Source organism: Carassius gibelio, chromosome B18, assembly GCF_023724105.1.
Source record: "Carassius gibelio isolate Cgi1373 ecotype wild population from Czech Republic chromosome B18, carGib1.2-hapl.c, whole genome shotgun sequence".
NCBI classification, from domain to species: domain Eukaryota; kingdom Metazoa; phylum Chordata; class Actinopteri; order Cypriniformes; family Cyprinidae; genus Carassius; species Carassius gibelio.
Genome location: NC_068413.1, coordinates 29,067,106 through 29,139,194, shown reverse-complemented (window position 1 = coordinate 29,139,194; position 72,089 = coordinate 29,067,106). Strand labels below are relative to the sequence as shown.

Sequence of the window (72,089 nt, the reverse complement as noted above, 5' to 3'; positions counted from 1 at the left end):
TGTTCCTCAGGGGGTCTATAGTGCACTGTCTGATGCGAAACTGTAGCTGACGGCTGAATGGTTGCAATTTTATCTCTAATAGTATCGATTTTAGAAGTAAAGTAGTTCATAAAGTCATTACTGCTGTGGTGTTGGGAAATGTCAACACTTGTTGAGACTTTATTTTTCGTTAATTTAGCCACTGTATTGAATAAATACCTGGGGTTATGTTTGTTTTCCTCTAAAAGAGAAGAAAAGTAATCAGATCTAGCAGTTTTTAATGCTTTTCTGTAGGATATGCTACTTTCCCGCCAAGCAATACGAAATACCTCTAGTTTTGTTTTCCTCCAGCTGCGCTCCATTTTTCGGGCTGCTCTCTTTAGGGTGCGAGTATGCTCATTATACCATGGTGTCAAACTGTTTTCCTTAACCTTTCTTAAGCGTAAAGGAGCAACTGTATTTAAAGTGCTAGAAAAGAGAGAGTCCATAGTTTATGTTACATCATCAAGTTGTTCTGAGGTTTTGGATATGCTAAGGAATTCGGATACATCAGGAAGATAACTTAAAAAGCAGTCTTTTGTGGTAGAAGTGATGGTTCTTCGATACTTGTAACAAGAAGTAGAATTTACAATTTTGGCTATATGAAGTTTACACAGAACTAAATAATGATCTGAGATATCATCACTTGGCTGAATAATTTCAACACTATCAACATCAATTCCATGTGACAGTATTAAATCTAGAGTATGATTTCGACAATGAGTAGGTCCTGAAACGTGTTGTCTAACACCAATAGAGTTCAGAATGTCTATAAATGCTGATCCCAATACATCTTTTTCATTATCGACATGGATATTAAAATCACCAACTATTAAGACTTTATCTGCAGCCAGAACTAACTCGGATGTAAAATCACCAAACTCTTTAATAAAGTCTGTATGGTGCCCTGGTGGCCTGTATACAGTAGCCAGTACAAACATAACAGGGGATTTATCATTAACATTGGTTTCTCTGGATAATGTTATATGAAGCACCATTACTTCAAACGAGTTATACTTGAAGCCTGTCCTCTGAGAAATCCTGAAAACGTTGTTATAAATTGAAGCAACTCCTCCCCCTTTGCCTTTTAGACGCGGCTCGTGTATATAACAATAATCTTGGGGGGTGGACTCAATTAAAATAATGTAATCATCAGGTTTTAGCCAGGTTTCTGTCAAGCAGAGCACATCTATATTATGATCAGTTATCATATTATTTACAAAAAGTGTTTTCGTAGAAATGGATCTGATATTCAATAAGCCAATTTTTATCATTTGTTTATCCATATTGCATTTGTTTTTTATTTGTTGAACCTCAATTAAATTGTTAACCTTAACTTGGTTTGGACGTTTTTTGTATTTTCTAGTTCGTGGAACAGACACAGTCTCTATAGTGTGATATCTAGGTGAAAGAGTCTCTATGTGCTGAGAATTAACTGACCTCTGTGACGGGAGGCAGCTAGCAGACGGTCGGTTTAGCCAGTCTGTCTGCTTCCTGACCTGGGCCCCAGTTAGTCAAGTATAAACACTAAGACTATTTGCCATATTTCTAGACAGAAGAGTGGCGCCACCCCAGGAGGGATGAAGACCATCTCTTTTAAACAGGTCAGGTCTGCCCCAAAAGCTCGTCCAATTGTCTATATAACCTATGTTATTCTGTGGGCACCACTTAGACATCCAGCCATTGAGTGATGACAATCTGCTATGCATCTCATCACCACGGTAAGCAGGGAGGGGACCAGAGCATATTACAGTGTCTGACATCGTGCTTGCAAGTTCAAACACCTCTTTAAAGTTATTTTTAGTGATCTCCGACTGGCGAAGTCGAACATCATTAGCGCCGGCATGAATAACAATCTTACTGTATTTACGTTTAGCATTAGCCAGCACTTTTAAATTTGCCAAGATGTCAGGCGCTCTGGCTCCCGGTAAACATTTGACTATGGTGGCTGGTGTCTCTATATTCACGTTCCGTACAATAGAATCACCAATAACTAGAGCACATTCATCAGGTTTCTCAGTGGGTGCATCACTGAGTGGGGAGAACCTGTTTAATGTTTTGATCGGAACAGAAGAGCGGTGTTTTGACCCACGACTACGCTGCCTCACCGTCACCCAGTTGCCCTGCTGCAGGGGCTCTGCTGGAACCGGACAATGTACAGGAATCCCTGAGCTAGACGCATCCAAAGCCGTATCTAGAGCCCTAACATTCTTACTGTCCTCAATTAAAGTTTGGATGCGTGTCTCTAATTCTGAAATCTTCTCTGTCAGCCTAACTATTTCCCTGCATTTATCACATGTGAATCCCTCATCAGCGACAGAGATAGATAAACTGTACATGTGGCAAGAGGTGCAAATAACAATTGTAGGAGAAGCCATTACTCACCGTGCTTGATGAAATATTCTTACTGCGGTTGTTTGATGAACTTGTGGAAAACTGCAGTGTAGGAAAAGAAAACGCTAATGACAAGCTAACGAGTGCTAACGCTTTGCAGGTGTGCTGCAGTCACGGAAGAGTGAACGATCAAATTAATCTGATAAGATTGGTCGGTAATATCAGAAATATGGTGTGAATTAAGTTATATTTTACAATTAAAAAAACAAACAAACAGACAGTGATAGTAAGAAAGATTATAGAGAAAAAATATAAAATAAAAACAGCTACATGGAGCTATGATTAGCTAAAGAAGGCCAACAGGAAGTAGAGAAAACACTGTCCATATTTGTGTATATGTGCACAAATCTTTAGGTTGTATATTTCTGGACTGCATGTGCACATCTGTATTTTAAATACGTGTTATATTGTGAACCTGTGTAGGTTCCGAATTGGTAAACCATATGTGCACCTTTTTTTGGTATACCGTATGTGCACATATTTGTACATATGAATATTTGTACTGTTTGTGCATAGCTATTTTTGTTTGAATTTAATGTGTATTTTTATTTATGTATATTGCATGCATACATTTGTTTTGAATTAAATATGTATTTTGAATATTTGAACTTTATTTATTTGCCATGGGTTCTACATGTTCATTGGTGTATTTTGAATTCATGCAAATAATTTTGCATATTTATATTAAATACTAGGCTCACCAATATAGAGTATTTTTGTCATTTAAAAGTTAAAACAGGTTTTTAAAATTGATGTACTACTTAAATAAACAATTCTTTATTTGAAACCAGTGTATATCATTTATGAAAATAATATCATGAATAGTTCCCACCTTTAGGAAGGTGCTATGTTAACCTATAGTTGGGTTACTTTCGGTGTTATTTTTAACCCAACATTTTTTAATGAGTAGTAACATTTACAAGCAATATGAATGAACCTGAGCTAGATTTCAGCTGTCTCAGATAAGGGTATGAATACTTACACAATGTAATATATATATATATATATATATATATATATATATATATATATATATATATATATATATATATATATATATATATATATTATAAATTTGCGAAGATGTTAAAAACATGTTTTCACTCTACCATTATGGTATATAGAGTATAGACTGATGGGGGGAAAAAAGGTAATTTATAGCAGTTTTATAGCAGTCCTATAACATTTATAGCATAAGTCAGTAAAAAAAAAAGAAAATAATATATATATATATATATATATATATATATATATATATATATATATATATATATATATATATATATATATATATATATATAGAGAGAGAGAGAGAGAGAGAGAGAGAGAGAGAGAGAGATAGATAGATAGATAGATAGATAGGAATAGACACATATATTTTCATATTTAGATATTTTTCTTTCTTTATAACAAAGCATTCTGTATTTAGAAGATTGTTAAAGAGTGATTATCAGTTCCACACAGAGTTATATAAATTGTACATTGATTTAATAATAATAATAATAATAATAATAATAATAAGGGCGATGATAACGGACCAGTATCTGTATGGGCCAATACTGATCCCTAGGTATTGGAATCAGTATCTGAGGTGAAAAGGATCAAAGCATCATTATTTAAAAAAAAATATATAATTAAAAAAAAAATATATATATACTAATTTGTCAAGATTATCATTATGGGCAAAACATATTAATCATAAAAAGTTTTGTTGGTCACAGAGATTATTTTCTGCAGTAATTCAAAACCCAATTGAAAAATCCAACTTTTTTTTCTTTTTTGTCAAAGTAATCACGGTGAAGCTGACTTCTGGGTTGGTCTACAAAATTGCACCATCATTGCAGAACTCTGTTCTGATCTTGCTTCTTCAGGTGGCACTTTTAACTGTGTATAAGTACTGAACATGAGATTTACAACAGATCTTTTATCTTTTTCAAACTATGTTTTTTTTCCAACAATATATATTACAGTACATACAGAGTATACAGTACATATTTGCACTTATAGCATCAATATGTAAAATAGTTAGCCTAAATCAATGGTTTAAAAACCGGTACATTAATATTAAAGGACGACTGATATCTAATATTAAGCAGTTGCCAATTGCGTGAATTTCAGAGGGCTTTTGGCGGTACTTTGCCCATTAAATGTTTTTTTGTATTCTGCTCTGGTCGAAAAACAATAATGAAACACTTGGGAGCAAAAATGCATAGAATCAAACCAAAGCTTGAAGCTAAGATAGCAAATATCTCCACAGCTACGGTGAATTTACCTGGTGAGCTGACATAAGAAGGAATAAATGTGATCCATACAGCACAGAAGATGACCATACTGAATGTGATGAACTTAGCCTCATTGAAGTTATCAGGCAGCTTTCGGGCAAGAAAAGCTAAAACAAAGCAAAGGAAAGCTAACAAGCCAATATAACCCAGTACAGCCCATAAACCTATTGCTGATCCTAGACTGCATTCTAGAATTATCTTTTCTTTGTACTGATGCATATTGTTATAAGGAAAAGGTGGAGATATTTTTAACCAAAGCACACATATAAGTACCTGTACAAGAGTGAAGCCTAAAACACTGAGTCTCTGTTGAAGAGGCCCAAACCATTTCATAACATTACTTCCTGGAAGTGTAGCTTTAAAGGCAATTAACACCACTATTGTCTTCCCCAGAACACAGGAGATACAGAGGACAAAAGTGATTCCAAATGCTGTGTGTCGTAACATACAGGACCATTCAGTGGGACGACCAATAAAAGTAAGTGCACAGAGGAAACTCAGAGTCAATGAGAAGAGAAGCAGGAAGCTTAGTTCTGAGTTGTTGGCTTTTACTATCGGAGAGGTCCTGTTTTTGTAGAACACTAAAGTTATGCTCAAAGCCACTAAAGAGCCAGCAACAGAGAAAGCAGCCAGTATAATCCCAAGGATATCATCCCAGGAGAGAAACTCCACTGGTTTAGGAAGACACTTGTCCTTCTTATTATTAGGCCAATACTCAGGTAGGCATTCGTGACAATCTAAAGAATCTGAAAGATCAAAAAGTCAGTGTATAACAGTCATTCCTGAACCACAGGAAAAAAAATGAAACTTACAGATTATCAGACTAAACTTTTTTAGAATGACCAACTCAGTAGATAAAGAAGGGTAAATGATATCATGCAAAAACGTGTGTGTGTGTGTGTGTGTGTGTGTATGTATGTATGTGTGTATATATATATATATATATATATATATATATATATATATATATATAGTACAGACCAAAAGTTTGGAAACATTACTATTTTTAAGGTTTTTGAAAGAAGTTTCTTCTGCTCATTAAGCCTGCATTTATTTTATAAAAAATACAGAAAAAAAAGTAATATTGTGATATATTATTACAATTTAAAATAACTGTTTTTCAATTTATTATACTTTAAATTATAATTTATTTCTGTGATGCAAAGCTGAATCTTTAGGATCATTATCACATGATCCTTTAGAAATCATTCTAATATGATGATTCATTATCAAAGTTGGAAACAGTTCTGCTGCTTAATATTTTTTTAGAACATGTGATACTTTTTTAGGATACTTTGATGAATAAAAGTAAAAAAAGAAAAAAAAAAGAAGAAGCTATATATGTTTTAAAATATTAATATTTTTTAATAACAATATACACTACTGGTCAGTAATTTGAGGTCAGTATTTTTTTCTTTCTTCTTTTTAAATAAAATCAATACTTTTATTCAGCAAGGATGTGTTAAATTGATAAAAAGTGATAGTAAAGAAAATATATTATTAGAATATATATTATTAGATTTTTTTTTTTTTTATATAAATGCAGTTCTTTTTAACCTTTTATTCATCAAATATATTAGACAGCAGAACTGTTTCCAACACTCATAATAAATCTGAATATTAGAATGATTTCTAAATGATCATGTGATAGACTGGATGCTACATGTGACACTGAAGGCTGGAGTAATGATGCTGAAAATTCAGCTTTGCATCACAGGAATAATTTTTTTTTTTTAAAGTATATTCAAATAGTAAAACTATTATTTTAAGTTGTAATAATATTTCACAATATTACAGTTTTTTCTGTATTTTTGATCAAATAAATGCAGGCTTGATGAGCAGAAGAAACTTATTTAAAAAACATTAAAAATAGTAATGTTTCCAAACTTTTGGTCTATATATATATATATATATATATATATATATATATATATATATATATATATATATATATATATATATATATATATATATATTTGGTTTATATATATAAAAGGCGGCATATCCAACCCGATCTCGTTGGCATATCATATATGTTAGCCAATTACATCAATGTCTTTTTATTTTTTTTAATTTATGGTGTAAATTTAACTTGCCCTATGCACATTATTTCAGGAGATTTTTTAATGATTCCTTTCTTTATTTTAGACACATACTTATCAGTTAAATGTTTTTAATTTCTTAAGAATAATGTAAAAAAAAAAAAAAATACCTGTCTCATTGCTGATCTCTCCGTCTGCACAGTTAATGCAGTCATAACAGCAGACAGGTCTTCCATTTTTCACCGCCTTCCTCGTACCTGGAAGACAGCTATCACTGCACACAGACACAGGCACCTGCGGGTGACAGATAGACACAGCATCAGAGTCAGAAAAAAAAAAATATTTGGGTACAAATGTTCTAAAACTGACAGATTCGGTTAGATGTTTAAAATAAAGGGGCAAAATGTTTCGTAATGAATTAATCTGCTTTTATTTCTCATATTTTGGTATGTCTGGTTTCTTTTTTTTTTCATTAATTTATTAAATCTAAGTATATGACGGGACTAGACTTAAACAATATATTTAAAGTAAATAAATAAATAAAAAGTACCTTTTCACTGCTATCATACCAAATGATAGCTCTGGTCAGACTGAATTCTTGGCCTTTAGGCTTGGATGCATCATATTGACCCACTGTCACAAAATCGACAGAACCATCTCCTTTAAGTTGCCAGTTCACAAGTTCATATCTGGCCACAGGGTCTCCATTGGTGTCGAATGAAACGGGATAATTATTTTTAGTAAAATTCACTCGCTTGAGTTGATCAAAAACCTACATGATGGACAATAAATAAATACATAAACATTACAATTTTATGGTAAGATTCAAAGCTAAATGTATAGCTACTATTATATTAACACTAATTCCTTTTTTAAGTTATTCCACGATGAGCAAACTTACACGTCGGTGCTCAACTTTGATGTTTTTGTCACATTGTTTTTCGTTGCAGATGATGCTATGGAGGGCATGCGCTATAGCATATGTGGCTTTGTACACCATGTTACTGATCCTCAACTGGGACGTGTCTGTGTACGGGTTCTGTATAGCGCGCAGGTCCTCCGTGCCATAACACGCTGGCATTCCAGTGGAAGAACCTGTCTGCCGTTTTAGACTACAGCTGAATGAACTTTCCCATAATTCTGTCAGCAGGGGGAATTTAAGCGCTTGTTCTGGAGACAGGTCAAGTAGAAAATTACGAAAACCAGGGATAACAGACCGCGGAATTGCGAAACCTACAGCACCAATACAAAAATTAAACCGCATCATTTGGGGGTCTGTAACCCACGCCTCGCTGCCGATCCACTGCATCGGGGGAGGAGGCTGCTGGCTCAGCTCTTCTAAGAGAAATTTTATATCACCTACCGCCATGAAGGCAACTATTACGCGAGCCGATGATTTGCGAATAACATCAGCCACTCTTTTCAATTTACTGCGTGGCTGGGTCCTGTAGTAGGCCTCAGAATACTCCACGCAGATTCCCTCCCGCTCCGCAGCTTTCAGGAATGATGCCATGCCATTGTTCCCGTAGTCTGAATCACTGCGCACAGCTCCGATCCACGTCCATCCGAAGTGCTTGACCATCCGTGCCAGTGCTGCCGCTTGATGGTGATCACTGGGGATGGTCCTGAAGAAAGTAGGATGCTGCCGCTTGTCACTGAGACACGCACATGTTGCGTAATGACTCACCTATATGTGTGTGTGTGTGTGTGTTGAGAGAGAGAAAGCGAGAGAAAGAGAAATTGTGATACAGCACCAGCATGTTTTTCATTATAATAATACTATCGTTTTGCGCAAGCACCTGTGGAACTCCAAGAGGACCCAAAAGTCTTGAAATGCTTACAGCCGGCGTGGAAGCGGAATCTCCGACCAGTGCGGGAACTGCAGCAGATTTCGCACAGGAATCAGTGTCGTTAAATACAGGATCTAGTCCGTTGGCAAGCTGCAAAGCTACTTTAATCGCCATTGGCACAGAAGTACACGAGTCATATATGTGGTACCCTATAGTGACGCCCGGTAAAAGATCGGAGCTGTTGTTGATCTCTTGAACAGTGAATTCCAAGACACGAGCCAGTCGCAACCCTCTTAAATCCATGCTGTTGAAATACACACACAATTGCATCCTATTAAAAATAAACGGTTTGCTCGCTTCTTATTTTAACTCATTTTACTTAACCACAAATAAAATAATGCAAATGAAATGTTAGCACAATCAGTAAAAAAAAAAAAAAAAAAAAAAAAATGCCCTGGTCTGTTAAGGATTGTGTTAAATGTTGAATCAAACACAAACCTTCCACTGCACACTAGTGGTTGTGGCCTTCTAGTATAGGTGTACTTCTCTGCTCTCACGTAGTAATGAATTGTGAAAGCCCCTCCAATAATGAAGTCTCCATCCTCGAACAGATCAGGGAGCTGAGGGTCACCTTGGAGGATGCAGGTGCCTAAATTAATCCCACACACAGCAGGACAAAGACTGGTAATGCACAATAGTGTCATTGTCAGTAAAAGATGAACATTCATTTCTCCTGCTATGCAAGCAACCACTCAAAATGTGAGTTGAGCATTATTACACTTTGTTTTATATACCCACCAGCCACTGCTGTTGTAAGTTATAACTCTTCACTGGGAAACCTAAGAGGGTGTGGTTAAGATTTAACTTCAGTCAATAAGAGAATGTGCCTCAAGTGTATAAAAGTTTCAGGTTTTTTAGATCGCTTGTCAACCCCAAGATAAATGAGTCACAATCAAAGCATGTTTGGTTTATATTTGCTTTTACTTTATTTTTATTTTGCAAAGGATTTGTCATGTCTCACTTTTGTTTAATTACACAGACGTGATTATCTAAATGCAATTATAAAACATTATAAATAAAAAGTTACAATCATTGTACTTTTTTTGTCCAACTTTAATTCTATAAAGATCTAAATGCTCTACTTGTCCTATATATAAATTAATTTAAAGAATATGTCAAAATACAAATAAATAATAACCTTAAAATAAAATACATCCATCAAGTTAATAATCAAACCTAAAATCTGTGTGGACGATGGCGCTGTTGTATTATTTATTGGAGCTTTGCCATAAATTCCATATATTATCATTAGAGATTGAAACGTCACATTTTAATTTATAATCAAATGTATTTATTCTGTATTTGACTTTTGAATGAACTGTACATGTAGGCCTATCTATCAGGTAATTGCTGCAAAGCCTGATGTCCGCCCTCACCTCCATTCTCCAAAAGTAAAAATGTCAGCTACTAAAAAAAAAAAAAACAGTGCGAGAGTAACCAGCTAGCCTACTCAGTTGAACTTTTCCGCGTCTTGTGTTTGAATGCTTTAAACTCCTTTGAATGTTTAAATTGGCAAGTGGCTAGTCTTAAAAACACGTGAAAATGATCAGCTTGTGTGATGACACGCAGCAGTGGGCTGTCAACTGTCTTTTTAGGCTGGCCTCAGCCAGAAGGTTGAGATCACCAGGGGGCCCCCCTCAGCCATGGGCACCTATAATCGCCACCACCTTTCACCCCACTAGCGACGGCATCTTTGTAGAATTCATGTTGGTAAATACAATTCAATTCAAGTTTATTTGTATAGTGCTTTTAATGATACAAATAATTGCAAAGCAACTTTACAGAAAATTAAGTTTCTACAATATTTAGTAGTAGCTTATCAGAGGTGACTGTCAGTTTATGGTCATATAACAGACATTTTCAGAAAAACAAATCTACAAGATGTAGTCAACCAGACGATGAACTCTATTAACAATCATTAGCAATCACACTTGTAGTAATAATTGGTAGTTCTGTATGTTGTTTCAGGGTAAGCATCATCTGAGGTCCTCTGAGGGGTTGGCATCATCTCTTAGGTGTTCTGGATCCAGACTGGAGCTGATGTAAATCCTGTGACAAAACAGAGAAACAAATAGAGACATAATTAGCATAGCTGCTGTTCCAACCAAGTAAAATTAATTAGCTTAACCCAAGCTAAATAATAATACTGCACATTTGATCAGATACAACTGCAGTCACAAATTAGGAGATGCATTATTTGAATGCTTGGCAAAAGCGATGTGTTTTTAATCTAGATTTAAACAGAGTGTGTCTGAACCCTGAACGTTATTAGGAAGGCTAATCAGTTCAAGTTCAAGTTCAAATTCTTTATTTGTCCCCAATGGGGCAATTCATTGTGCAACAGATAGTATAACAGATCACACACAATCACATACACAGTACCAATACAAAAGTTGCCTATGGTTAAAATAATAAAAACAATAAACAATCAATAAATAGAAAATCACTAAGTTATCTGTGATTCTTTATAGAATTAAGAAGCAGAATGGATGCAGGCACAAAAGAGTGTTTATATCTGTTGGTTCTGAATTTTAGGAGTTTAAAGCGTAATCCCGATGGCAACATCTGAAATTCAGTGATGGCAATTATCTAACAGGATAGATTCAACCCTTCTTAACATCTTATCTAACAGGATAGATTCAACCCTTCTTAACATCTGCTTCTGATAAAGTTCCTCCAGACCTTTCTGCATAGAACCAGTGATGCTGCTGCTCACCTTAATTCAATCAATACACATGTCCTTGGTCTTAGAGACATTCAGTTCAAGAAAAGCATCCTGACACCATGTAACAAAGTGATCAATGACCAAACTGTGTGAAGTTTCCTCATTGTTCAATAAGCTGACAATAACCGTATCATCAGCAAACTTCACAAAGTATCGGTCCTTAATCACAGACCGACAGTCATTAGTAATCATTAGGTACATGAGCTGATATGGTTGTCACAACTGATTCCACAGGTATGTGCTCCATCCATTTCCCAGCTACACGCACAATGTATTTTCTGTTCATAGTACATTTCTGTACTTTCTGGCAAACATATGTCCAATCGGAATCAAATTTTTCGCTAAGGTGGTGTCAAATTCTGCCTGGACCAGCCGTCTGCATTGGCTGATTATATTAATTCTTATTATGCAGGGTACTGCATTTTCAGGGCCAGAAATGTCTTTGACCACTAGAAAGACACAATTCAAGATCTTGATTCCCATTGCTCACTCCAACCTCTAAGTAACCCAGGTAACACACATTGTCTCTGAAACAAATATTGGTTACTGTGCTTACCTTCCTATGTCCATTAGGCCTTTAGTGGTGACACCACAAATGGAAAGCTCTACCACAGGGCATGTACCAACTGCACATTGCAACAACTGGTCAGATATTTTGCTATTGAGGGCAATTCTTAGCAAAATATCCAGCGACTTGACATTTGAAACATATTGGCTGTCCATCCTCAGTGAACCTTGGCTTTACTTATAAAGCCATGAATGGTTTAGCACCTCAATATTTGAACAAGCTCTTGTTACATTATAATCTTCCATGTCCGCTGCGTTCTTAAAACTCAGGCAATTTGATAATACCTAAAATATCAAAATCAACCGCGGGCAGCAGATCCTTTTCCTATTTAGCACCTAAACTCTGGAATAACCTGTCTAAAATTGTTTGGGAGGCAGACACTCTCTTGCAGTTTAAATCTAGATTAGAGACCCATCTCTTTAACCTGGCTTACACATAACATACTAATATGCTTCTAATATCCAAATCCGTTAAAGGATTTTTAGTCTGCATTAATTAGGTAAACCGGAACCGGTAACACTTCCCATAACACCTGATGTACTTGCTACATCATTAGAAGATTGGAATCCATGCTAATATTAGTCTGTTTCTCTCTTAAGGTCACCCTACCACAGTACGTATCCAGACCAGATGGTGGACCAGCACCTAGAAAGGACCTCTACAGCTCTGAAAGACAGCTGAGACCAGGACAACTAGAGCCACAGATACCGATCCCCTGTAAAGACCTTGTCTCAGATGACCACCGGGACAAGACTACAGGAAACAGATGATTCTTCTGCACAATCTGACTTGGCTGCAGCTTGGAATTTAACTGCTGATTTCATCTGGTCAGAGAAGAACTGGTCCCCTGACTGTGCCTGGTTTCTTCCAATGTTTTTTCTCCATTCTGTCACTGATGGAGTTTTGGTTCCTTGCTGATGTCGCCTATGGCTTGCTTAGTTTGGGACAATTCATTTACAGCAATATTGTTGACTTGATTGAAAATGATTTCACAGATACTATTTAAACTGAACTGAGATGATGACATCACTGGATTCAATGATGAACTGCCTTTAACTCTCATTTTGCATTATTAATACACTTTTTTCCTAATTAATGTTGTTCAGTTGCTTTGACGCAATCTTTTTTGTTTAAAGTGCTATATAAATAAAGGTGACTTGACTTGACTGTGACTTAGGCCTAGAGGTCTCCTCCCTCATACTGCCACACCTGGCAGCCAAATTTTACACAGCTCTAGTCAGTTCACTTATTGCTTTGCCTTGCTCAGCTACCACTTCAAGAACATCCACTAAGGTGACAGTTTTTCTTTCTTGCACCTTGAGGACCATGTCATGTTACTAAAACAGCGAGACTTACTCATTTTTGAACTTGCTGATGGTTCTTCAACAAACCAAAGCTGGGCTTTATCTCGCACATCTATCATTGTACACCTAGGGTGAATTTGCACACATTTGTGAAGTTCCCTTTAAAGTGATGGATCGTGGACCCCTTCAACAAATTGATCTCTTAATACCACCATTTCATTCAAAATAGCATAAGGGGAACATTTCAGAAATTAACTGAGAGCTTGTGACAGAGCATGAGATAAATCTCTTATATTTCCCCCTGAAGTTGTTTTTGACTATAAAAACTGTACAGGAGTTGAGGTCTCTAAACGCCTGAGGTACCCTGAGGTACTCAAACATAACCCCATCATCAGTAACACTACGAAGGCAGACCTCTTTAAAGGCTGTGCCCCTTAACAAAACCATAACAAAATCATTTTGATCTTGGTCATACTGATGTCTAGCATGCAGCACCTGATCTGTCATCTTTCTCCATGTCGCCACAATATGGTAATATGTGCTTTTCTCTTGGAACATACATGTAAGATCTGTGGTTCATTGCGGAAATCGCAGCCATTGCATGTTCATGTTCACTGTGCAACTCTCTTATTTTTTCTTTTACATTAGCTCCACTATGATCATCTTCTGGGGCCGACATTGTGAAACCTCAAGTCCTTAAATGTCTCTATGCAAATATGCATAGAGTGTATAGTGTTCCTTACCCCAAGTACCTGGTGCACATAGACACCAACCATAAACTCATCAGGTATGTCTGCAAGCTTGGTATTAATTAACATTTCTATGCTTGAAATCTTCTTGGTCTGTTGTAACAGTGGTCAGACAGTCTCTTTTAGCTGCCTAGCTGGTGAGATCTCCTGGGTACTTGTGATGCTCCACAATACTCTGCCTCCCTCCTAGCAGGACCCGTTCCTCTTCTCCTGTTCCATCTTGCCTCCAGTAATCTCTTCACCACTACCATATTATTTACTACACTTTATATTGCACACACAGACATACAGACACACACACACACACACACACACACACACAACCTTGATTCTTCTAACTCTGTTGAAATACCTTACTTTTGGTACAAGAAATGTTGCCACTGGAAATTAACATGCAGGACCAACAAATATACTGTAGGTGGGGTTTGTTATTTATTCAATTAGGAGTTTCTGTTCCTTTTTCTTTTAAGGCATATGGGCCAACAAAAAAACTGAAAAAATTAAAATAAATAATACAGTGCTGGAATATCTTCTGATTCTGCAGCAAATTATTCACCATCAAAATAAAGATAATATGAAGTAAAATGTGTTGTCTTTCCTTGTGTGCAATATGACAGAACAATTCAGATATTGAAACACTAGCAATAATAATGTAACAGTGGCACTCTAGAAAGAAAACATATTGTCTTAGAACTGCACAAACAGTTTACAACAATAGTCAAAATGTACCTGAAATGACAATGTGCATATTACACACTTTTTTCCAGGTTTCTTACAGTACACACTAATATATCACTTATTCTATGTTAACAGGCCTCATCTGTACACACAGTGTGTTAGCTCAGCCCAGAGGTGTCAAGTAACGAAGTACAAATACTTCGTTACTGTACTTAAGTAGAAATTTTGGGTATCTATACTTTACTTGATTAATTATTTTTCAGCCGACTTTTTACTTCTACTCCTTACATTTTCACGCAAGTATCTGTACTTTCTACTCCTTACATTTTAAAAATAGCTTCGTTACTGTTATTTCATTCCGGCTTGTTTTCATTCCAGCTTGTAATCATTTAAAAAAAAAAAAAAAAAAAAAAAAAAAACTTATCCAGATAAATCGCGCCACCCTGATGGAGTGGATTTGATTGTGGTTGGATGAGAAGTATAAACCGATACCATTCCGACACCCTATTGGTTTGTACGCGATCCATCGCACCTGCACATGACACATCACACTCCAGCAAGGACATAGCCAGTTTTGGGTTCGTTTATCAAAAAATATGTTTTTTAAAAGTAGGGCTGGGTATGGAACCGGTATCCGATCGCCTCAGAGTCAGTCCGCTTACATTTCATATGAAACCGGCGTCAGACCGGTCTCCTCCCGTCTTTCAGCGCGCTCTTCAAACCGCAGACCGCGAGAGGAGCAGCGTGAGCTCAAACAGAGACAGAGGACACAAGGTGTGTGTTTATCTATAGATTGTTAGAATATCTGTATCTGTGCAGTTCTTTGTCATAAATAGCTACAGTTTACAAAAGGTCACGAGGGAGCAGTCGCTTTCTCATCCACTGTAAAGTTTTCGTTGTTCACCGCTCATCACTAAACAGCCGTTTCATCCAGCGAAAATCTAGCCCTTAACACATATGAACGCATACTTTAATTACACTTATTTAAATATACTTAAATTTAAATCATACGTACTTTATACATACACTAGCTACTGTGCAAAAGTCTTAGGCACGTTAGTATTTTCGGTGTTCGGCTATTTATATATTTTGCTATAGTGTGTCAGTAGAAAATATCAGTTTACATTTCCAAACATCCATTTTGCAATTGTCAAACTGCTTTTTCATTCAAAATTGCACTAGATTATTATTTAAATTAATGGCAAACTGATATTTCCTACGGACACACTACAGCAAAAGATATACATAACTGAAACCCTTTTTTTGGAGTGAAAATGCTATTTTTTCTTTTCCATAAGACTTTTGCACCAACAACATTGTTGCTACTTTATAAAGAATGAGCATACAGTAGCTAATTCACAGAACTGATTAAAGACAGTGAGAGACGGCACTCATTTTAACTAAATATCAGAGTGAGTGACAGAAATACAGTAGAAACATTATGTGTGGTTTTGTATTAAATAATGACCCAGATTGTGAAATACATTTATTAGCCTTAAATTAAGGGAAGCACAACTTGGGAAATGAGAGCATCCAATGTGAAAGCTATGGATTTATTTCAAATATTTTAAATGTTCTTTAAAGTTATCCATAGTTTTTTGGGGGGTTCTTTTTTTTAAGTATTGGTTCAGGCACCGTTTAGGCGCCGGTACCTTTTAAAAGTATTGAAAAGGCACTGGACCCTACTTAAAAGTTATTATTTCTCACTGGCTCATTTACCAAATGGGTGCTTTCTCTTCGTCCTCCACAAATTAAGCTGCTGTAGGTAGTTCGGTAGCGAGATGTTTTTTATAAATTATCGTTTGCGATTGATGACGCGATTAACAATGTTGTTAAAACTAGGCTTTACCAACTTTGTAACTCGTTACCCCCCGAACACTGGACATAGCAGACGTATGTACCGAATACAAGAAGCTATCAATCAAGAAGGTATCAGGATTATGAGTTATTTTTCATTTTTAGTTTTTGATTAAACACTTGGATTAATCATTAATTTTGACAGCACTATAATGTTTATTGTAAATAGACATCCATACAAGTGTAATTGTTACTAAGCCTGCACCAATGTTCTTATCCATTGCCCTCACAGATACCTGCAGCTAAGCTTCGATGTACATTTTCATTCCATTAAAGGTTATTGATGACTTGCCTCTGAAGTTTGACTTTTTGCACCATAACAATACTTATTGGCAACTAGTCATCGTATCTCTAGCTCTTTAATGTATTTGCATTGTACTAAAATGCGTTCATTTTCAATGGGCATATATGCGGCTGAAACAGGTAGCCTGGTGCATCCCAAAATTTTCAACATGAACATTTTAATATAACATTATATTCATTATGGCCTTTAGAAAAATGTTTTTTTGAGGGGGTGGGGTAGTGCACAATAGGCCCCTGTGGCTCGGCCCAAGCTTTTGTTTTTATTGGCATTTTTCCCTTACATTACTTTTACTTTTATACTTTTACTTTTATACTTTAAGTCGATTTTTAAACCTGTACTTTTACACTTTTACTTGAGTAAAAAGCTTGAGTTGATACTTCAACTTCTACAAAAGTCTTTTTAAACCCTAATATCTATACTTCTACTTGAGTAATGAATGCCAATACTTTTGACACCACTGGCTCAGCCACACTCGCACATCAACACAGTCCTGCTCAACATCCAACTGCTGGATGATAACAGATTACACTCGAACAGCAATTTCACACACATGCAGCATAACTGTGACTTCTTCCATGCGTGCTCGATCTCGCATGTTCAAACATGTACGCAATGATGTCACCTGCTTATTCTTAAAGTGCCTTTAATTTTGTCATCCACAGCTAGGTGCACCATTAACCTTATCCATATTTTAACCTCTCTTAACCATCAACTGTTTAAGAATCTTAAAGGGATACTTCACCAAAAAATTCTAATTCTGTCATTAATTACTCACCCTCATGTCGTACCAAATCAGTAAGTTGATTTTCAAGACATTGTCAGAACAGAAATTAAGATATTTTTGATTAATTCTGAGGCCTCTCTGACCCTCCCATAGACATTAATATACAGTAATTACCACAATCAAGTCCAGAAATGTAGCAAGGATATTGGTAAAACAATCCATGTGACATGGGGTTCAACCGTAATTTTATAAAATTACAAGAATATTTTTTGTAAACAAAGAAAACAAAAATAACGACTGTATTCAACAATTTGTCTTTTTGTTGTCACCCTGGTGCCATTTTGGAGAGTATCTACTGAATGTAAACGGTGTATGCTATTCTGTGAATACATTTATTCTTTGAAAAAAGTCGTTATTTGTGTTTTCCTTGCATACAAAAAGTATTCTACTAGCTTCGTAAAATTACGGTGTATGTTCCAAGATGTCACATGGATTATTTTACCAATCCCCTTGCTACATTTTGCATCTTGATCGTGGTAATTACATTGCTGTCTGTGGGGAGGTCAGAAAGCTCTCAGAATTCATCAAAAAATATCTTAATTTGTGTTCCCAAAATGAACGGAAGACTTATAGGTTTGGAAAGAGCGTGAGTAATTAATGCCACTTTTTGGTAAACTTTAATCTGTTTTTACTCATATGTCACAATGTTCAGATTAGATAGGGAACAGCAAAAGTGTTACTTTGTGATTTCTGGGATTTTTATTTTTATTTATTTTTTCTTGACTCTGAACGGCCAGTTATTTTTGGCGCAGGAACATCACAGGTGTGACTTTGTGCCATTTAATACAAAGTAAGAGCCATTTAAATCAAACTCCTTGCTTAAACATTAAAGCATACTGGTGTGACAAACAAACAAAAAAAAAAATCATCAGTTTGTGAAGATTATTCCTAAATAATGCACTCAAAAAAATTAGGTGCCTACTCTGAGATAAAAGAGGCCTCCGATTAATCAGATGCAAATATAAATATAAAATGTGTCCTAAATGTATGGAAGAAGTTTAGTCTCAAATATAATTCACGCAAAAAACATGATTCACACATGCGTAGATAATTTCACATTCATCAATCAATCACCTTTATTTATATAGTGCTTTAAACAAAATACATTGCGTCAAAGCACTGAACAACATTCATTTGGAAATCAATAATGCAAAATGATAGTTAAAGGCAGTTCATCATTGAATTCAGTTATGTCATCTCTGTTCAGTTTAAATAGTGTCTGTGCATTTATTTGCAATCAAGTCAATGATATCGCTGTAGATGAGGTGACCCCAACTAAGCAAGCCAGAGGCGACAGCGGCAAGGAACCGAAACTCCTTCGGTGACAGAATGGAGAAAAAAAAAAACCTTGGGAGAAACCAGGCTCAGTTGGGGGGCCAGTTCTCCTCTGACCAGACAAAACCAGTAGTTCAATTCCAGGCTGCAGCAAAGTCAGATTGTGCAGAAGAATCATCTGTTTCCTGTGGTCTTGTCCTGGTGGTCCTCTGAGACAAGGTCTTTACAGGGGATCTGTATCTGGGGCTCTAGTTGTCCTGGTCTCCGCTGTCTTTCAGGGCAGTAGAGGTCCTTTCTAGGTGCTGATCCACCATCTGGTCTGGATGCGTACTGGATCCGGGTGACTGCAGTGACCCTCTGATCTGGATACAGACTGGATCTGGTGGCCACGGTGACCTCGGAACAAGAGAGAAACAGACAAATTAGCGTAGATGCCATTCTTCTATTGATGTAGAAAGTACGGTGTTATGTGAAGTGTTTCCGGTTCCGGTTTACCTAATTAATGCAGCCTAAAAATCCTTTAACGGATTTGGATATTAAAAGCATATTAGTATGTTATGTGTATGCCAGGTTAAAGAGATGGGTCTTTAATCTAGATTTAAACTGCAAGAGTGTGTCTGCCTCCCGAACAATGTTAGGTAGGTTATTCCAGAGTTTAGGCGCCAAATAGGAAAATGATCTGCCGCCCGCAGTTGATTTTGATATTCTAGGTATTATCAAATTGCCTGAGTTTTGAGAACGTAGCGGACGTAGAGGAGTATAATGTAAAAGGAGCTCATTCAAATACTGAGGTGCTAAACCATTCAGGGCTTTATAAGTAATAAGCAATATTTTAAAATCTATATGATGTTTGATAGGGAGCCAGTGCAGTGTGGACAGGACCGGGCTAATATGGTCATACTTCCTGGTTCTAGTAAGAACTCTTGCTGCTGCATTTTGGACTAGCTGTAGTTTGTTTACCAAGCGTGCAGAACAACCACCCAATAAAGCATTACAAATAGTCTAACCTTGAAGTCATAAATGCATGGATTAACATTTCTGCATTTGACATTGAGAGCATTGGCCGTAATTTAGATATATTTTTTGAGATGGAAAAATGCAGTTTTACAAATGCTAGAAACGTGGCTTTCTAAGGAAAGATTGCGATCAAGTAGCACACCTAGGTTCCTAACTGATGACGAAGAATTGACAGAGCAACCATCAAGTCTTAGACAGGGTTCTAGGTTATTACAAGCAGAGTTTTTAGGCCCTATGATTAACACCTCTGTTTTTTCTGAATTTAGCAGTAAGAAATTACTCGTCATCCAATTTTTTATATCGACGATGCATTCCATTAGTTTTTCAAATTGGTGTGTTTCACCGGGCTGCGAGGAAATAGAGAGCTGAGTATCATCAGCATAAGAGTGAAAGCTTTGTATTTTCTAGTTTGGGGAACATACACAGTCTCTATAGTGATATCTAGGTGAAAGAGTCTCTATGTGCTGAGAATTAACTGACCTCTGTGACGGGAGGCAGCTAGCAGACGGTCGTTTTAGCCAGTCTGTCTGCTTCCTGACCTGGGCCCCAGTTAGTCAAGTATAAACTCTAAGACTATTTGCCATATTTCTAGAGAGAAGAGTGGCGCCACCCCAGGAGGGATGAAGACCATCTCTTTTAAACAGGTCAGGTCTGCCCCAAAAGCTCGTCCAATTGTCTATGAAACCTATTTTATTCTGTGGGCACCACTTAGACATCCAGCCATTGAGTGATGACAATCTGCTGTGCATCTCGTCACCACTGTAAGCAGGGAGGGGACTAGAGCATATTACAGTGTCTGACATCGTGCTTGTAAGTTCACACACCTCTTTAAAGTTATTTTAAGTGATCTCCGACTGGCGAAGTCGAACATCATTAGCGCCGGCGTGAATAACAATCTTACTGTATTTACGTTTAGCATTAGCCAGCACTTTTAAATTTGCCAAGATGTCAGGCGCTCTGGCTCCCGGTAAACATTTGACTATGGTGGCTGGTGTCTCTCACGTTCCGTTCAATAGAATCACCAATAACTAGAGCACTTTCATCAGGTTTCTCAGTGGGTGCATCACTGAGTGGGGAGAACCTGTTTAATGTTTTGATCAGAACAGAAGAGCGGTGTTTTGACCCACGACTACGCTGCCTCACCGTCACCCAGTTGCCTTGCTGCAGGAGCTCTGTTGCCGGAACCGGACAATGTACAGGAGTCCCTGAGCTAGACGCATCCAACGCCGTATCTAGAGCCCTAACATTCTTACTGTCCTCAATTAAAGTTTGGATGCGTGTCTCTAATTCTGAAATCTTCTCTGTCAGCCTAACTATTTCCCTGCATTTATCACATGTGAATCCCTCATCAGCGACAAAGATAGATAAAGTGTACATGTGGCAAGAGGTGCAAATAACAATAGTAGGCGAAGCCATTACTCACCGTGCTTGATGAAATATTCTTACTGCGGTTGTTTGATGATCTTGTGAAAAACTGCAGCGTGAGAGAGGAGAGGAGAGGAGAAAAGAAAACGCTAATGACAAGCTAACGAATGCTAGCGCTTTGCAGGTGTACTGCAGTCACGGAAGAGTGAACGATCAAAGTTAATCTGATAAGATTGATCGATAATATCAGAAATATGGTGTGAATTAAGTTATATTTTACAACTTAAAAAACAAACAAACAAACAGACAGTGATAGTAAGAAAGATTATAGAGAAAAAATATAAAATAAAAACAGCTACACGGAGCTATGATTAGCTACAGAAGGCCAACAGGAAGTAGAGAAAACACTGTCCAACAGCCACACCAACAGGCAGGAGGAATCACACGCTACAATAACCTAACCTTCATAAAACCTAATTCACGTACACACAAAAAAAATTCACGTGCGTGAAAAAAAGAATATATTCACAAAAAAGCAATTCACATGCGCAAAATAAAATTATATATTCATAAAATACATTTCACAAATGCAAAACACAATTCATAGATATACAGCTGTGCACAAAAACCTTTGAATGTTTAAAATGTACGAGTGTCTGAATGTACCAATCATGATTTACTACGAATCCACTCGGATTTGTGTGTGTGTTTTTGAGACCTTCCTGGCAGAGCTCTCTTCCCACGTGGATCTGTCGTACTCTTTAACCAATCAGATGCGAGCTTACCATTCAACCAATCATATCATAAGCCACTGAGTGCATTCAAGGAGCACGATTCTGCGCACCTTTTGCGCAATATGGATTAATTAGAACGGAAATCAAGCTTTTACATCAGTAATCCAGCATGGCGAATGAAGAATGGGAAGCACAGGTAAGAGTTTAGTTTATTTAATAAAAGTCTGAGTTTACACATTTTATCGTTTACACATTCAATCAAGACAGTTTTTCTAGTTAGAAAAAAATACAGTTGTAACAGGACAGTTACAGTAATTATAAATTAAACTGCAATCAGGATAGTAAAAAGAAAGACATGTAAAGACAAAAGTAACATTTTGAGAGTTGTGAAATTATAATTCTAAATAATCTTGTTTTATAAATTGATGTCTATTAGGTCAGTGTGTACTTTCTTACAGTAATACATTTTAAAATATGTAGCCTAGTCATTGTTAACCACTACGTTGAAGCAATGTAGTTCGATCAAGATAAACAACATCAGATATTTAGAAACGTTGTTTAATTTGTAAATATATTGTCTGTACATTGAAATGCATATTTCTCTTCTTATAATTTAGGAAAATCTAAAGCAGTATATTCTTCAGCGACTTCATGGTCGTTTAGTTCATGTCTTGGAGAGACAGCCACTGAACATTGACTACCTAGAGTTTATTTGCAGACAGGAACTAGTTTTTTTTTTAGTGCCCTGGCTGAAATGGTACATGTGTCAGAGGATGTAATGGTAGCTCTTACAAAGCAACCTTATACAGCGTCTGAGGGATATGGAGGCTTTAGAGCAAGTTTCTGTAACAATGGAGCTGGAACCAGGACAGGGACGTGGACGTCCAAGAATTTCAATTTCTATGATCAACCTTACCCATCTAATAGAACTCGGGCTTCCAACCCAGTCTATTGCAAATTTACTTGGTGTGTCTCGTGCAACACTGTTCAGGAGGATGAATGAAAACAACTTATCTGTGAGAGCTTTGTACAAGCACATGTACAGATGAAGAGCTTGATGCCCTTGTCACAGAGATTAAGACCTCCATGCCAGACGCAGGATATCGAATGGCTCGAGGGGCTCTACTGGCACAGGGGCACCGCATACAGTGGGATAGGGTGCGTGCATCCATGCATCGTGTGGACAGTGTTGGTGTTCTCTCCAGGATGACCAACTTCAGATGTATTGCTTGAAGAAAATATAGTGTTCCTTACCCCAAGTACCTGGTGCACATAGACACCAACCATAAACTCATAAGGTATGTCTGCAAGCTTGGTATTAATTAACATTTCTAAAATAACACAACTAAAAAGTCTTCATTAATGTTCAGATTTTTTATGTACTGTTTCTCAACCATCTAATTTTATTTATTTATTTATTTATTTATTTTTTGTCATATGACTTGGCCTGTATGAAATTATAGTGAAAAACTTGACACTTTTGATATAACCACAGGCCATGTGTTTTTAATTTTTATCAGGTACAACATGGTAATCTTCGGTGGAATAGATGGTTATTCAAGAAAGGTAAGACTTGTTTAAATGTTTGTTAATGGTTCAAGCACATAAAATAAAATAAAATAAACCACACATCTCACATATTTCAACAGGGTTCCTTGCTTTATTATTATTTGTTATGAATTTCTTAAATAAACAAACTTCAACAACATAAGGTCAGAACACATAAGAACAGAACACAACCTAACACCCATTCAGTTGTGGCAAGTGGGCCAGTTCCAAAACCCAATTATGGATCCAGAGGTAAAGTTGGCATCCACGTAAAATGGAGGCAAATATTAAATGTGTAAAAGTTTAAACAAAAATTAAAATTATCTATGAAATTTTCTTCAGAACGTAGCCATACCCAACATTGAATGGGAGGACAGCGGATACTTGGAGGACCCAAACATTGGGGTGCATGTTCCTGTGCTTGACATTTCATTGACAGACGATGAAATGTCACAACTTAAAGAAACCATCAACCCCATGCAACATTCTGAGTCTTATGGAGTAGACCTCTATCTTAGCACTGTCCAGTATGTTGAGAGATTAACTGAAAGTCCCTGCCAAATTCCATTTATGCTTTCTTGCCTTGTTGTACACCCTGCTTAATCTGTAGGTGTGGAGCTTTCATTTTTCATATTTACCCACTGTACAATATTTATTGGTTAAAAAAAAACAACAAAAAAAAAACATTCTTTTTATACACCTACTAGAGTTTACCAACAGGTGCCAAACATTTTTTTCAACATTGGTGTCCTTTTTTTTTTTTACATGTACATGTGGTGTGTATTTACCAACAGGTATTACTCAAGTTTTCAACATTAATGCAAATTTTATGCCAAAAGAAAAGTTCACCCCCCTCCGAAATAAATCTTATCCTCACAATTTAAAGTCAGTGGGAATCTAAATGGGGTCCCTTTATTTATTTAATGTATAAATCAAACTATATGTATAAACTACTGCACTTAGGCCAAACATTAAAATGTTGTGCAGCAAGAAAAATTGTTTAAAGTTAATCTAAAAAAAAAAAAAAATCCTACAGATTATATTTGAGTGAACTATTCCTTTGACATTTTGATATTGCTTTCTAACACTGTTTTTACTAACAAACAGGTTTTAACTATTAAAAGACATTCAAGAGTATACCAACTTGAAAATGAATTTGATTAAACGTTTAAAACATTGTAAAAGTTAACACTTTAGCCTCTTGTCTTTACTCTTAATTTAGGCTAAATCCTTTTTGCAATTTAAGAACATTACTAAACACACTGCCCCCTGTTATATCATAGTTAAATGAGACCAAATCCACTATTAACAGATTGTAGGCACATTACCATATCCATTTTGAATGTGGTGTAGCTCTGATAGTGACAGGGAAGGCGCAACATATTGAAACACGTCTGAGCAACAGGGAATTTGGCAGTCACCACTTCCAAAACCAGGTTCTCTTCTGGCACCTCCCATCCCACCCAGAACTTCATTAGGTCACTCAGCATGTTTGGTGATGCTATGAAAGAGTAATTAAAAGATATCATACATTTAACTGCTTTATGTAAATGGTATTAAATCGCACAGAATGTCAAGTAACATACATAAAACCATACCTTCTTCAATAAATCGTCTCATGTAGCTTGTGATGACGCTCATTATTCCAACAGCAATGCAGTCATCCTTGTCCTCATCATCATCCACAGGCTTGGGCCATGCAATTTTCTGAAGGACTGTCTATGAGGGTTTGAAAATTTGTGTTAACGGGGTCATGAATTATATATTTTTTTAATCGGTCAGAAAGTAGAAATACATGAACATTTTTTATTCTAGTTTTCTACCTCATTTTGAAACAGTATGGCATATGTGTTCTGATTAGCTAGCATCTTCACATAACTTGTATTCAATACCAAGTGATTGGGTCTCAGATGTGACTATTTGATAATTGCTGTGGATTCATTTTTGTACTAATGTGACCAAGAGTTGGTAACATTTGTCACAAATCCAAGAAAGTAGGCAACGAATAGTAGCAGGGATTTAAGAAGAGTAGGCTGAAGTTTTGAACTCAAATTACTTAAAATATTTGTGTATAGACCTCCTATATGTCAAAAGATAAATCCACATTTTAATTAGTAATCCATGATCCTTTTAATTGTCTACGTTTATCATTTCAGTGACTGCTCTATAATGACATTATATTGTTTAATCTATATTGATATAATCTATTATACATAAGATTTTTCCTTTAGTGCTTTTTCAAATACAAGCATACTAACTTGTGCTGTAATGTCCATTTCTGACTCCCTTGGGAAAACTACTTGGTGACAGTCAAGTCTTTGGGATAGTAGTGGCCAGATACCAGTCTCTTTGAGACCTTTCCTGAGATCTTTAACCTTGCTTTTGACACGTCCAAGTACCTGAAAAAAAAAAAAAAACAGCACAATAAAGATTAAATAATTGATTTCCATTTCATAAAACGTTTTTTTTTTACAAAGATTAAATAATTGATTTCCATTTCACAAAACTTTTTTTTTTCCATAAACAGTGAAGTAATAATGTGTAATATTAAAACAATATAAAACAGCTGTTTTCTATGTGAATATGTAGTAAAGTGTAATTTATTCCTGTGATCAAAGCAAAAAGAAAGGTAGGTAGTTACTAGGCCATTGCTCATATTCTAAGTGGTTACTAGGGTGTTACTAGAATGTTTTAAATCAGGGCAATCCTGCAGCTCTAGAGCTGAAGCCGCACTGTCTGAACTACCTCCAGTTAGGAGGATTACCAATGGTAAGCTCAGTCCAGAAAGACAAGGACCTCCATGGACAAAAGAATGACCTATCATTCGGCCAGCCATTTGGAAAAGGTTGCTGTCACGTAGCACAGCAGATGCAGAGGGGACACGGTGGTTTTTTTCTCCCTCAAAAAGGGTTGTGGAAGTAGAACCTTAAGAAAGACATGAACCTTAGCATGAAACATCTTTACTAGTTCTAAAGCCATAACAGTCTCTGCATTAGGCACATTTTTACTGAACTAAATTGAATATACACACACACATAAATGCTATTTCCCACCACTGGACTGAATCAATCTGAATAAGATAATGAGCAGTTTCAGTTGCTTTTATGGGGTCTTTTTACCCTCCGATGTGCATCAAAATCAAGAATTTATGTAACATGAGAGGTTAACAGTTGTTACCTCGATGACACCTTTAAAAGATTATCTAAAATCCACTCATTGCTGCATTATCATCGTAGCTACTTGAGATACAAAAAAAATCTGTCTGTCAAGGTGTGGCCAAAACGGCACTACGCTTTTAAACAAAATCAATTAATCAAAATTGTAATTATATTTCACAATTACCCTGTTTTAACTGTATTTTGGATTAAATAAATGGAGCCTTGATGAGCAGAAGAGACTTCTTTGTAATGTTTCCAAACTTTTGACTATTTCTGTGTCCATTGAATTGAACTGCAACTGGATTACATACCTAAATTTAAAGAGAAGCCAGTCTTCAGTTTTTGCATAATCATTGAAAGATGTGATGATTGACTTCTTTGCCATCAGCTGCATCTCCTAAAAAGAAATCAATTTAAAAGAAAAAAAAAATAGCAATCTCAAGTAAATTTCGCAAATTGTACAAACAACAGTTACTTCAAACAATGTTCCAGTAATTACAGAGCGTAATACCTGTCAATCTACATTTCAATGATGCTGACCAGTTTACACTATTCATTTTATAAAATGAAATCAGTGTACTGTCCTGCTCATCCAAAGTATCAAATTGGTTGATCTGTAGTGACAAAGATGGACAGTCTGAACTTTGGGAAAGCAATTCTTCACAGAACATTCGAGATGCTTTCTGATGGTCAGTTTCATATTTCCATGCTGAAAAAGAAATTCAAAAGTTATGCAAAAAAAGATTTTACAAATATAGTTGTACAACAAATCGAGGGCTAAAAACAAAGCCACAACTAGACTTTATATTTTTACATATAGATGCACTTGTTTCAAAGCAGTACAACAGTGATAACCAAGCAGAATATGTGTGGGGCATAACCTGCTGATAGTGATGTGGATATCTGTGCAGTTGAGGGTCCTGGCAGTTCTTCTCTTGTTGAAGTGCTTGGAGAATCACTGCCACTGAAAGTCCTCCCTCTAAAATAGTCATGGCACATACATTCACAATACAATTCAACCAGTTCTGAAACTCTTGCATATTAAATGAAGAAAAAGAAGCATCCATTACACATGGAAAATATAAGTCTTTATAGCTAAAGATGTCTGTTATGGGATTAAATAAAAGATTAGTTCACCCAAACATTATATATTTTTAAATCTCCACCTACATTCCATCTCAGCTGTTGTTGAACTTTGTTTATCCTCTGTTCGGTTGTTTATATTTTTAACAAACAATGTCTTTAACAACATGGATCATTCGCCTCTTTGCACAGAAACACATTTTATTTATAGTTAAAAATATTTTAGTTATAGATTTGTTTCTCACAAACAAATGGCATTTTTCTCTTCAGAAGACTTTGAGTGACAAGACTTATAAGGAATAATAGTTTGCTTTATAAATGTTACTGCTAGAAATTTTGATTCCGGTCTTCTTTTTTCTCTGTGAACAAAATTTACCAACAGCTGAGATGGAAAGAAGGACAGTAACTTAAAACAGAAATATCAACTTTGGGTGGACTAATTCTTTAAGATATTAAGTAAGGGTCTAAAGAACATATGTCATTCTACTGTAGCATAACTTTACCCTTCACCACACATGCTTGCATGATAAGGCAAGATATCATTTGGGAAAGAAATCTGGCAAATGGGACAGATCTGTAAAAATAACAAATGTACAGATAACTGTAAGATTACTAATTTCTTTCAGGTACAAGTTAAGAAATTTGCTAGCTAAATAAATATTTATTTCAATATAATTTAAATTACTGTTGAATACTGCATATTTGCTACCTTAGACAAAATTATGCAGAAGGTAATATAAGTTGCATGTCAGTCTCATCGAACTTCAGAATAACCTTGCAGAGCTGTTTGCAAGGGACCACAGATTCTTGGGTGTTTATTTTACAAAGCAAAAATAAATTTCTGCATTCGTCAGGAAATTAGTTTTGGTCAAATACCTGGGAAGATTGTTCTTAATCTGTTTGAAGTGGGCTTGGGTGGTCAATGGCTCCAATAACATTTCCATTATCATCCTCATCATCATCATCAAGCACAGTCACATCATTTACTGACTCCTAAAAAAAATAATGTAAACAGATCTGAACTGAAAGAATTAAGAAAGCATCATGTTTTTAAAATATAATAAAAGACAAAAACAATAAAAGTAGAACCTACAGACTCAGTTGTTCTGCACAACTAATTATAAATACCTGTAGATTTGTTAAACATCCAGCCTCCCTGAAGATTTTTTAATTTCGGAAATTCTTCCTCAAGCAGAGTGACAATCTTAAACAAGCAAACACCACATTCATTATTCAAGTCAAGGAAAAAAAAATATTTTACTTGCATCATTACTTCACATTCACTCGTGTTTTGTTTATGTTTGCAATTACCTCACTGTGTTTAAAGGTATCTGGAACACTTAAAAGCCTTTTCCCAAGCCCAGCACGTAAAAGTTCTAAGTCTTCATCTCCTTTTGGAGTAAACATGGTTGGTTCGGAGAGCACATAAATTTGAAAATCTGTCTTTTTCACATTGACAGGTTTGGCCAAAGAGAAACGCTTTTTCCCTTAGGCTGGTCATTTTCAGCCCTAAACATACTTGGGAACTGCCTACGGCCAGAGTGACAAATAGACAATTTCTTGAAGAAAAGTTATTTCTCTTATATGTTTTAATTTGTCATTACCATCTTTTACAATATTTCAATAATGATAAATGTTTAAATGAAAATACATAAAATTACCTTTTTAATGCCTGGCTCACCCTATTTTCTGGTGCTGGCACAGGCGTTAAAGGAGTAATGGCACATGTCGCACTCATTCGCACATTTTCTCTTGTTGGTGTATTAACACTCCTTGATGTACCAATGCTACTAGCTGAAGATGGAGCCAGGTCCCTGGCTAACACATCAATAAGAGCCCTTGCAGCTGATTCCACTTCTGATGATAATGCCTGTTCTGATGATAATTTGATCATTGGTGAAATCGTTACAATATCTAATCGTTGATAATTCACTCCATAATTATTGAATGTTGAAAAGTATATTCCCCTAATTAGGCTTAACAATGTGCTTTGTTAAACTAGATAAAATGCATGCTTCATTATCAATACTGTCCTATATTTTCAGACACAATACATTATTGTCCAATAACATTTTACTTCACTTATGCTGTGTTCACACCAAACGCGAATAGAGCGTCTGGCGCGAATGATTTCAATGTTAAGTCAATGCAAAGGTGCGTTTACGCGCATCTGGGGGTCTCGCGGCGCGAATGAAGTGTTTAGCGCGGCGCGGAAGATGCGAATTCGCCTCATTCGCGAACTAGACGCGAATTGAGCATTTCGCGCGAATGGTGCTATTGTGCATTTAGGCGTTTGATGCGATTTCGCGTGGAGTGGGCCAACCCTGCAGAGAGCCTGACCTGTAGAAACTCCTGAACTGTATCAACTGGGCAGTTTGCTGGGTCTAGCTAGCGGTCTCTGCACCATGAGGTGAAGAGTTTCCACCTCAGGACGTACAGTTCCCTCGTTGAGGGAGCTCTGGATTGGAGGAGGGTCTCAACAACCTCGGTTGAGAGACCAGCTGCTAACAGTCACAGCTTCCACAACTCCGGGCGAGAGTGAATTATCGTGCCCTGCGCCTGTGAGAGTAGGTCTGTCTTGATCGGTATCTCCCATGGAGAGCCGTCGAGGAGCGAGACCATACTCGGCCCGGCCAGAACGGGGCTACTAATAACAGACGGACCCTGTCCCAGCATACTCTCTGCAGAACTCCCGGGAGCAGAGCAATAGGGGAAAGGCGTACAGATGAAGCCTCGGCCAGGTCTGTACCATGAGGAGAGCTGGATGAACTAGAGAGAACCAAATGGGACATTGTGATGTCTCTTGAGTCGCCAAAATGTCTACTTGAGCCCTGCCAAATACTCTCCATATCTGCTTCACCACCTCTGGGTGAAGCCTCTATTCCCCGGGCCTCGGCCCCTGCCTTGACAGTATGTCGGCTCCCATATTTAGTTTCCCAGGAATATATAGGAAGTGCTTCAGTGCACGATAAACTGCTAGCATTTCTAGACAATTGATATTCCATGTTAGATGGCGACCGCTCCACAGACCACGGGCAGGGTGGCCACACATGACTGCACCCCAGCTGGTGAGAGATGCGTCCTTCACTAGAATTACAAGGCGACAAGGAGCTCCCAGCTCCGGGCCCTGATTCAAGAACCAAGGATTCTTCCAGATGTCTAAGGCACGGAGGCAGCACCGCGTGACCTTGATAGTGCGAAGAAGATTGCCCCTTGGTGAAAATTCCTTGGTCTTGAGCCACCACTGTAGGGGTCTCATGTACAGCAGCCCAAGAGGTATCACGTTGGACGCAGCTGTCATCAAACTCAACATTCTCTGAAATTGTTTGACAGTAAGTGACTGGCCTTCTCTGACTCTCTCGACTGAGATAAGGATTGACTCGATACGAGCAGGGGACAGTCGTGCCTGCATCGTGGTCGAATCCCATACTATGCCTAGATAAGTGGTTCTCTGAACCGGAGAAAGTACACTCTTCTTGGTGTTCAGTCTCAAACCCAGCTCCCCCATATGTGCGAGAACGACATCTCGATGCCGAGCCGCAACCTGCTCTGACTGAGCTAAAATCAACCAATCGTCGATGTAGTTGAGAATGCAGATGCCCTGTATGTGCAGGGGAACCAGAGCCGCGTCTACACATTTTGTGAACTTGCGGGGTGAGAGTGCAAGGTCGAAGGGAAGTACTCGATATTGTTAAGCTTTGCCCTTGAAATCGAACCTCAGAAACTTCCTGTGTTGTGGAAGGATGGATATGTGGAAGTATGCATCTTTGAGATCTATTGTGACAAACCAGTCCTCGGACCTGATCTGATCTACAACATGCTTGATTGTGAGCATTTTGAACTTCAATCTCATAACTGAGCGATTTAAGACCCTCAAGTCTATAATCGGACGCAACCCCCCAACCTTCTTTGGAACTATGAAATACTGGCTGTAAAATCCAGACTCCCTGTCTTGAGGAGGGTCCACCTCGATGGCCCCCTTCTCTAATAGGGTTTTCACTTCCTGATCCATAACCAGACCCTGCCTGGGGCTGACTATCATCGGGATGACCCCGTTGAATATTGGTGGCGCAGAGCCGAACAGAATACGGTAGCCTTTTTCTACTGTGTGCAGGACCTATTGAGATACATTTGGCAGTATTTCCACGCTGCTAAATAATCTACTAAGGGAATCAATCTCTCGAGACTGACTTCTGGTGTAAGAGGCCCCCGCAGGGGTGGCAATTGTCTCAGCCCCACTACGCGAACGGGCGGAAGATACTGAGACCGATGCTCGCTTGGGACCGCTGCGCCCTGGAACACTGTCATTGATGGCAGACCGGCCCCCAGAGAGCGCTGAGGCGAGACGGGCACCGTGTACTGCGGTGTGTACTGCTCTACCCCAGCAGAGGCTGCCCTCTGAAACCCTGGGTTTTTGGCATCAGGGTTTCTTGGCTGAGGACTTCTTAGCTTCTATGACTGCCCTAAGATCTTGTTTGGGCCTAGAAGGCCTCGGCCAAGAGCGTTGCTGGGACTCTCGTTCCCAATGTGGGGGAGCACGAGAGGCGACTCTCTGTTTCTGTGCCTCACGATACGAGGAGCTAGGGTGCGGCTGGGACATCTCCCCCCAGATGCCCCGAGGGAGCAATGAGGGAGGAACTTATGGAAAGCTGCAGCTTGCTTGCAGGCCTCATGATACCTGTCGACGACAGAATTGACTGCATCGCTGAACAGGCCAGTAGGCTGGATTGGGGCGTCCATGAGGCAGACTCTCTCTGTCATATCAGACAGGGTCAACCAGAAGTGCCTCTCCGCGGCCACCATAGCTGCCATGGACCGCTCAATCTCTCGGGCGGTCTTCTTGGTGGTGCGGAGGGAGAGATCAGTGGTCCTTCTTAACTCATATATATCATTGACTTGATCTCCTCTCCCTCGTCTAGCTCTTTAAGCAGGTCAGCTTGGTACGCCTGTAACACCGCCATGGTGTGCAGACACGAACCAGCCTGACTTGCAGCCGCATACCCTTTGCCCATCAAAGCCGATGTTGTTCTGAGGGGCTTTGAGGGCAATGCCGGGGCCTTCAGAGACGATACCGCACTGGGGGACAGATAGCTCAAGAGCGTCTGTTCCACCCGGGACATCGCTCCATAGCCGTGTTTTCCCATCCCCACCACATTTCCATAATAATCAGATGAGGGCATGTAGAGGCGGGCCGAAATTGGGCGTTTCCATGATCTGGCAATCTCATCATTCAGGTCGGGAAAGAATGGAAGGCCCTGGCTCGGAGATAGGGACTGGTCTCCATTCCCTCCAATAAATCCACTTGCGAACCCCACGAGTGCAGCCACCCTTCTGCCTCGGCAGAAGCGGGACCAGCACCGCGGGGAACGTTGGCGAAGGCCCCCTCCTCGAAAAGGGCCCTCCGGGAACAAAGCAGCCGCACCGACATTTGCTCACAGTGCGGACAGTCGTCCCCCTCGAGAGCCGACTCAGCATGCTTCGCTCCCAGGCAAACCACGCATAAGCTGAGTGTATCCCCACCCGTTATATATTGCGGGCAGGGAGGAACACACAACTTATGACGTGATTTGGAATCGTCATCCCAATGCTTAGATTTCGCCTTGCTCTTCGGCATGTCTAAGAGCTCTAACTGGACAGACAACAGTAAATAAGACTCACAAGACAAACAAGTGACATTCACACACAGAGCGCTTGCTGAAAGACGCGAAGCTGACGCCAGCTGCCCGGCACATGCTTTTATAGCTTCCTGGTCGCTTACGTCACCCCGCCTGTGACGTCACCCTCTTCCATTGGACTGATTACACAATATTCAGAGTCGCTCACGATAAGCGCGTTCCCCAAAGCGTATTTGATGCAGCTCGAGTTCCTGAAGAGGAACTAAAACTTAATAAAAGACATAAACAGACAAAATAAATTCATCAAAGTTTCCACCTCAGGACGTACAGTTTCCTCGTTGAGGGAGCTCTGGATTGGAGGAGGGTCTCAACAACCTCGGTTGAGAGACCAGCTGCTAACAGTCACAGCTTCCACAACTCCGGGCGAGAGTGAATTATCGTGCCCTGCGCCTGTGAGAGTAGGTCTGTCTTGATCGGTATCTCCCATGGAGAGCCGTCGAGGAGCGAGACCATACTCGGCCCGGCCAGAACGGGGCTACTAATAACAGACGGACCCTGTCCCAGCATACTCTCTGCAGAACTCCCGGGAGCAGAGCAATGGGGGAAAGGCGTACAGATGAAGCCTCGGCCAGGTCTGTACCATGAGGAGAGCTGGATGAACTAGAGAGAACCAAATGGGACATTGTGATGTCTCTTGAGTCGCCAAAATGTCTACTTGAGCCCTGCCAAATACTCTCCATATCTGCTTCACCACCTCTGGGTGAAGCCTCTATTCCCCGGGCCTCGGCCCCTGCCTTGACAGTATGTCGGCTCCCATATTTAGTTTCCCAGGAATATATAGGAAGTGCTTCAGTGCACGATAAACTGCTAGCATTTCTAGACAATTGATATTCCATGTTAGATGGCGACCGCTCCACAGACCACGGGCAGGGTGGCCACACATGACTGCACCCCAGCTGGTGAGAGATGCGTCCTTCACTAGAATTACAAGGCGACAAGGAGCTCCCAGCTCCGGGCCCTGATTCAAGAACCAAGGATTCTTCCAGATGTCTAAGGCACGGAGGCAGCACCGCGTGACCTTGATAGTGCGAAGAAGATTGCCCCTTGGTGAAAATTCCTTGGTCTTGAGCCACCACTGTAGGGGTCTCATGTACAGCAGCCCAAGAGGACAGTCGTCCCCCTCGAGAGCCGACTCAGCATGCTTCGCTCCCAGGCAAACCACGCATAAGCTGAGTGTATCCCCACCCGTTATATATTGCGGGCAGGGAGGAACACACAACTTATGACGTGATTTGGAATCGTCATCCCAATGCTTAGATTTCGCCTTGCTCTTCGGCATGTCTAAGAGCTCTAACTGGACAGACAACAGTAAATAAGACTCACAAGACAAACAAGTGACATTCACACACAGAGCGCTTGCTGAAAGACGCGAAGCTGACGCCAGCTGCCCGGCACATGCTTTTATAGCTTCCTGGTCGCTTACGTCACCCCGCCTGTGACGTCACCCTCTTCCATTGGACTGATTACACAATATTCAGAGTCGCTCACGATAAGCGCGTTCCCCAAAGCGTATTTGATGCAGCTCGAGTTCCTGAAGAGGAACTAAAACTTAATAAAAGACATAAACAGACAAAATAAATTCATCAAATATAACAAACATTCTAATAAATAACAAATAGAAACAAATCAAACAACAAGTAGTTTATCAGTAATCCTAAAAATAACACTGCCAAACACAGGCAAAAAAAAAAAAAGGAAAAACTTACACAATGTAAGAAAGGGTTATAAAATCTGAAACAGATGCAAAACAAGCAGTAGGAAAGAGGAGAAATAAAAAGCGATTCTCATCTTAGATCCTTTACATTAGCTGACTGAGCTTCAATGGATGTTTTTCCTGACATCAATGCACTGCAAAACTTTTACCCAAATTGTCAAAAGTACAATAGCATCAAATGAGCTAAAGTGAGTCCAAAAGCTTCCCTGACCTCATTTGAAAGACTGCATGTGCTTAGTATGGCACTTAGGGCCTCTATTACTTCTGCAAGTGTTTTGCCACAGGCTTGACAGCATCAATTGGAGCACTCCACCGGGTGTCAGATAAGCTATGCAGAGAGCAGCCTACATTGTCTTTGTATTTAGTCCATCGCTCTGGACTGGCACTTACAACATTCTACAGGTGACTGATGTAGCAAAAAAAAGAAAATAAAAAAAAGCCACATCTGGGCTTGACCCGGCACCATGCACACCCACAAGATTCAATGTATTGGAGGCACAAGGTGAGAATGTGGCAAGATTATTTTTATGTAATATTTGGGCCAGGACTTCCCTGACATATTTGCCATTATCATACCCTTGCCCCCAGCAATCACTGATGTCTATCCCTCGATCCATAAGCACACTCTCTATCATCCCTGCTATTTAATTTCCTGTTTTCTTGTATAAATCCTTGTATTCAGGAAATCTTTCTGTAATTTCCCAATCATCCATATTTTTATTGTAATGCACTTATCATATGAGCACAACATTATGTTCAATGTGGTAAATGTCAGGTGTTAAATGGTGCAACAACTCTAATGGGCTTATCAATACATGGGTACCCACCGTCACCTAGAATAAAGTAGACTTGGGGGATATTCAGCATTGTAGTTTGTTTGTTTTTTTTTTGTTTTGTTTTTTGACGGTAACAAGCTTACTAAAATTGAAACATCAGTGAATACCGTGGATACCAATTTATTTGCTATGCTCAATAACATAAAAGAATGCTAGACATAGCTGTGGCGAGTGGGGCGGGGCCGAGAGGCGTGGGAACGAGGGGTGGGGCGCAGGTGCAGCTCATCTCCAATCACTACACCTGGCCACTCGCCACAATAGCATAATTGCTTTTATATTGACTTGTATGAAATTGAGTAACCTAAAATAATGACTTGTGGATTGATGTGAACACCAACAAGTGGGAATAATGCTCAGAATGCTTGTGGAATTAACATCTCCAATGACGTTCATTGCCATGGATTGATTTTATCGGGTTACAAGAAAAGGTAGGATATGGATTTAACTGCAAACTGGTATAGGCGAGGTATCTAGTTTTTACAATGCTTTGTTATATAGAGCCGTTTGGTAGATCGCAATCTATCTAATTTGTTCGGCAGACTAATGGACAGTAATGGACAGTAAAACAAAGGCAAAACAACATATAACTCCAACCGGCATCGTAACTTCATATTGACGCACAGATAAACAAAGTCAGAATGCCGTAACTCAATTTGAGCATTCCAAACAAAGGGAAAGAGCGGTAACCGGTGTTATATAGTGTTCGGCCTTGGTTTCTCTGGGGCTTTTAGAAGTTACTGTTGGGTCGACCCATTATTTACCTTTATTTATATAGCGCTTTAAATAACTTTAAATGACTTGAGGTCATAAATGATTAACATTTCTACATTTGACATTGAGAGCATTGGCCATAATTTAGATATATTTTTGAGATGGAAAAATGCAGTTTTACAAATGCTAGAAACGTGGCTTTCTAAGGAAAGATTGTGATCAAATAAGAATTGACAGAGCAACCATCAAGTCTTAGACAGTGTTCTAGGTTATTACAAGCGCAGTTTTTAGGTCCTATAATTAACACCTCTGTTTTTACCAGAATTTAGAAGAAAGAAATTACTCGTCATCCAGTTTTTTAAATTATATTTTATCACTTAAAAAAACAGCTACATTGAGCTACTATCAGCAGCAGCAAGGACAGCAACCAGGAAGCAGAGAAAACATTGCAGGAGACAGCATGAGGGAGAAACCCTATTGGAGTTTTCTCTAACATTCATGAGTCTGCTAGAGAGGGTTAAACGGCAGTCGCCCAGTGGTTTGCCAAATGTTGACTCTTTATTGCAGGATCAATTTTTTGAACATGCGTGTGAGAGTGGAGAGTCAGCCAAATTCCACTCTTCTGGAAGTGCAAAGTGAATGCAATGGGAACAAGAAGGGACCCCGGGTAGCACTAGGGGCCACAGCCATTCAGTTCTGTCAGTTCAAGAATTCCAGTATAGAGTGGGGGGAGGCACACATACAGGGGTTGGTTGTGTACTTCCATGCTCTGAGTTGAGTGAATTAAGAGAGATGTTTAAGGTACAGCAGAAGCAGCTTGAGCAGCTCACTCAAAGCGTCACACAGTTACAAGGATCTTCAGTGGCAAGGATCTTCTGTCTGTCCACACTTTGATGTCCATATTGGTCCATCTTGTTAAATAGACACAGGTCAATCTACGATCACAAAGACCTGTTTTTGAAGGCATTTTGAACCTTGGGGTCAAGCCCGCTTGAAGTCTTGCCAGTGGCTACCGTTGCGGGTTGCAAATTTACTTTCAATTCCATATATTGGTTATTTGGAACTAGATGTTGAGTTATGAGGGAATGCTGTCCCTAATTGTGGTATTTTGGTTGTTAAGGATCCCCTAGAGGGTATTGGTGTCCAAGCCCCTGGCGTACTAGGGATGAACATCTTGGGATGATGTTACCATCAGTTGTGTGAACTGCATGTTCCTGCATTTTTTTTACTTTCCTTCTGTGGCAGGAGGACCTTCCCTTGTAAAGCAGGCACTGCAACAGTGCCATCAAGTGAATACTTGTACTCCTTTGTGTTGTTCAGGGTGGGTTAGAGTGCATGGTCCTCAGAAGCAGCGAGTGACAGGTGTTACTATTACGTTAAAAGCAGCGACTTGTTCAGAGCAGTTTGTGGATGGAGTAGTACTTCTTAAACCCCCCGAGTCTGGATTACCAGAACATTTTATTTTCAACTTTTTATGGATTACCAGAACATTTGTTCGTCCGTATTGGTTCAGGTCGTTAAGGGCATGGTTTATGTACCAATAGTTAATGTGGTTAATTCAGATGTCATACTTTTCCCGCATCAGGTTTTGGGCACCTAAAGGGCATACACATGGTTAGTTTACCTACAGGCATTACAAAGGTTCGCCAATTGATCACCCTGCAGTGGGAGCACAAATAGATGCGGTTGGGTTGGCTTCATTACCTGATAAAGAACAGAGCAAGGTCAGGGTTTTGTTGCAGCAGTATCAGTAAATTTTTTCTGCCCATGTAAGCGATTTGGGGTGTATGAATCTCATCTCTCACGACATTCCATTAGTAGATGAGACCCTGAGACCCCTGTGAGGCAGTGACACCGACGTGTCCCCCATCTCCGAGTATGAAACCGTCCGTGCCCATATAAACCAGTTGCTGGAGTCCCAGGCCATTAGGGAGAGTTTCAGTCCCTACAACTCGCCTATAGTCTTGGTGAAAAAGAAGGATGGTAGTCTGCACTTATGCGTAGACTATCGTCAATTGAAAGCTAAAACCGGGAGAAATGCTTTTCCATTGCCCCGTATAGAGGAGTTGTTGGATGCGCTGTCGGGAGCCCACTGGTTCTCCACTCTATATCTGGCTAGCGGTTACCATCAGGTCCCCGTCAGTAAGGGAGATAAGCCAAAGAATGCTTTTTGCACCCTGTTCGGGTTGTTTGTCCGGTCCTGTCATAGCTGCACTGGCTCCCTATCAAACATCGTATAGATTTTAAAATATTGCTTATTACTTATAAAGCCCTGAATGGTTTAGCACCTCAGTATTTGAATGAGCTCCTTTTACATTATACTCCTCTACGTCCTCTACGTTCTCAAATCTCAGGCAATTTGATAATACCTAGAATATCAAAATCAACTGTGGGCGGCAGGTCCTTTTCCTATTTGGCGCCTAAACTCTGGAATAACCTACCTAACACAGATCAGAGGGTCACTGCAGTCACCCGGATCCAGTACGTATCCAGACATGATGGTGGATCAGCACCTAGAAAGGACCTCTACATCCCTGAAAGACAGTGGAGACCAGGACAACTAAAGCCCCAGATACAGATCCCCTGTAAAGACCTTGTCTCAGAGGACCACCAGGACAGGACCACAGGAAACAGATGATTCTTCTGCACAATCTGACTTTGCTGCAGCCTGGAATTGAACTACTGGTTTCGTCTGGTCAGAGGAGAACTGGCCCCGCAACTGAGCCTGGTTTCTCCCAAGGTTTTTTTCTCCATTCTGTCACCGATGGAGTTTCGGTTCCTTGCCGCTGTCGCCTCTGGCTTGCTTAGTTGGGGTCACTTCATCTACAGTGATAACATTGACTTGATTGCAAATAAATGCACAGACACTATTTAAACTGAACAGAGATGACATAACTGAATTCAATGATGAACTGCCTTAACTATCATTTTGCATTATTGACACACTGTTTTCCAAATGAATGTTGTTCAGTGCTTTGACGCAATGTATTTTGTTTAAAGCACTATATAAATAAAGGTGACTGATTGATTGTTTGAGTGGAATCGGATGCTGTTTGGGCTCTGCAATGCTCACTCTACATTCAAGCATCTAATGGAGTGGGTCTTTGGAGACCAGCAATGTCAATCTCTTTTGTTGTATTTAAATGACATTGTAGTATTTTTATTTTCTATAAGTCAACACCTGGAACTTTTAGAAGTGGTGTTCTGGTGCTTGGAGAGAGAGAATTTGAAGGTGAACCTGGAGAAGTGTGTCTTTTTCCAGCCTGAGGTAAGGTACCTGGATGACGTTATCTCAAATGAAGGAGTTGATGCTGACCCTAGCATGATTGAGGTGGTGAGACAATGGCCTCGGCCTTCTACCTTTAAAGAACTGTATTCTTTTCTAGGCTTCACCAGCTAATACCGTCTTTGAATGGGTGTGCAAAATTGGCTTCCCCTCTATATTGGCTTGTAGAAGAGCTGATGGGAAGTAATCATAGGTCAGGGCAAAAAGGGAAAGGCAGGTTTTCAAGTGCCTGGGTTAAAGCATGTCAAGGACATTTTGAGGAGTTAAAGAGTAGGCTTACTATGGCCCCATTCTGACAAATGTTGATTTTACCAAACCTTAGACACAATGAGCAGAACATGTCTAATTATAGCTCCATGAAGCTGTAGTTTTTAACACTCAAGTGGGCTATGATCAAATGCTTTAGGGAATACTTGTTGGGTAATCGGTGTGTGTAGTGTACACTGATAATAATCTGCTTGGTCATCTGGCCACTGTCAAGGTGGGAGCTATAGAACAGTGGTGGACTGCTCAACTAGCTGCCTTCAACTTTGACCTTAAGTACAGGAGAGGAAGGATTAATGCAAATACAGATGCTTTGTCTAGGTTGCATCCTCCAACTACAGTAGGGGAATTAGGTTCTGGCACCATGATACTATTGGTGCTGAAGAAAGCAATGGGGGTGGACTGTGTAGCTGAGGCCCCCGAGTGTACCTTATTGGTGTTCCCTGGCTTTTCATCTGTTGAGCTGGAGTCATTTCAGGCTGCTGACTCAGTGATTAGCGAAGCCCAACAGAAGCTGTCGAGGCAGGGTTTTGTTTTGTTGTGGGAGTGGAAACATTTGATGGAGCGAGACAAGGTTTTGTACCAAAGGGTCATGTGCCCTGATAGTAAGAAGGACTGTGTACCATTTAATGCCCAGAATCCTACAGCTTGGCTGCAGGGGCTGATGGAGCTGTGGCAATCTGCCGCGTCGGTCCGCTTTTTGGGCCCCACTCCTGATTTATAAGGTTTACTCCTCTACACTTGGCCATTGGTTACACCATGGAACTCTTCCACCCTGGTAAGAGTACTGCACAATGCAGTTCACACACCCAGTGGTGCAGTGTATTCAACACCCCTTCACATGGTTTCATCTGCCAGCTAAAGTGGTGTACAAGGGTGTGGCCCTTGGAGCTAACACATGAGAGATTTAGGGGATGGATGAGAACTGCTGGTGTCCGGCCACTCTACCAAAATGAATGCAGCAGCCAGACAACAAAGGTGATATCTCTATCCAGACCCCCTTCACTCCATACTATGTTTTATAATATTGTTCATACTACTGCTATACATAATGGCAACTCTGTCTTTATTCAACAGTGATAGTATCTCTCTCGCTCTCTCTCGCACACACACACACGCACACACATGCACACATTTTGAATTGTGGGGACTTTTCATAGACTTCTGTTTTTCATAGACATTTACACTGACCAAATTATATTTTCTATCACATAACCCTGAATTTATCCCATGGAGAAAACTTGTTTTCATTGTTACATTTTCAGATAAACTTCATTTACTATTTTTAATCATCCAAAGGATGGTCCCCACAAAGTAATAAAATGTTTTTTTTTTGTTTTTTTTGTTTTTTTTTTAGAGAGAGAGCGAGAGCATTCTGTATGATTTTATATATATATATATATATATATATATATATATATATATATATATATATGGTTAATTATCTATCATGTTTGACATGTTTGGTGTAGAGGTGGAGGCTTACAAAACAAATGACATCATTATTTACAAAGAGGCCAATGGCACCGCCTGCACAAAAAAGAAAAAAAAAGTACCTAATAAAAGATGATACATCAGTGAGCTGACTGAGGAGTGACATACATAAAGACGAAATGATGGGGGTAATTCTGTATGCTTGTTTGTTCCTGTCTTGTAACTATATATATGTAGCTTTGATGGCTACTTCAAGTACTTGTAAGCTACAGGGACACTTCACATTGAATGGGATGTTCCAGGATGGAGACCTTCTAATTGGTGGTTTGTTTGAGATTCAGAGGTACCTCAAAGTATTCCCTGAGCTGAGCTTCAGAACAGAGCCAAAACTACCACGATGTGAGCTGTGAGTCTGCAAGCTGTGAGACCAAACCACCTGAAAAACACTTCAAGATAATAAATTGGGAAATTTTGTATATACTTTGTAACTTGTCAATGATAAATTACTCTAAGCAACTAAAATCATGTTACATGATGGATTACAGGAAGCAAAACATTCACTGCATATGTGAAATGTACTTATATTATTTTTTTTATTTATGAAATTTATATTTGAACAGAATGCAATAATAGCCCTTTATGTATTTTTTTTCTTCTGTTACTGTTAGTGTAGTTAATGATCTAACTTTACTTTGTATTGTCTTCTCCAGCTTCTATATGACAAGCTTCCAGCAGGCACTAACAATGGTTTTTGCTATCAATGAGATTAATAACAATCCTAACCTGCTGCCTAACATCACACTTGGTTACCAAATCTATGACAACTGTTTAAGGCTTGGAGTGGCATTCCGTGGTGCTACAGCTCTGGTTAGTGGGACAGAGGAGACCATCTCTGACCTCAACTGCAAAGGCCCACCACCGGTGATTGGAATCATAGGTGATCCAGGCTCTACTCATTCCATTGCAATTTCCAGTGTCCTGGGGCTTTTTCGACTCCCTATGGTATGAGATTTAAAACCTTTTTTTTTTCTGTAAAAAAAATAAAAAATAATAATGAAATAAAAATGATATCTCGTTTGCCACATTTGTTTACATCACAATGGATTTGTTTATCAATTAAGCCATTCTCATATTTTCAATTATAATAGCAGACCACTATGCAAATATAAAAAACTTCACAGACACTTTTTATTTGTTTATCTTCCTCTCACCTTTTTCTCTCTGTCTCTGCTCTCTTCTAATTAGATTAGCTACTATGCAACCTGCTCTTGTTTGAGTGACAGAAAAAAGTACCCCTCGTTCTTCAGAACAATCCCCAGTGATACCTTCCAAGTTCGGGCTATGGTTCAGATCTTGAAGCATTTTGGATGGACCTGGGTTGGTCTCATCTACAGTGATAATGACTATGGCATCTATGCTGCTCAGTCATTCCATCAGGAAATGCAACAATTTGGATATTGTGTTGCTTTTTCTGAAATCTTGCCCAACAATAACAACCCCATAGATATTCAGCGCATAATGGGAATGATTCAGTCCTCTACAGCTAGAGTGGTGGTTGTTTTTTCTGCTTCATCCTTACTGATACCTTTGATGAATGAAGTGGTGTTGCAGAACATAACAGGCAGGCAGTGGATTGCAAGTGAAGCTTGGGCCACTTCACCTGTATTTCGCACACCACGTTTCCAGCCATTCTTGGGGGGCACAATGGGCATTGCTATCAGGCGTGGAGAGATCGAGGGGCTTCATGACTTTCTGTTATGTATTCGACCCAACAATGATCAAAGTAATGATATAGTGAAAATCTTCTGGGAGAACATATTTGGGTGCAGTTTTGAAATTAAGGTTAAAGAAACTGATGGAGAGCAAGTCAAAAAGGTGTGTACAGGACAGGAGGATCTGAGCACAACAAACACACCATTCACTGATGTTTCAGGATTAAGGGCATCGTATAATGTATATAAGGCAATTTATGCCCTGGCACATGCACTTCATGATCTGATGCAGTGTGAGGAGGGAAGAGGACCATTCAGTGAGAACAGATGTGGTGACATAACCAACCTGAAGCCGTGGCAGGTAAGACCCGCATGTATATTTTTTTTTAGGCATATAGAAGAGATGAATTTGGAAAAGCAAAGTATGTTGTATATATTGATTCAAATTACAGATAAAAAATATAAAACCTGTCCTTTCTACAAATTATATAGCTGGTTCACTACCTACAGAAAGTGAACTTCACCACAGGCTTTGGGGATCATGTGTCATTTGATAAAAATGGAGATGCTCTGGCCATCTATGATGTGTTGAACTGGCAGCCAAGTGCTGATGGATCAATAAAGCTCCACAATGTCGGTGTAGTAAATGAAGGTGTGGCAACAGGGATGGTTGTTACACTCGACAAGGATGCATTTTACTGGAATTTTGAAACAACAAAAGTAATTACCTTTGAATGATAACATGTCATCTGTTTTGCAGGTATAAAGTCTAAATAGTAGTAAATTAGAAACTATGATAAGACAATTGTAACTAAATTAATGGACAATCCAAGCTAGTCATTATGTAGAAGACAAACACATGCCTCATAGCAGTTGATGTCTCTTTTAGCCCCCACAGTCAGTATGCAGTGAGAGTTGCCCCCCAGGAACCAGACAAGCCACAAGAAAGGGCCTTCCTCTCTGCTGTTTTGACTGCTTGCCATGTGGAGATGGAGAGATTTCTAATACAACAGGTGAGGAAATTACTGTTGGCCAAATCTGAATCAAATTTGAAAGAAACTTCCTCTTCAAAATGTCATCTTCTATGTTTTGCTTATTTAAAGATTCTATTGAGTGCACAACATGTCCAGATGAGTTTTGGTCTAATCCAGATAAGGATCAGTGTGTCCCCAAAGAAATAGAGTTTCTATCCTATGAGGATTCTCTGGGCATCTCTCTCACCACTGCTTCCCTGCTTGGCACCTTCATCTGTGCTCTTGTGATGATCATCTTTGCTCATCACCGTAACACTCCCATAGTACGAGCCAACAATTCAGAGCTTAGCTTTCTGCTGCTGTTGTCACTCAAACTATGTTTCCTGTGTGTGCTACTGTTTATTGGCCAGCCGCAGTTGTGGACATGTCAGTTAAGACATGCTGTGTTTGGTATAAGCTTTGTCCTGTGTATCTCCAGCATCCTGGTCAAGACTATGGTGGTAATAGCCGTATTCAAGTCATCACGACCAGAGGGCAAAGGAGCAATGAAATGGTTTGGAGCAGCTCAACAAAGATGCACAGTTCTGGTCCTAACAGCCCTCCAGGTTGTGAACTGTGCAGTCTGGCTATCAACTGCCTCTCCAACACCCCATAAAAACAACCAGTATACTCACTCTAAAATAGTTTATGAATGTGCCATTGGCTCAGTGGCCGGATTTTCTATGCTGCTGGGATATATTGGACTGTTGGCAGCAGTAAGCTTGCTGTTAGCCTTCCTTTCAAGAAATCTTCCAGATAATTTTAATGAAGCCAAGTTAATCACTTTTAGCATGTTAATCTTCTGTGCTGTATGGATTGCATTTGTTCCAGCATATGTGAGTTCACCAGGAAAATATGCAGTTGCTGTTGAAATATTTGCCATCCTTGCTTCAAGTTTTGGATTACTGGTGGCCATATTTGCCCCAAAGTGCTACATCATCCTTTTACATCCAGAGAAAAACACAAAAAAAGCCATCATGAGAAGAGAAGTACAAAATAAATAGTTTTACAATATAGCGGTCAACCATCTACAGACAACATTGGTGACATTTTCATTTGTATTTTACTTTAATCTTGAAATCTGAATTAAGTCTATATTTTAAAAATTATATTATAACAAGTTTTGTGTGGAAACAGTTTAAACTTCATCAGCCTCTTTACAATGTGATATAATTTAAAAGCATAACAAATATATATCTAAAAAACATCACTGAATTAAGCATTTTTAACAGAACATTAACAGAACATTAAAGGGGTCATATATGATGCTATTTTAAAGATCATTATTTTCTGTATTTTTTGAATATGACATGCTTTAATGTTAAAAAAACACATTATTTTTCAAATAGTGTTCATTATTGTAGGTTATCTATGCCCCGCCTCTCTCAAATACATTGTTTTCTACAGTCCCTCCTTCCGACAAGTGCAGTCTGCTCTGATTGGCCAACTGATGGAACGCCCCTTTCCATAATCGCAAAAATGTAAAGACAGTTAGTAATGTCCTTAGATTTACCATCAGTTCAAGCCCAAAAGAGGAAAAGAGTGGCGTGACAGACACAGTGATGATGCTCGTATGTGTTTGCAGTACACAAGCCACGGACAGTTAAAACAGCTGACTCCAGTGTTTCTCTCTCTCACACACACACACACACACACGTGATGTGCAAAACTTCTGCATTTGAACATTCGATAGCAAATACTTAAACTTATAACAAAACCCTACAGCAGCTGATTCAGAAGAGCCAGACTGTTGTAGCAGTCAGAATTATCTCCTCTCCTGAAACGGTCATCCATAAAATGCCTTGCTGTTCTGTTGTAAGTAATCTTAAAGATTATTAAATGCATCTACTTTTGGAAGGCCAAATAAAGTGCTTTTGCCTTTGCCTAGATACACATAGCATCTCCCTGACGTGGCTGCTTCAACATTAACTGCGGTTACTGAAATCTTGCCTTTTTTCTTTCATTGAACATTGAGTGGCATTACTTTGATAAAATAATATAAAAAAAAAATACAATCTTTTTTTGGATTTGAAACTTTGCAACTTAATAGATCTTCTTCATGCACCAAAAGCTTTTAACACTCCAAAGAGAAAGACAAAACTGAAATCACCTCATATGACCCCTTTAATAATTAGAACTGTAACAGAGATAAAAACAAAGTAAAAACAAAATCTTGGGACCAATAAACTGATATTTTTCCATTATCTAAATGCATTTTGTTGATCTTATTGTAAACATTTCATACATGCATGTGTTTCAGATTTTCAATAACTTGGTCTTCTGGTGAAATAACAGATTTCTCTTGGTTGACATATTATGGTCTTCTCCAATCACTTTCCCCAATTAAATTAAACCAAACACACTATCAACTACAAGCTTGAATTCAGATGTCCCTATATTGTTGAATGTTACACCCACCTATCAAAATCCAGCTGTTTTATTATTTGAACAGAATTTCACAACAGGGCATTCAGAGAACAATATCTTGCTTCAGCATTTTGAAAAGGGTGCTGAATCATTACAAAATGTGCTGAAACTCGTAACTAATATTCAAAATATAGATAAGCAAACAAGTGATTTACAACAAATTTTAATGGGAGACAAATGAATGATAGGAAGTTTTATTGTTGCTGTTGCCAGATCTTGCTAAAAGAAAAACAGCAAATCAAACTGCTTCCTTAGGCTGTCTGTAGCTTGGCCTAGGTACCTGGATCTCCAAGCTCCACCTTGGAAACTCCTTCTCAGCCTGTGGAACCAATGGCTCCTCACTCTTTTGTCTCCACTGTGTATTGTCATCCCTTAGCTTCTGAATGGATCCCTCATCTTTCTGGTTCTGCCTTGGTTAGTCAGCAACCTAATTTTGCCATGGGCTTCCGGACCTCAGCCCTCCACACCTTTGGCTCCACTCCACTCTTCCTTCCCTATGGCTACACCTTTGTTAAAGTATACTTTATTGCCTCAAAATGAAATTTGTTATAGACTTCATGATGCTGCAAAGACGAATAAATAAATAAATCAATCAATCAAAAAGATCAAACATAACCACATATCTTCAAACATACCATCAAGCTTAAAATTCAAATGGATACAGGAACAAAATAATTAACATATCTATTTAATTTACAGAATCCATAGAACTCCATATCTTCTCCCCTGAGAGAAGCAATTAATAATGTAAATTCTAAAAATGAGACTGATTGAGATTATTGAAAATATTCTGCACCTAATTTAGAATCTCTTAATAGCTGATTCGATGAATTCTGGCCATTTTGGTTTTGAAAACATCAGAAGAAAAATTATTATATTTGTTATATTATTGTTGGGGAAAGTGATCACCTTCCACCTTTTCTGTACAAAATATAATGTTGTCCATCATTACTGTTACGGTCCCTGTATAAGGTTCTAGAGTCAGAAGGGAAACATAGCATAGACTGACAACGGCTTACATATTCCAAATAAATGCTTTATTTTAACACAAATTACTCAAAAAGTAACCAAAAATAAGATACAGGTAGCCCATAAACAAAGGAATAAATAATTCAACTAACAGCAACAGCCTGGGATTCCCCACTCAAAACTAAAATGACAATCTAAGAAAAAGTATGTGGTGATGTGGCTGTGAAGAAAACTCTGGCTGGCAGAGAGAGCATGAGAGGGTCCGCCTCATTCCACTTTATAGTCTTGTCTCCCCAGCTCAACCAATCAGAAACTAGAGAAGATAAAACAAAAAAAACTATAAGCACTAATATTTATTTGAGGACTATGGGCCGGGGCGTATGTGAGGCGTGCATAACACCCCCACCCTCAGATGGTGAATGATGAACTGAAAAAGAAAGCAACCAATCACCATCCGACAACGCATATGCCAGGACATTATTTTTGCCAGCTACATGTTTTATTTTTAGATTAAAAGCTTGGACAAACAAAGCCCAATCTCATTAGGCACTGATCGGAATTACCCATTTGATGAATAAAAATGAAAGGATTGTGGTCTGCATAAACAGTAACTGGGCGAGAGGACGAGCCAATATAAACCTCAAAATTATTAAGGGCCAAAATTATAGCAAGAGCCGCTTTTTCAATTGTTGAGTACAACTTTTGATGTTCATTATTATTATTATTATTATTATTATTATTATTATGTAAATAGCACACAGGGTGCTCAAAGCCAAGAGACTCAAAAGCATACTGGCATTCTGGTGACCACTTAAATGCAGTTTTTGGACTCAACAAGTCAGTGAGTGGGGCAACCACTGAAGACAAGTTTTTACAAAAGCTACGGTAATACCCTGCCATTCCCAATAACCGCTGTAATTTCTGACGAGTTGAAGGAACTGGGAATGAAATAACATTAGGCCATGGTTGCGTCATCCACTGGAAACCTGAAAGAAAATAAGAGTTCCCTTACAGTCGGTCACGTTCGACGTTACGAATGGGGATCTCGCCCGAGAGCCCAATCACCTTCGAGTGGTACAAAAAGAGCCAATGGTACACAAAGTACCTTGGTCTGCGGAATTTGCATCGCGAGCTCCGCCCCGCAGAGCGGGTATATAAGGAGCAACGCGAGCAACTCGCATTCAAGCTTTCGCTTCGGAGCCGAGCACATCGCTTGCTACAATCACCGGAGTGTTTACAAGCAAGAGCTGGTGTTGGTGTGACGGCGCAATTCAGCGGTTCGTTTGGCTTTCCTGCGACAGCTCCCGCGTTCCCCTGAGCGCTTCAACACCTCTAAAAGAGACAAATTTCTCTCACAAAAGAGATACGGGCCGATTTGCGTCTTTTTAAAGATGTCATTTCGCCCGTGTGTTTCTGGGTGCGGTCGATATATCGCTCCTCGTGACGGTCACGATAGCTGTGTCACGTGTCTGGGCTTCCAGCACGCTGAGACTGCGTTCGTGGATGGCTCATGTTCTCATTGCGGGGACATGACCATCTCGGCGTTGAGATTGAGATTCGATTACCTTGAAAGGTATAGAGTCCCCTCTGCCACACCCCGTTCTAGCTCTTTTTCTCGTAAGAGAGCTACTTCGGCTGGTGGCCAGGGTGATCTGAGGGATACCGTGTGGGCTTCCCCGACGAGCGAACCTCCTCGGGCCACACCCCCCTCACATACGCCGCAGCCGGTTGAGTTCCCGGATGAGTTTGCTGGACCCTCTCAGGCTCCTGACATCTCATTCGGGGCTTGCGAAGAGGACCGTATGTCGATCGCCGCATCACAAGGCGGGCTTGAGTCCTCGGGAGATGAGGGTTCGGCTGCGTTGCCTCCCTCGGGAGTGCCAGCGTTGTCCGAGTCCGATCCCGAGCTGACGGCCGTGCTTTCCCGGGCAGCGGAGAGCATCGGGCTTGAGTGGAATCCTCCACCCTGTCCCGAGCGCTCGAGGCTGGATGATTGGTTCCTGGGGGCTGCTCATGCGGATCGCCAGCACCCCCCTCTGGTTCCTTTCTTCCCGGAAGTGCACCAGGAAGTAACTTGTTCATGGAAGGCACCTTTAACTGCCCGAAACCGTTCTGGTTCTTCCTCTGCCTTCACTGCCCTTGATGGCGGGGCGGCCAAGGGGTATGCTGGGATTCCCCCGGTGGAGCGTTCTGTTGCGATGCAACTGTGTCCACAGAGCGCCTCCGCTTGGCGTGGTGGTCCCAAGCTGCCCTCCAAAGCCTGTAAGTTCTCATCCACGCTTTTGGCCAAGGCTTACAGAGCTGCAGGCCAGGCCGCTTCTGCCCTGCATGCCATGGCCTCACTGCAGGTCTATCAGGCCAAGCTGCTCCGGCAGCTGCACGAGGGCAGTGCTGACTCAGGGGTTTTGCAGGAGGCGCACACTGCAACCGACCTCGCTCTCCGGGCGACGAAGGTCACTGCGCGCTCCTTGGGTCAGGTGATGTCCACTTTGGTGGTCCAGGAGCGCCACCTATGGCTGAACCTGGTAGACATGAGGGAGTCTGATCGGGCTCAGCTCCTCAACTCGCCGGTCTCCCAGGATGGCCTCTTCGGCTACGCGGTAGAGAGCTTTGCCCAGCAGTTCTCTGCCACCCAGAAGCAATCTGAGGCCATCAGACACATCCTGCCCCAGCGGCCCTCTGCTGCTTCCACCCCACCGCCTCAGCCTGCTCGTCGCCGAGGGCGCACCCCTGCGGCCTCCTCCACTCCCGCTCGGCCACAGCAGCAGCCTTCACCCCAGCCGCAGCGAGGAGATGGCCGCAGAAGGGCGGCGCAACCCGTCTCTGCCCCTAAACCTGCCAAACGTCAGGCCAAGCGGCGTTCCTGAGACGGACGACCCGGAGTTGGAGACGTCAGCTCATCAGGAGATGGTAGCAGGACCACTCCTTCCCCCGGAGGAGGGCAGGGGGAGAATCCTTTGTTCTCGTTTTCTTTTTGTTCCGCCACTGGCCCTGCGGCCGGTGGTACCCAAACCTTCACTAAAAGAGCTGTTTCCTCTACCTCCGGGTCCCAAGATGCCACGAACGACAGCTGGCGACGTGCTTCCTCGCCGATCTCGTTCCCCTCTCCACTTGCCAGTTTCCATGCAAAGACGGCTCAAGAACGCTTCGCCTTCTCATGCCCTCTTTGCCACTTGGAGTCAGAAGAGTGCCCGCACTCCGCCCCCACTAAGGGACGCTATGCCTCCCGTGCCGGGGCTGTCTGCTCCACCACGCTGCCCCACTGTGGGTACGCCTGTAGTCCCCTTGACCCTGCTGGTTCGGTTCCTGGGAGCCTGGCTAGAGCTCCCCAGGCCTTCCCGCTGGCTCATCTGGACGCTCAGGCTCGGCTAAGCTATTCAGTTCACCCGGCGTCCCCCCAGGTTTCGGGGTGTCCACGCGACGATGGTGGGCAAAGATGCCCCTGTCATGCGCGCGGAGGTCGCGACCCTGCTGGCAAAGGGCGCGATAGAGCCGGTCCCTCCAGCTGACATGAAGTCCGGCTTTTACAGCCCTTACTTCATAGTACCCAAGAAGACAGGTGGGTTACGGCCAATCCTGGACCTGCGTGCCTTGAACCGAGCTCTGCACAGACTCCCGTTCAGGATGCTAACGTCCAAGCGCATTTTCGAATGCATTCGTCCGATGGATTGGTTTGCAGCGATCGACCTGAAGGACGCGAACTTTCATGTCTCCATTCTTCCTCGACACAGACCGTTTCTTTGGTTTGCTTTCGAGGGGCAGGCATATCAGTACAAGGTTCTCCCATTCGGGTTGGCCCTGTCTCCCCGCGTCTTTACGAAGGTCGCGGAGGGAGCCCTGGCTCCTCTCAGGGAACAAGGTGTCCGTATCCTCAACTACCTCAACGACTGGCTGATCCTAGCTCACTCTCAAGAGCGGTTGTGCGAGCACAGGGATCTGGTGCTCAGACACCTTGCCCGACTGGGTCTTCAGGTCAACTGGGAAAAGAGCAAACTCTCCCCTGTGCAGAGGATCTCTTTTCTCGGTATGGAAATAAACTCGGTCGCCATGTTTGCGCAGCTTACAAACGAGCGCGCGCAGTCACTGCTGAATTGCCTGAGACAATTCAAGAGCAAGAGAGCGGTTCCACTGAAACTGTTTCAGAGGCTCCTGGGGCATATGGCGTCCACGGCGGCAGTCATACCGCTCGGGCTTCTCTATATGAGACCGCTTCAGCACTGGCTTCACGACCGAGTCCCGAGATGGGCATGGCAACAGGGCACGCTCCGAGTGACCATCACTCTGGCCTGCCGCCGATACTTCACCCCGTGGTTGGACCCTTCGTTTCTACGGGCCAGCGTGCCCCTAGAACCGGTGTCCAGACATGTTGTTGTGTCAACAGATGCCTCTGCCACGGGCTGGGGTGCCATGTGCAACGGGCATGCTGCGTCAGGCTCCTGGACAGGACCCCGACTTCAGTGGCATGTCAATTGCCTCGAGTTGCTAGCAGTACATCTTGCTCTGCACCGCTTCAGGGCCCTGCTGAAGGACAAGCACGTTCTGGTCCGTACGGACAACACTGCGACCGTAGCGTACATCAACCGTCAAGGTGGTCTACGCTCCCGCCCGCATGTCGCAACTCGCTCGCCATCTCCTCCTGTGGAGTCACAAGCATCTGAGGTCGCTTCGTGTCATTCACATTCCGGGCAGGCTCAATCGTGCAGCCGACGAGCTCTCACGACAGCAGTCTTGCCCCGGGGAATGGAGACTCCACCCCCAGTCGGTTCAGCTGATTTGGGAACACTTCGGAGACGCTCAGGTAGACCTTTTTGCCTCTCCAGAAAATTCCCACTGCCAGTTGTTTTACTCCCTGACCAAGGGCACCCTCGGCACGGACGCCCTGGCACACAGCTGGCCGCTGGGCCTGCGCAAGTATGCGTTTCCCCCAGTGAGCCTTCTTGCACAGACGTTGTGCAAGATCAGGGAGGACGAGGAGCAGGTCCTCATGGTTGCACCTTTATGGCCCGGCCGGACATGGTTCCCCTAACTTGTACTCCTCGCGACAGCCCCTCCCTGGCCAATTCCTTTGAGGAAGGACCTTCTTTCTCAGAGACGGGGCACCCTCTGGCACCCACGTCCCGATCTGTGGAACCTACATGTGTGGGTTCTGGACGGGTCACGGAAGGTTTAGGTACCTTGCCACCACAGGTGGTAGCTACCATCACTTCAGCTAGAGCCATGTCCACCAGACTTTGAAGTGGAACCTCTTAGTCACTTGGTGTTCTTCACGACGTGAGGACCCCTGGAAATGCCCGGTTGTGTCAGTGCTTTCCTTTCTTCAGGAGGGGTTGGAACGAAGGCTGTCTCCTTCCAACCTCAAGGTCTATGTGGCTGCCATTTCAGCTCACCATGACCCTGTTGAAGGTAAGTCTCTTGGAAGGCACGATCTGATCATCAGGTTCCTGAGAGGAGCAAGGAGGCTCAATCCGCCTCGCCCTCAGCAAGTCCCCTCTTGGGACCTCGCAGTGGTTCTATCAGCACTGCAGAGAGCTCCCTTCGAACCCTTGCTCTCAGTAGAGCTAAAGTTTTTATCTTTGAAAACTGCGCTCCTGACAGCTTTGGCTTCGGTGAAGAGGGTCGGGGACCTGCAGGCATTTTCAGTTGACGAAGCGTGCCTGGAATTCGGGCCGGCTAACTCTCACGTTATCTTGAGACCCCGGCCTGGGTACGTGCCCAAAGTTCCCACCACTCCTTTTAGGGATCAGGTAGTGAACTTGCAAGCGCTGCCCCTGGAGGAGGCAGACCCAGCCCTGGCACTGCTCTGTCCACTACGTGCGCTCCGCACCTACGTGGACAGAACTCGGTGCCTTAGGACCTCAGACCAGCTCTTTGTCTGTTACGGAGGCCAGCAGAAGGGAAAGGCTGTCTCCAAGCAGAGGTTATCCCACTGGATAGTGGATGCTATTGTCCTGGCTTATCAAGCTCGAGACCTGCCATGCCCCCTAGGGGTGAGAGCTCACTCAACTAGGAGCGTAGCTTCCTCCTGGGCGCTGGCGCATGGCGCCTCACTAGCAGACATCTGTAGAGCTGCGGTACAGTAAGTCTCTCCGCAGCATGTGTCTTTCCCTTGGCAAGCCCCTTGCCAGCTCTGTCGTTAAAACTCCCACCCTGCGGGCTGGGTACATCAGAGTTCTTACATATCACCACCTTGGTAGATACCTGCTTTCAATCCTCCCACGGGCAGGCAGCCTACTAGCATATGTCCAGCTGGAATATGCTACCCAGTGTATTCTGTGCGAGCTATAGGCCCTCACTCGTGCTGGCCTCACGACAGGGTGCTATCACTCACACGGGTTGCTGGAAGACAGCCATGTGGCGTTTTGTAAGGGACCCCATTCGTAACGTCGAACGTGACCGACTGAAAGGGAACGTCTTGGTTACGTATGTAACCCTCGTTCCCTGAAGGAGGGAACGGAGACGTTACGTCCCCTTGCCACATCGCTGTTCCGCTGAACGGCTGGGTCACTGGCTCGGCTCCTCAGCGAAGACTTGAATGCGAGTTGCTCGCGTTGCTCTTTATATACCCGCTCTGCGGGGCGGAGCTCGCAATGCAAATTCCGCAGACCAAGGTACTTTGTGTACCTTTGACTCGTTTTGTACCACTCGAAGGTGATTGGGCTCTTGGGCGAGATCCCCATTCGTAACGTCTCCGTTCCCTCCTTCAGGGAAAGAGGGTTACATACATAACCAAGACGTTCCCTCTCATAGGTCACTTCAATGCTGCGGTGATGTCACCGTATGGAACACCTTTCGGTGTGACAAATGTCTGAAGCCCTATACCATCCCGCCAATTTTATTGGCTAAATAGCACACATGCGTACACATAGTATACCAGGGTGCCGCACGCTAGTGATGCGCGGGTCGTCTCATAACCCGCGGGCCCGGCGGGTCCGTTTGGGGCAGGTTAAGAAATTGGCACTTTATTGCAGGGCGGGTTGGGGCGGGTCACTAAAAACAACATTTTAAATAATCCATTTATGTTGCATGGAATTTAGTGGTTGAAATTTTGATTTATTCAAGAGATTTGTTGATTTTCAGTTCATTCACTGATTCGTTCAGTGACCATTTTGTCATGATCCTGGCTCTCTTTTTCTTTTTCCCCTCCTTTTTTCACTCAGAGTCTTTCCCTCCTCCTCTCCTATTTTGCACTCACCTTTCCTCATGCTGTTAATCTCCCTCAGCTGCTCCACATTGCGCTACTCTTTGTGATTGGCTTCCCGCACTTATTTCCCCTTCTCCTTTGATTAGCACTCCTACTTCTTTTCCTCTCCTCCCTACCTGCCTTGCTAGATTATTCCTCTAAACTCGCTAACTCAGTATGTCTTGTCCCCTGTCATGTTTTAGTCCTAGTCCTGTCTGTTTGGGGTTGCCGGGAGTGTGAGCCTAGAAGTATTGCCGCTGCTCGTCACCTGACCTGCCAATCTCTCCCTACTGTGCTGTTGCGGAGCTGTCCACCGTACTGATTCCGCCTGGGCGGCCAGTGTTTTTTTGTTTTTCCTTTTTGAACAAGAGAAGGTTTTTTGGTTCCAATTTTTCCCTTTGGGACTCTTTTTGTTTTTACAAGAATTTTCAAGCTCCAGTGTTTTTTTTTCATTAAAGACTGTATCTGCTCCGTGAATTGCTCTCTCTGGTCCTCTTTCCACACAACAGAATAATCTAGCCAGCTATGGACCCAGAAAGAGAGAATCCGATCCAGACGGCCGTCGAGATCCAGGGGGTTATGCTGGGCAAACACGAGGAGGAACTATCGTCCGCGAGACAGGCCAGGCTGCACAGGTGACGGATCTCGCCAAACAGCTCCACCAGTGTTGCCTCAATCCGCCAGCCTTGTCTGGATCTATTCACCCCACGGAGCCTCGAATTAATAACCCTCCGTGCTATTCCGGTGAGCCTACCAAGTGCCGTTCTTTTCTAACCCAATGCGAGGTTGTGTTATACCTCCAGCCGTCAACCTATTCTGGAGACCGGGCAAGGATCACCTATATTATCTCTCTTCTCTCCAGACGAGCTCGCCAGTGGGGAACGGCAGTCTGGGAGGCCAAGGCCGTGTGCACAGAGCGCTTTTCCCTCTTCAAGGAGGAAATGATCCATGTCTTCGACCGGTCTGTCTACGGGGAGGAGGCCTCCCGCCTCTTGTCTTCTCTCCGCCAGGGTAAGCGATCTGTTACGGACTTTTCTATTGAGTTCCGCACATTGGCAAACTCCTGTGGCTGGAATGAGCTGGTGCTGCTCGCTTTCTGGAAGGTCTCAACGGTGAAGTAAGGGATGAGATTTTGTCCAAGGAGGTCACTACTCGTCTGGATTCACTGATTGACTTAGCATTACGCATCAAGAAGTGTTTCGACCTGCTCCGCCGCGCTCGAGGTCTGGAGTCTGCTCTACTGGCTTCGCTACCCTCCCACTCTTCTCATCCAAACCTGAGGCCATGCAACTGGGCGGCATCCGCATATCCTCTACGGAGCAAGAGCGAAGAGTTGTCAATCGTCTTTGCATGTATTGCGCTTCACCTGTGCATTTTGTCGCCGTGTGTCTGTTAAAAGCCAGAGCTCGTCAGTAAGGGGAGGGCTACTGGCGAGCGTAACCACTCTGGTCTCTCCTCCTAACTCCTGCACCACCTTCACTATCCATCTTCACTGGCCTGGTTCCTCTACCTCCTGCAGGGCCCTGATTGACTCTGGGGCCAAGGGCAATTTCATGGATGAGTCATGGGCTCGCGCACAAGGTGTTCCACTGAAGGAGTTAGATGCACCCTCTGCCCTATTTGCTCTAGACGGAAGCTCTCTCCCGAGGGTTAACCATGAGACTCCACCCTTAACTCTCACTATCTCCAATAACCACTGTGAGACCATTTCCTTTTTAATTTTTAATTCCCCATATTTCCCGGTAGTTTTAGGGCATCCCTGGCTTATACAGCACAATCCCCAGATTAACTGGATAAAGGGTACCATTCTTTTGGAATGTTTCTTGTCATGCTGACTGTTTATCCTCTGCTATTCCTCCTGTATCCTCTGTCTCTGTTTTTCAGGAGGACCCAGGTGATTTTTCTGGGGTGCTGGAGGAGTATCACGATCTGCGGATGGTGTTCAGCCGTTCTCGGGCCGCTTCTCTCCCTCCTCACAGTCCCTATGACTGTAGCATCGACCTTCTCCCGGGTACTACGCCACCTCATGGTAGATTGTATTCCATGTTGAGCCCCGAAAGCGAAGCTCTTAAGAAATATCTGTCAGAGTCCCTGGACGCAGGTACCATAGTTCCTTCATCCTCTCCCGCGGGTGCTGGGTTCTTCTTTATGAAGAAGAAGGATGGTTCTTTGTGCCCCTGCATAGACTATCGGGGCCTTAATGATATAACTATTAAGAACCGTTATCCATTAACCCTCATGTCATCGGCCTTTGAGGTCTTGCAGGGCGCCAAATTCTTCATGAAGTTGGACCTTCGAAACGCCTATCATTTGATTCGCATAAGGGAGGGGGATGAATGGAAGACTGCTTTTAACACGCCCCTTGGGCACTTTGAATATCGCTTTCTCCCGTTCGGTCTTGTAAACGCCCCCGCCGTCTTTCAGGCGTTGGTCAATGACGTCCTTAGAGACATGCTCAATTCTTATTTTCTCCCCCTTTCTCCAGGTGCACGTCCAACAGGTTCGCTGCGTTCTTCAAAGGCTTCTCGAGAATAAACTGTTCGTGAAGGCTGAGAAATGCTTCTTCTTCTTTGGTCACTTTTTTGGGGTTAGTCATTTCAGGGGAGGGCATTAGCATGGACCACGCTAAGGTTAAGGCAGTTATTAATTGGCCAGTCCCTGATTCTCGTGTCGCCTTGCAGTGTTTCTTGGGGTTCGCTAATTTTTACAGACACTTTATTTGTAACTTCAGTCAGGTCGCCACGTCTCTAACCGCCCTTACTTCTGTCAAGTCCAATTTTGAGTGGACCGAGTCCGCCCAGAGTGCTTTCGACCGTCTTAAGACCCTTTTCACGTCCGCTCCCATCCTGGAGAGTCAGATCAGCTCTTTGCTGTTCTAGAGACCGGACCCTACGAGTCGCTAATCGCCGCAGAGTCAAGAGCCCTAGATATATTTGCGGTCAGAGGGTTTGGCTTTCTACTCAAAAGACGTCACTTCCTGTTTGTTGTTGACGGCTGTACTGCATTTGAGCTCCGACACTATATTCTTTTCATTGACTAATTTTAACTTAAAAATTAATTTTATGCATCATCGTTTCCGTTTATATAACATGTGAATATATACTCTATTGTATTCTACAACAAAAACAATCAGGGCGCCTCGCTATCACTAGTTTTATTTTGATCTCCCGGGTCCGCTATTAGCTTTTAGCCAGTTAGCATCAGCAAGCGTGGTTGCTGCTAACTGCGCTTACATTGCTAATACTGTATTCACACACATTACCACTGCTGTACTCACTGTTACTTGCTTTAATGGCGGATGAATGTCTACACTCTGTGCAGCTCGAGCTCGAGGCCGTGGGGAAGATTCGCGACCTGGAACAGAGGCAGGCCCAGCTGAGAGAGCCGCGCTGGAATCATCCCGGGCTGACGCTCACAAGTCCGGGGTAAGTATACAGCGTTCTGTTAACAGTCCCACCACGTCTACTCCGTGTGTTTCTCTGCGCAGATGTCCTTCACTGCGACGCCGGGACACCATGGACCCTGGGTGCATCCACAGCGGAGGACGCGAGCCGGGTCCCGGGCGACCACTTCTCCCCCTCCTGCCTTCGAGATCTCCATCCAAAACCGCTTCGCTCCCCTCCGCGAGACAGGACGCGACGCTGTGATCATCGGAGACTCCATCGTCCGACACGTAAGTGCTATGTTAGCCGAAGGTAAAGTGCACACTCATTGTTTGCCTGGTGCTCGTGTTCTCGATGTTTCTGTGCAGATACCCGCGATCCTGAAGGACGACGAGAGCCCCAGAGCGGTCGTGCTTCACGCCGGGGCTAACGACACCATGCTGCGGCAGACGGAGATGCTGAAGAGGGACTTCAGGAGCCTGATCGAGACGGTTCGCAGCACGACGCCCGCGGCGACGATCGTCGTGTCAGGACCACTGCCCACGTATCAACAAGGACACGAAAGGTTCAGTAGACTTTTTGCTTTAAATGAATGGTTGTTGTCATGGTGTAAAGAACAGAAACTGCTATTTGTTAACAACTGGAATCTTTTCTGGGAGCGTCCTAGACTGTTTCGCGCTGATGGATTACACCCCAGCAAAATCGGAGCGGAGCTTCTCTCTGACAACATCTCCAGGACACTTCACTCCATGTGACTAGTAAGACAATTCTCAAATAACTATTATGATGAGTTTTGTTCCACCCGCTTAAATGCTAAAAGTACTTGCGCTGTAAAAACTATCAAGACTGTGTCTGTTCCCCAAATAGTGAGGTCAAAATATAAATATAATGTAGGATCTAGAAAAAATCGTAATTAAACCAGAAAAATGTAAAGTACATGAACAAAAACAATTTTTAAAGTTTGGGCTCATAAATATTAGATCACTCACACCAAAAGCAGTTATTGTACATGAAATGATCACAGATAATAGTTTTGATTTACTCTGCTTGACTGAAACCTGGCTAAAACCAAATGATTATTTTGGTCTAAATGAGTCTACTCCACCAAACTACTGTTATAAGCATGAGCCCCGTCATACTGGTCGTGGCGGGGGTGTTGCAACAATATATAGTGATATTCTCAATGTTACCCAGAAAACAGGATACAGGTTTAACTCTTTTGAAATACTTCTGCTAAATGTTACTCTGTCAGACATGCAAAAGAAATCTAATGTATCTCTTGCTCTGGCTACTGTGTATAGACCACCAGGGCCGTATACAGAATTCCTAAAAGAATTTGCAGATATCTTCTCAGACCTTCTAGTTACAGTTGATAAGGGGCTAATCATGGGAGATTTTAATATTCACGTTGATAATGCAAATGATACATTAGGACTTGCGTTTACTGACCTAATAAACTCCTTTGGAGTCAAGCAAAATGTCACCGGGCCCACTCATCGTTTTAATCATACACTAGATTTAGTTATATCGCATGGAATCGATCTTACTGCTATAGATATTGTACCTCAAAGTGATGATATTACAGACTATTTCCTTGTATCGTGCATGCTGCGTATGACTGATATTAACTATATGTCGCAGCGATACCGTCTGGGCAGAACTATTGTTCCAGCCACCAAAGAAAGATTCTCAAATAACCTGCCTGATCTATCTCAACTGCTATTTGTACCCAAAAATACACATTAATTAGACGAAATTACTGACAACATGGGCACTATTTTCTCTAATACATTAGAAGCTGTTGCCCCGATCAAATTGAAAAAAGTTAGAGAAAAACGTACTGTACCATGGTATAACAGTAATACTCACTCTCTCAAGAAAGTAACTCGTAGTCTTGAACGCAAATGGAGAAAAACTAACTTAGAAGTTTTTAGAATTGCATGGAAAAACAGTATGTCCAGCTATAGACAGGCTCTAAAAACTGCTAGGGCAGAGCATATACACAAACTCATTGAAAATAACCAAAACAATGCAAGGTTTTTATTTAGCACAGTGGCTAACAAATTACCAGACGCCACCTGATTCAAATATTCCACCAACGTTAAATAGTAATGACTTTATGAATTTCTTCACTGATAAAATAGATAACATTAGAAATACAATAGTGAATGTAGATTCTACATCATCTAACACTTCAGTTTCATCCATCGCACCCAAAGATAAACTGCAGTGCTTTACAACCATAGGACAGGAAGAGCTAAATAAACGTATCACTGTATCTAAGCCAACAACATGTTTATTAGATCCTGTACCCACTAAATTACTGAAAGAGCTGTTACCTGTAGCCGAAGAACCGCTTCTCAATATCATTAACTCATCGTTATCTTTAGGTCACGTCCCAAAACCATTCAAGCTGGCGGTTATCAAGCCTCTTATTAAGAAACCAAAACTAGATCCTAGTGTACTGGCAAATTATAGGCCTATTTCAAATCTTCCATTTATGTCTAAAATTTTAGAAAAAGTTGTGTCTGCTCAATTGAGCACCTTCCTGCATAAAAATGATCTGTATGAAGAATTTCAGTCAGGTTTTAGGCCCCACCATAGCACAGAAACTGCACTTGTTAAAATTACAAATGACCTGCTCCTTGCGTCAGACCAAGGCTGCATCTCATTTCTAGTCTTACTTGATCTTAGTGCTGCGTTCGACACCATAGCTCATGACATACTCATAGATCGATTACAAAACTATACAGGTATTCAAGGGCAGGCTCTAAGATGGTTTAGATCCTACCTGTCCGATCGCTACCATTTTGTTTACTTAAAGGTGCTGTAGGGAACTTTTGTAAAAAAAATATTTTTTACATATTTATTAAACCTGTCATTATGTCCTGACAGTAGAATGTGAGACAGATAGTTTATTAACCGCTAGAGCGTCAAAAGTTCCCTACTGCAGCTTTAAATGGGGAGTCATCTCATTTATCATCAGTAAAATATGGAGTGCCACAAGGATCCGTCCTAGGTCCCCTTCTATTTTCAATATACATGTTGCCCCTTGGTAATATTATTAGAAAATACGGAATTAGCTTCCACTGTTATGCTGGTGATACTCAGCTATATATCTCAACGAGACCAGATGAAAATTCCCAATTATCTAAGCTAACAGAGTGTGTTAAAAATGTAAAAGATTGGATGACAAATAATTTTCTCCAATTAAATTCAGATAAGACAGAGATACTAATTATTGGACCAAAAAACACTACACAGAATCTTGTAGATTACAATCTGCAACTAGACGGATGTACTGTTACTTCCTCTACAGTCAGAAATCTGGGTGTTATATTAGACAGCAATTTGTCTTTTGAAAATCATATTTCCAATGTTACAAAAACTGCATTCTTCCATCTTAGAAACATTGCCAAGCTACGAAACATGTTATCTGTTTCTGATGCAGAAAAGCTAGTTCATGCATTCATGACCTCTAGACTGGACTATTGTAATGCACTTCTAGGTGGTTGCCCTGCTTCGTCAATAAACAAGCTACAGGTAGTCCAAAATGCAGCAGCTAGAGTCCTTACCAGGTCAAGAAAATATGATCATATTACCCCAATTTTACAGTCTCTGCACTGGCTACCTATTAAGTTCTGTGTCAGTTACAAATTATCATTACTTACCTTATAAGGCCCTAAATGGTTTAGCTCCTGCGTACCTAACTAGCCTTCTACCACGTTACAACCCATCACGCACCCTAAGGTCAAAAAACGCTGGACTTTTGGTCGTTCCTAGGATAGCAAAGTCCACTAAAGGAGGTAGAGCTTTCTCACATTTGGCTCCCAAACTCTGGAATAGCCTTCCTGATAATGTTCGGGGTTCAGACACACTCGCTCTGTTTAAATCTAGATTAAAAACACATCTCTTTCGCCAAGCATTCAAATAATGTATCTTTTTAATTGTGAGTGTAGTTGCATCTGATCAAAGGTGCATTTTTATTCATTAGCTTGGGTTAAACTAATTTTACTTTGTTGGATCAGAAGCTATGCTAATGATGTCTGTATTTTGTTTCTATGTCTGTATTTTTTTTCTATGTTCTATGTGGTAACTAGGATTTACCAAGCTCCAGTCTGGATCCAAAACACCTGAGAAGAGATGATGCTGACCCCTCAGAGGATCCCAGATGATGCTAACCCTGAATCAACAAACAGAACTAACAATTATTGCTAAATGTGTGACTGAATCATATAATAACTTAATTAATAATATTGATAGTTCATCGTCTAGCTGACTACATCTTGTATTATTATTATTATTTTAATTTTTTCTAAAATCCTGTCAAATGTGCACAAACTACTAGCTACTACTAAATATTGTAGAAACATAATTTTCTGTAAAGTTGCTTTGTAACGATTTGTTTTGTAAAAAGCGCTATACAAATAAACTTGAATTGAATTGAATTGAATTGAATTGAATTGAATTGAATTCTACTCTTAACTTGCCCCTTCAGTCGGTCTCATGCAAGTTGGCTCTCCGTTTCGTTGATCCGTTTCGAATTTCTAAAATTATCAGTCCTGTCGCGGTCCACCTCCAACTTCCTCCCAATCTCCGTCTTATCCATCCTGTTTTTCATGTCTCTTGCATTAAGCCGGTTCTCCTAGGTTAGTCCTAGTCCTGTCTGTTTGGGGTTGCCGGGAGTGTGAGCCTAGAAGTATTGCCGCCGCTCGTCACCTGACCTGCCGATCTCTCCCTACTGTGCTGTTGCGGAGCTGTCCACCGAACTGATTCCGCCTGGGCGGCCTGTGGTTTTTTTGCTTTTCCTTTTTGAACAAGAGAAGTTTTTTGGTTCCAGTTTTTCCCTTTGGGACTCTTTTTTTTTTTACAAGAATTTTCAAGCTCCTGTGTTTTTTCATTAAAGACTGTATCTGCTCCGCGAATTGCTCTCTCTGGTCCTCTTTCCACACAACACATTTCTTCATATTACACAAATATGCCAGCAGTTGGGGAAAAAGAGTGTCTTATGTGTTATGTCTTAAGTCAACGAACGTATTTACTTGTGACAAAACTGATTTGGCTTTATTAAAGTGTGGGCATGAACACATTAAATAAATAGTAAATTGTTCAGATTAACAAAACACGAGGATTTATCGGGGATTAAACGTGGAGTTATGTTCTGTATTCCAAATATGAAAACAAGCGTTTGTGCACCAATAACTGTGCTTTGTATCTGCTGATTGCTGATCGAGATTTACATGCTTGGCTGACTCACCCTGTATACTCATTCATTTCATTCACAAACGAGATGTATCAGTTCATTCAACTCTTTCACCTATCGTATTCATTCACTACATTCAACAAGTCACATGCTCCGTCACATCTTGAGTAACTCTTTTTGACATGATGAAACAGTTCACAGAGCTGTTCACGGGCTGCTCATGCGCTGCTAATTGCGCCGCGCTAACGCGCTCCCGTGGGAGGAACTTCATTGAACGAGAAATTTGTCTTTTACTGTCTATGGTCAGTGGATTAAGTAAATGAGAATGATTCGTTCACGGCGGTCTAAGAAGCAACGTAACCTCCGTGATTTCCCTGATGCACGGGGCAGGCCAAGAAATTTTTTATTTGCGGGGCTGGCTGGGGCGGGCCAAATAATTTCATAAAAGCGGGACTACCGCACGCTATTTTGATCACATTTCATTTCCTTCAGGAAAGCGAATCATCTGTGCCAATCATCTTATCAAGTAAATCATCTTGTGTTCTCAGCGGTTATTTCTCTGAGCAGAGTTAACTCTTCTTTGTGGATACGATGAGTTTTCGGAAGTCTAAGTAGCCGTGTACCAGTTTCATCTCAGGGGGAAACAATCATGAATGGTGCGTAGTGTGCTTGGGTTTACATCACGCACAGGCAGCGCTCTGTGGTCTTTCTTCTTGCCCCCACTGTTATAGCCTGCGGCTTAAAGTACTGCCCTCAAGGGTAGTGTTTTCTATGGTCACCCCCGGGTCCAACCCATACCCTGTTGCTTCTATGACTTCTGAGGCAACGGACGAGGCCATGGTTTGGGGAGACATGTGCGGCCTGGACTATGAGGACAGCACATTGGTTATTCAGCGATGCCGCCGGTGGTAGAGACTCTCGCCAAAGATCTCGCGCCTAATTCAGTCACGGTGTGGAAGTCTCGTCCCCTTCTCCCTTCTAAGGCATGTCGAGTCACGTCCAGCAATGTTGGGAAATCCTACATGGCTGCAGGTCAGGAGGCCGCATAATTACATCCTATGGCGGTTCTTCAGGCATACCAAGCAGAGCTTTTAAAAGAACTTGACGAAGGGGAAGGCATCATACTCGAGGCTGTGAAAGAGGCACTGCATGCTACCAAACATACTGCTCGAGCAGCGGCCGTTCTATGGCTGGGTTGATTAGATCATATCATAGTACTGAGACTGCTCTCCTTAGAGTTACAAATGTCCTGCTCTTATCATCTGATCGTGGTGGTATCTCTCTGTTAGTGCTATTGGATCTTAGTGCTGTGTTTGAAACTATTGACAACAACATTCTTTTGCATAGACTAGAAAACTTTGTTGGCATTAATGGAAGTGCATTAGCATGGTTCAAATCATACTTATATGACCGCCATCAATTCATAGCAGTGAATGAAGAGGTATCATATTGATCACAAGTGCAGTTTGGAGTACCTCAAGGCTCAGTACTAAGACCACTACTCTTCAAGCTTTGCATGTTACCCATGGGAGATATCATCAGGAAACGTGGTGTTAGCTTTCACTGTTATGCTGATGATACTCAGCTCTATATTTCAACAATACAATTTGAAAAACGAATGGAATGCATAGTCGATTTAAAAAAAATGGATGACGAGTAATTTCTTACTGCTAAATTCTGAAAAAAAAACAGAAGTGTTAATTATAGGCCTTAAAAAATCTGCATGTAATAACCTAGAACGCTGTCTAAGACTTGATGGCTTCTCTGTCAATTCTTCATCATCAGTTAGGAACCTAGGTGCTATTTGATAGCAGTCTTTTCTTAGAAAGCTGTCACTCTGTCTAGTCTCTGTTTCCCTGGGTTTCCACTAGTGGGCTCACTTCCCATTAGGCACTTCACCGTAGGCACTATAATTCCTCTATTCTTGTCCTGTCATCACAGTAATTGCACTCCTGTTAATTGCACCAGGTGCAGACACTTTATTGTCATTAGCCTCCCTATAAATACCAGTCACGATGGTCACAGAGAGACACAGGGAGAGAGAGAGATCCAATCGCAGATGTCTTTATTGAGGGGTAATGCAAATCGTCGTCAAAAACAATCCAAGGACAAAACCAAACAATCAGTCCAAAACAAAAAAAACAACAAATAAACAAAAGAGAGAACAGGAAATGGAGCGGAACGGGACAAGGAAGAATCTCGGGGGACGAGAAGGCTGGATACACGAAGGGTAAGGACTCCATACAACCAACAGGAAAAGACTGGTATTTATAGGGAGGCTAATGACAATAAAGTTACTGCACCTGGTGCAATTAACAGGAGTGCAGTTACTGTGATGACAGGACAAGACTAGAGGAATTTTAGTGCCTACGGTGAAGTGCCTAAGGGGAAGTGAGCCCACTAGTGGACACCCAGGGAAACAGACTAGACAGCGTTACAGAAAGCCACGTTTCTTGCATTTGTAAAACTGCATTTTTCCATCTCAAAAATATATCTAATTTACAACATATGCTCTCAATGTCAAAGGCAGAAATGTTAATGCATTTATGACCTCAAATTTAGATTATTGTAATGCTTTATTGGGTGGTTGTTCTGCACACTTAGTAAACAAACTACAGCTAGTCCAAAATGCAGCAGCAAGAGTTCTTACTAGAACCAGGAAGTATGGCCATATTAGCACGGTCCTGTCAAAACAACACTGGCTCCCTATCAAACATCGTATAGATTTTAAAATATTGCCTATTAACTATAAAGCCCTGAATGATTTAGCACCTCAGTATTTGAATGATTTCTTGTTACATTATAATCCTCCACATCTGCTGCATTCTCAAAACTCAGGCAATTATATAATACCTAGAATATCAGAATCAATGGCGGGCGGCAGATCGTTTTCCTATTTGGTGCCTAAACTCTGGAATAACCGTATAGGCACCAATACCACTGTTTATCAAACTGGTAAAATTTCTCTATTTTATTGTTGTGGAAATTCTAATTCAATAACAATTTGTAGAGACTGAGAATGAAAAACCAAACAGAGTTTTGTCTTTGTATTGCTTTAATTCTCTGCAGAGAATGATCTGGTTTACACACAGCTTCTGAGTCTGTGTGCAAAGAGATAACACACAGACTCACAGCCCACTTTTTATAGTATGTAAAAAGATACACTGAAGAACAGACTAGGACCTTTGAGCCAATCATGTTGCCCAGTGCAAATCACCTCAACACATGCACATCTCATGCACACCTCATCGTAGATGTCTGGTTACTCTCAAAAACTGTCCGTCTCTGCTACACAGTTTCCCCTCAAATGTTGTTATTCAACCTAAAGCAGTTACGTGCACAAGTTACATAAAATAACTCCATGTCCCTATGGACTATATACCTTATTCATTTTATTTTAAAAAAGATACTTAAATGAGATTAATGCAATCAATGCCAAATTAACAAAACTAAAACATTTCCATAACATTCCTCCCTTTTGATCATTATTGATCACTTATATTGATTAAATGTAGACAAATTTGTGAATACACTAACCTTATAGTTTACATCAATCATGTAAATTCAAGATTTTAAACACCAATACTCTCATAAGGGTGAAAAAAAAGCATCTGCATAGTTTTTTTGTGGAACATAGTCATTCCTAACATATAAGCAAGCTATAGAGAAAACAATAACTCTTATATTTGATTCTATGTAAAAATCTTAGTGTGATATTCAAACAGAAGAAACTTTCTTAACATTCCTTCCAGTTGCATCATCTCGTAACACAAAGACCTGCTTTAGACCCTCTTTATTCTACAGCATTTAATGCGTACTAACTACTCTTCTTCTGTAGAGCTGCTGCAGGTATCAGATTTTAGCATCTCACTGTCTTCATCATTTCCATCAGAAGTACTCACATTATTCTTACTTTCACACAAGACATTGTACATTTACATCTGATGAACTACTAAAGATTTCATGATTGTATTTACAGCTCTTTTAATCATTCACACTACACAAGGCCACATACACAGCAAAAATAAAATCATGGCCAGTGCTGAGATGGCAATTAACCCAATGTATTCTTCTTTCTGCCATAAACCCTTAAACCAATTCCATTCCCAATCATCATTGGCATATACTTCTCTTGCTATTAACCTGTGAATTGAATTAGTCATGTTTTGAATACATTTCCCACAAGTACACACACATCCCCACCAGGAGATGGGGAGAGCTGGTCCATGACAAATCTTGCAGTGCAGTCGCCCTCAGTCCTCGTAGTTTCTTCTTGATACCTTCCATCATCACCTTAGTAGTGTTCATGAAACTCATCAGTTCATACCAAGCGATTTCAACAAGTGTTGCTGTCATCCGTTGGCCCAAATGGACCTCAGATCACCCCACAGTGATGTTGCTGCGTGTTCAGCTCCCATACACCACTGTATGTTTCTACACCTAAGTCAGCCAGACGTCCCCCTTGGCACGGGGCAGCTGGTCAATCACTTTACTGAGCTGTAGCCATCTGGTGGCGCTGGAACCTTCCTGCAGTGACTTGCATGTACCCATGTAGCTCCCTCTGCCACTTTAACCTCTGTGTTATCAGCAAGACCTGATATAATGCAAGACTCCTTCCACTGACTTGGGCAGAGCGTCCTTGACCTGCTAAGATATCTGAGAGAGAACAAGAGACAACTTTTTACAATACTTTAGCATCGCATCTTCACACAAGGCTGTAGAGGACAGTGGTTGTGGTTCTGGTCCAACTCCATAGGAAGTTGGCCTACCAAGCTAAATTTAAAATGTTATTTTTGTCATTCTCATATACATTAACACAATGGAGAGTGCTTTTACCCAAGACAGTCCTGTCTGCTCACAACACTTAATTTTCTCTTTTATGTCATATCTGACTGATGGTTTTATTTGGATTATCAATTGTGCTTTCAATTGTACATTATATTATAAATTCTCTGATTTGGAAGTGGGTGTGCAACTTGAGACATCATTTGTCCTCTGTTCACTTTGCTTGTGGCACAGATCATACATGAATGACAATACCTGTCTGCAAAGGAAGTGAATCCCTTTGTGAACCAATATTAATTTAGCAAATCAAACATTCCCCCTTTACTCGTGATCTAGGCCATGTACAAGTTGGTCTGTCTTCAGTACTCGGACAAACAGAGTTTGCACTCGGCCTTGACCCATTGTTTCTTCTCCTCTGCTGTGGCAAAAGCTTGCATAGCTGTAAGATAATCAGAAGGGAGTGTAAATTAATCATTGTTAAATGTTACACAGGTAAAAGAAAGTTCTGTTATCATAGCTGTGTCCTTCGCCATGGTATCGGCTTACTTTTTACCTAAAATCACAAAATCATAACTTTTAGAATGTGTGACGCATTTGCAGATAGCAACTAACTTTGGGAGCAAAATTGCTTCAAACAATGCTGCTATTTTATCGTGGTTTAAATCAGGCTTACCATTAGACTTCAGAAAATTTCCTGTGTTTCCACAATGCCCCAAAATCATGACAAACCCCAAAAGAGTAACAATAATTTGTGTAAATTGTTTGTCCATCAGCAATTTTGCAAGCCTCCGTCAATGCTACTAATTCAGTCGCTTGCGCAGAGCAATGCGCGGGGATCGCTCCAGATGTTACTGTTGCATATGCAGTGGTTACGGCTTAATTTGCTCTGTTTTTGCCAATTATTTGGGTCTCCAGATTCTTAACCATCAATGAATAGAATTAAGTCAGCATTTTCTAAGGTTGTTTCTTTTAAAATCTGGTCTTGGTGTACAGACCTGTTCAAATGTGGCAACACAGTCATGTTCTTCCCCATCCTGCTTCGTAGGGAGCAGTGTAGCTGGATTTAACACTGTGCATCTTTTAATTGTGATGTTTGGCATTTCTAACAGAATTGCATTGTACCTGAGACACCTGGCCTTTGACAAATGGGATTGGGATGGGTTTTCTGTTCCAACAGAATCACAGAGATTGTGTGTGGCACAAGCAAAGTCATACCAGAGTACCCCACAATTTCCCTTGAAGCTAAAATAGCTTTTTCTGAAGATGCAACAGCTCTTAGGCATTTTTGGCATGCCTACCGCTACCGGATCGAGCTTACTCAAAATAAATAGGCCACAGGTCTCCCCCATGATCCTGTAACAGAAGAAAACCCATTCTCTCATCAACAGTTTGTACAAAATTTCTCTCTGGGTCTGGGAGTCCCAGTGTTGGTGATGTTATGGGGTGATGTTTGTAGCAATAGTATATTCTTAAATGCACTCTCTGCTTCTGGAATCCAGGTCAGTTTGTCATGGGGTTGCAAGCCCTTCCCAAGAGCCAAAGCGCTCAGTGGCGATTCATGATTTTTTCATGCTTTTTCATGATAAGCTTTAGAATCTTTTGAAATGTCTCTTTTTGTTTCTTAGAAAAAGTTTTGCCATTTTTAGTGATGATGACCTAAAAATGTCACCTCCCTTTTTACAAACTGCAGTTTTGACAAACTGGCTTATGACCCTCAGCAGCCAAAAAGTTCTTAAAGTTTTACAGTGTCTTGTTTTTATGTTTCTTAATCTTTTTTAACAGGGAAAATAAGTGTACGCACAGGATAATTTTCACAGAGCACAATTACCCCAGCTGCTCTAAATGATTCAAAAACTAGTATTCACAGAGTCTGTAATCAGACTTTGGAGTGACTTGAACTGGTTCGCAATTTTTAACCAGCCCCAAGTCAAATTTAGATAAAATCCAAAGTGTTTTAGGGAATTCTTTGAGCACTGTTCTTTACGCCAATTTATGTAATTTATTATAAAACCCTGTCTGTTTACTTAAGTAAAAGATATAGGTGTCATGCCATAACATATTTTTAATACGACTGACTTAATATTAAATGTGAATTTAACATTGAAAGTTAATGTGATATAAATATTGCAACTAATCTTTCATTGTTCAGAAAGAGAGCAAATAACATTTACATTATTAAAGATCATTTTCACTGACAGTCTAGAGTTCAATCGCTCTCAGAAACTCCCATTAAAATCACTGAAACTGTTAACACTGTGAAATCAATATCTTAATTATAGATTCGTACACACATCTGCACTTTGTTGTTTCTGACGAGAGAATTCGCCAGAAGGTATTTAGTCAGTGAGCAAGTGAAGGAAGCACTGGCATTTCAGCGATGACTCATCTGAACGCCTCTAATTGGCCATTGCATTCAAAAGCTCAACAGAATCATGTGTGATAGGTTATAATGTACAGCGCTGTAAAAACGCGTCTGACTCTGGCTCAGCACCAGCAAGCGAACACAGATCTGAATTTAGCAGCTGATCATATGACTTGCTGAACGTACTCGCACCGGTGTGATTGTAGTAAAATTAATAAAATCTTAATCGGCTAGTTTTTGTCTTTAGGAAGCTGCATTCAACTTGACTCCCCTCTATTATAAGCCACACAAGTACAACAAACTAATGTCACAGTGGAATCGTGTACTGTAATCGAATGTAGCCCAAGTTTTTACATGTTAAACATTAGACAGCACACGCGGTGTTCATCTAATAAGGATCTCCATCGCCAGCAAATAATAGCCTTTGCAGATTTGCTTTCAATTCAGTGCAGTTCCATAGCCCCGTTTTCAACGCTGCTGATGTTAAATGTTACAACTCTAAGTGAACTGCTTCAGACGCTCAGTGCACGTGGCAGGGAACTGAACGAATCATTCAAACTTATTCATGAACCAATTCACTCGTTTGCCAATTGGTTTGATCAAGCCTTTGAACAGAATTGACTCAAAAGAATGAATCATTCGCTAATGGGCATCGCTCATTGCCCAGAGAAAAGTAGACGGCGCTTTTGGAATAAACTGAAGCATTTATAACATTTATTGCATTAAGATAAAGTAACGAGAGGAGTGTCGCCCACAGTAACGAAGTAAAAGTACAAATTTTCCCCCAAAAATTTACTCAAGTAAGAGTAAAAGTACCCATCTTCCCAATATACTTCACTATAGACTAGAGACATCAGAGTCAGCAGCAAATTCTAGAAGATCTGGCCGAGGTGAGGCACTCTCGGCAGGTTTATAAATGCTGAATGGCCGCTGATGCCCTGGAGCTCACATCTCAGTAAACTCCAAAGCAAATTTTCAAAATAGATGTCATATTTATTAACAAACTGCATATTTGAGGTCCAAACAAGTACATTATTGCAATAAAATAAAAAAAATGCAATGAAACCCGCTGTGAGAAATAGGGCAATTTTGGCAAGCAGAGTGATAAAAATGGGATTTTGATGGTTCCTTACCCATTAGATGTTTTTTTTGGTATTCTGTTCTGGCCTAAATACAATAATGAAACACTTTGGAGAAAAAATACAGAGAATCAGACCAAAGCTTGATGCTAAAATAGCAAAAATCTCCACAGCTACAGTAAATTGTCCTGGAGAGCTGACATATGCTGGAATAAAGGGGATCCATACAGCACAAAATATGACCATACTGAATGTGATGAACTTAGCCTCATTGAAGTTATCAGGCAGCTTTCGGGCAAGAAAAGCTAAAACAAAGCAAAG

The 72,089-nt window shown here is 41.1% G+C and overlaps 3 protein-coding genes across 4 annotated transcripts in view; 2 read left to right on the top strand and 1 right to left on the bottom strand.

The window, feature by feature from the left end:
- The window catches only part of LOC127977372 (extracellular calcium-sensing receptor-like), a 19,385-nt gene extending 10,556 nt beyond the window's left edge, over positions 1-8,829 (bottom strand). The window contains exons 1-5 of one of the 2 annotated variants that reach the window (XM_052582247.1): positions 8,536-8,829; positions 7,638-8,423; positions 7,287-7,508; positions 6,907-7,030; positions 4,317-5,440 (exon numbers count right to left, since the gene is read on the bottom strand). In XM_052582247.1, coding sequence (XP_052438207.1) covers positions 4,527-5,440; positions 6,907-7,030; positions 7,287-7,508; positions 7,638-8,423; positions 8,536-8,829 — 2,340 coding nt within the window. In that variant the 3' untranslated portion in view covers positions 4,317-4,526. Of the gene's footprint in view, positions 1-4,316; positions 5,441-6,906; positions 7,031-7,286; positions 7,509-7,637; positions 8,507-8,535 lie in introns of those variants that run through there. The other variant, XM_052582248.1, reaches the window with a different exon arrangement.
- A 33,119-nt stretch (positions 8,830-41,948) lies between these two features.
- Positions 41,949-45,384, top strand: LOC127977371 (extracellular calcium-sensing receptor-like). The gene is made up of 6 exons (XM_052582245.1): positions 41,949-42,061; positions 42,366-42,657; positions 42,901-43,728; positions 43,860-44,087; positions 44,266-44,380; positions 44,471-45,384. Exons 1-6 carry the CDS (start codon positions 41,949-41,951, stop codon positions 45,382-45,384), a joined length of 2,490 nt encoding a protein of 829 aa, XP_052438205.1.
- A 701-nt stretch (positions 45,385-46,085) lies between these two features.
- LOC127977408 (uncharacterized) lies at positions 46,086-62,824 on the top strand. The gene is made up of 6 exons (XM_052582311.1): positions 46,086-46,195; positions 56,841-56,967; positions 58,278-58,381; positions 58,444-58,629; positions 58,708-59,097; positions 62,440-62,824. The coding sequence occupies exons 1-5, from the start codon at positions 46,178-46,180 to the stop codon at positions 59,092-59,094; spliced, it is 822 nt and encodes a 273-aa protein (XP_052438271.1). The 5' UTR covers positions 46,086-46,177; the 3' UTR covers positions 59,095-59,097; positions 62,440-62,824.
- The last annotated feature ends 9,265 nt before the right edge of the window (positions 62,825-72,089 follow it).

Excerpts from the sequence above, each read along its gene's own strand:
- LOC127977371 (XM_052582245.1), top strand. The coding sequence starts at position 41,949 with ATGTTCCAGGATGGAGACCTTCTAATTGGTGGTTTGTTTGAGATTCAG. Across the intron at positions 42,658-42,900 it reads GGCTTTTTCGACTCCCTATG|ATTAGCTACTATGCAACCTG; the intron begins GTATGAGATTTA and ends TCTTCTAATTAG. Across the intron at positions 43,729-43,859 it reads CCAACCTGAAGCCGTGGCAG|CTGGTTCACTACCTACAGAA; the intron begins GTAAGACCCGCA and ends CAAATTATATAG.
- LOC127977408 (XM_052582311.1), top strand. Across the intron at positions 56,968-58,277 it reads TAGCATCGACCTTCTCCCGG|CTCGAGCTCGAGGCCGTGGG; the intron begins GTACTACGCCAC and ends CACTCTGTGCAG. Across the intron at positions 58,630-58,707 it reads GAGACTCCATCGTCCGACAC|ATACCCGCGATCCTGAAGGA; the intron begins GTAAGTGCTATG and ends GTTTCTGTGCAG.